General features: G+C 43.3%; 2 protein-coding genes across 3 annotated transcripts in view; both read left to right on the top strand.

Annotated features, from left to right (window-relative positions):
* The window catches only part of LOC112234562 (serine/threonine-protein phosphatase 6 catalytic subunit), a 23,245-nt gene extending 18,864 nt beyond the window's left edge, over window positions 1-4,381 (top strand). The window contains exons 5-7 of the mRNA XM_024402740.2: window positions 1,612-1,691; window positions 1,799-2,008; window positions 2,532-4,381. Coding sequence (XP_024258508.1) covers window positions 1,612-1,691; window positions 1,799-2,008; window positions 2,532-2,780 — 539 coding nt within the window. The 3' untranslated portion in view covers window positions 2,781-4,381. The remainder of the gene's footprint in view (window positions 1-1,611; window positions 1,692-1,798; window positions 2,009-2,531) is intronic.
* Window positions 4,382-13,620: 9,239 nt separating this feature from the next.
* Window positions 13,621-65,529, top strand: LOC112234548 (protein SCAI-like). 2 transcript variants are annotated; one of them, XM_024402716.2, is made up of 18 exons: window positions 13,621-13,783; window positions 14,434-14,494; window positions 28,171-28,289; window positions 40,691-40,786; window positions 41,440-41,526; window positions 43,501-43,599; window positions 54,834-54,930; window positions 55,227-55,325; window positions 55,676-55,828; window positions 55,931-56,032; window positions 56,231-56,332; window positions 59,438-59,516; window positions 59,633-59,732; window positions 59,950-60,031; window positions 60,454-60,526; window positions 63,138-63,311; window positions 63,400-63,500; window positions 63,637-65,529. In XM_024402716.2, the coding sequence occupies exons 3-18, from the start codon at window positions 28,189-28,191 to the stop codon at window positions 63,784-63,786; spliced, it is 1,695 nt and encodes a 564-aa protein (XP_024258484.1). In that variant the 5' UTR covers window positions 13,621-13,783; window positions 14,434-14,494; window positions 28,171-28,188; the 3' UTR covers window positions 63,787-65,529. The 2 variants fall into 2 exon arrangements, with proteins under 2 accessions (XP_024258484.1, XP_024258483.1); XM_024402715.2 differs by having other exon boundaries at window positions 56,204-56,332.
* Window positions 65,530-72,089: the final 6,560 nt, after the last annotated feature.

The raw sequence follows: 72,089 nt of genomic DNA, 5'->3' as shown, positions 1-72,089 counted from the left end.
CATAACTAGAGTGCAGAGGTCTGGCTGCTGTCCTGGGATAGATGGAGCCCCATCTGTGCAAAAGCCCAACATTCGATCCCATATGGAATCTGTTTTATGTCTATATACAGTGCATTCGGAAACGATTCAGACCCCTTCCTTCCACAACTTATTACGTTACAGCCTTATTCTAAAACGTGGGTGTGATTTATGAACCACTGAAACACCTGTTTAGCCCCGCACCACTTGTTCCTGTGCTTGGTGAAGAGTGGTGTTAAATTGAAGGAATGAATCCGAGCCTCATGCTTATCACCTGTGGAAGGTTGGGCTTCCAGCGAGGCGTGGATTTCGTGGCCTTGGCAAGTGTGATTTTTAGACCCTTCAACCGAAGTCGCGAGATTGCGACTCCTCTTAGTATGTTGTACCTAATTTCCCTCCTTCAAGGAACAGTAATTATAGTTAGAACATTACGTTTTGGATATCTCTGCAGAGGTTCTGTTTCAGCTACCTCCTTTCCTCTATAAGAATCCAGGTTGCATCTGAGAGCCACTCTTTCTGATTGTTTTCCTTACAGCCCATGGACGTACAGCCCAACTTTCTGACCAGGTGTTGTTAACATGGTCCACTGCTCGTCTAGTGTGTTTTTCCTCAGTGAAGTGTGAGATGGTGCTGAATCTGTTCTGCAGCGTGACCGCTTATGTCTCCTACATCGGTTGTGTTCTGAGGCTCTGGGTATTGAACTTGTGATGTGGTTTTTTACTTGGCATCTTTTTAAGGCTCTCAGCTTGGTTTTGAGGGTTCCCACGACCAGGTGGTGGTCGGAGGCAATGTCAGTGCCTCCTAACCCTGAAGTCAAATAAGCTCCTTCTTAATTTGCCCTCTGGTGATATTATCGAGTCCCAGGTTGCTTTATGGATTCTCTTGTGGGAAAGATGCGCTCTCCTACAACTAGGTTGTTTTTTGGCACAGATGTGAACAGCTCTCCCCCACAAGGGGACCATTTTGTCTGACCAAGGCCATGAACGGCCATTATGGTGTCTTTACCTGTGTTGTCTGAACCTATCTTGAGTGTTGCATCATAAACTGCTTGTAGATTCTCGTAATAGAGTTGTTTTGATTCCTCCACTGCATTGTTTATAGGTGTGTAGCATTGGACAATGGTGACTTTCCTGGCTTTGTAGTAAACCTTGCTGTGAGGGTCCTTGTTGAAACTGCCTCCCATTATGTGTGGTCTTCATTCTCGTGTCCTGAATAGGCAATCACTTCACGCTTTTCCTGCTTAGTACATTGTACAGACATTCCAGGTCCCAAGTTGGATTGAGGTCTTGGTTGTAAAGAAGATTTTTTCACAGGCTGGTTTCCCCGAATGCTTTCACCAGTCTACTTCATTAGTCCCCTCGGGAAGGTGCGGGCTCCATTTTTGTTCATTTGCATTATTAGGTTTCTTTAACAGCATTTTGTTTTAACCAACAGGGTTATTAGCCCTGCGCACAACCCCCAACCTGAAAAACCAATTTATAGGTTACTACTGTGTAATTATACATTTTTTCCATTATCTGTGAATGTTGTACCATAAAAAGAAGCACTACCAGAATTATGTGTGAAGTGTAATATATGTATATATTTTTGCAGATGAGTGCCAAACGAAATACGGAAATGCAAACGCCTGGCGATACTGCACTAAAGTGTTTGACATGCTAACAGTAGCTGCTGTAAGTCCAGCCATTGATTTAAATTATTTTTAAAAAATGGGTGCTTTGGTTCTGTTACATTTTCCCACACTTATGAGTCTATAACTAATAGGAGTTTCTGACCACAGTTGATAGACGAGCAGGTCCTTTGTGTGCATGGTGGCCTTTCACCTGACATCAAGACCCTGGACCAGATCCGCACAATCGAGCGCAACCAAGAGATTCCCCACAAGGGGGCCTTCTGTGACCTGGTGTGGTCGGACCCAGAGGATGTGGACACCTGGGCCATCAGTCCGCGAGGTGCAGGCTGGCTCTTTGGCGCCAAGGTCACTAATGAGGTAAATTCATCAAATTGTTCGCCTGCGGAGAGTGGTAACTACCAAAGGGGATTATGATAAATGCAGGCCTAGACGGGCTTCCAGACTAACTGTTTTGGTTGCATTTATTGTCTCGCCTCCTGTCAATCACAAGGCGTCATTGCCTATGCAGAGAGTAAGTGACACGGTCATTCTAACTATTAACACCTTCAGTGCTTGAATTGTAAACTGAGGGGGGTGACTGTCCTGGGGTTTATGCCCTAGCACAACACCGCCGATTCAAATAATCAAAGGTTAAAGATGGGTTGGTTATTTGAATCCGCTCTAGTGATAGGGCAAAGCAACGTGCACCCAGGGTGGGCACCAGGACCGTGTTTGGGAAACTCTGATCTAGGGGGGTTCAGGGGGCAATTTTTGATCGCACATGTGGGAAAAGTTCATCTGTAGCCTTGATGGAGGTCCAAGTGGAACTGACTCTTTGGGGGCGCACCTCACCTATGTTGAATACCGAGTTACATCCATGATCCTTCTTTCCCAATTTCAGTTTGTTCACATCAACAATCTGAAGCTGATCTGCCGTGCACACCAGCTGGTCCATGAGGGCTACAAGTTCATGTTCGATGAGAAGCTGGTGACTGTGTGGTCTGCGCCCAACTACTGTTACCGCTGTGGAAACATTGCCTCCATCATGGTCTTCAAGGACGTGAACACACGGGAGCCCAAGCTGTTCCGTGCCGTGCCCGACTCTGAGCGGGTCATCCCTCCCCGAACAACAACACCTTACTTCCTCTAATGACAAGAGCCATTTTGTTCAGTTCCAAAATAACCCCCAGCCTCTTCCCCTTGCCCCTATCCCTTTTGGTGTTTGCAGTCTTAAGGGAGGGGATTGGTGTAACTAAGAAATATTACAATGGCTTCACCATGGTCTGGTCCACGACCATAGCTCTTGTCCCTTCAATGTTTACAGATCTGAGGGAATGAGATGGGTGTTTTCAATATGATAGAAGCTCCCCTATACCTCATTAGAAAGCTAGGTGGAGCGGTCACTAGTTTGTTTACTTTACGCCTGTCTGATCCTTTCAGATCTACAAACACCAAAGTGATAGATGCTTCATTCAGTCAATTCATTCACATCAGCAGTTGTCGAAAAGTGCTTTAACAGATATCCAGCCTAAACCCCCAAAAAGCAAGCAATGCAGATCGTGATGCACAGTGGCTAGGAAAAACTCCAGAAAGGCAGGAACCTAGGAAGAAACCTAGAGAGGAACCAGGCTCTGAGGGGTGGCCTGTCCTCTTCTGGCTGTACCAGGTGGATATTATAAGAGTACATGTCCATTTTGGCCAGATTGTTCTTCAAGATGTTTAAACAGTCATAGATGATCAGCACAGGGTCAAAAAATAGTCAGTGGTTATAGAAGGTGCAACAGGTCAGCACCTCGAGTACATGTCAGTTGGCGGAACAGCAGATACTTCTGGGCTGAATCTTCTAATGGGTTTAGGGCCGCTATCTATATATTTTGTTATACTTATCTGGTTCCTTGTTATCTGCAAAGAGGTTTAGGTTTTGGGACTGGGCTATTGTCCCCACTGTCAACTACCCCCCACCCACCCCCAGCTTCTCCCAAGGGGACTTGCATCTCTCTGTTTGTCTCCATTTTTGTCTTGAAATATACATTCTCAGAACTTCCGCTTCCCTTGAAAGTATTTGATGTTGCCTAATGTGTTTTTATTTGCATTTTCTTTTTACAGATAACATTGCTGCATTGTATGAATTGAGTCAAAAGTCCTGTTGGACCCTCATTTCAATTGAAGCCCCATCTTCATACATTACTACGTGCCAATGCACCTGCTTTAATTTATACTCCCTCAAATTCCATTCGATGGTAGTAAATGGGACATGCATTTCCAATCAAATTGAATTGTATGAATGCTCAATGTTCTGCAGCTTTGTGCACATTTAAGTCATTCATCTGCTCTGCTTCTTTTATAGGGTTATCATATGATGTCTCGGAGTGAATTCCTTTGATTGCACTGTGTCACAGAATTCCATGTTAACTATTGAATGGAGTTTCAGTGGTGTGTTTTGAGTGTTATTGTTCCAACTGGGTCGATATTGCAATTATGCTAAAAGCATGTCACCTGATAATATGGTCTTTCTCAGATGTAACCTATAGAAAACTTATTTCCACCAAAGACAGCAATTTAAGTATCTCGTTGTTGATTTTTAAACCAGATCACAGTCGATGGGGCCTGAGTGGGTGATGATGCTTTTGTACATTCAAATAATTGTATTGATTATTGTTCCTATTTTTTTCTGCTCTGATTTGTTGTATTTTATTATTGTAGACTGCAACCCATATACCAATTGAAAATAAAAGGCCTTTACTAACTTAAGTACCTGTTTGTATTTTGTTGAAAAAGATCTGAGAAATCTCTTCTAATGGTGGTTGATGCATTGGTGTTAGAAGTGGGGTGGCGCAACTCCCTGCAAGGGTGTAAACGCTAAACTTGTCTTGGCTTGAAGTCAGGGTTTGAACCCTGCAGTGGTTGCACTGATTTCCATTTTGGTTGCATAATTTAGGGATTCACATCAAACTTTCTAATTTGGCGCACTGAAACTAGAGCCCATAAGTAACTTTGTCAAAAAGAATGGCACTGATTGTGGTGTGGTTGTGGTGGTGCTGTTATAAGCAGTCTCACTTGAACCCTCATCCATCACCTGTTTGACCTAGAGACTTGACACTTTGTATCGGTTTCTTTCCTCATGCTGAACAAATTTTCCCCAAGGACCCATAAGGTCTGAAAGGATAGATTTTCCTCCATCTTGGACATTTTGGAAAACCTTTGGAAAAACTTCTCATGAACCATAAAATCCAAATGACACCATTCAGTATGTAGGCTCATGGTACATCTCTTAACCTAGTTTGTGAAAATCTAAGTGATCGGTTAAGAGCTGGTCCAGTTATTGATAAATCTGATTTTACGTGTCTATTTAAATCCTTTGTAAATCCCCTCCACAATGGCCTACCAACTTGAAACTTAGGATCATCAAAGACATTACCATGATAAACCAGATTGTTTGGCATTGATATCTTTACTTATTTTTTAAAACTATTAACAATTCACTTTTATGACTATGTAACGCTAATGCTTAAAATAATTAGGACTAAAAGTCATATTCATTCCAAATGTGGTCTTTGGACTCATCACAATAGTCCCTAAAGAGTTCATCTTCGAATGCATGTTATTAACACACATGACCAAAAGTAAGTGGACACCTGCTTGTCGAATATCTCATTCAAAATCATGGGCATTAATACGGAGTTGTCCCCCCTTCTGGGAAGGCTGTCCACTAGATGTTGGAACATTGCTGCGGGTACTTGCTTCCATTCAGCCACGAGCATTAGTGAGGTCGGGCACTGATTAGGCCTAGCAGTTGGAGAAAGGGCCTTCCCCAAGCTGTTGCCACAAAGTATGAAGCACAGAATCGTATTGTATGCTGTAGAGTCTAGATTCCCCTTCACTGGAATTAAGGGGCCTAGCCCAACCCATGAAAAATAGCCACAGACCATTATTCCTCCTTCTCCAAACTTTACAGTTGACACTATGCGTTCGGGCAGGTAGCGTTCTCCTGACATCCGCCAAACCCAGATTCGTCTGTCGGACTGCCAGTTGGTGAAACGTGATTCCTCTCTCCAGAGAACGTTTCCACTGCTCCAGAGTCAAATGGCGGCCACTCCACCACTCCAGCTGACGCTTGACATTGCGCATGGTGATTTTAGGCTTGTGTGTGGCTGCTCGGCCATGGAAACCCATTTTGAAGCTCCCGACGGACATTTATTGTGCTGACGTTGCTTCCAGAGACAGTTTGGAACTAGGTAGTGAGTGTTGCAACTGAGGAAAGAAGAGTTTTACACGCTTCAGCACTCAGCGGTCCCGTTCTGTGAGATTTTATGGCCTACCACTTCACAGCTGAGCCGTTGTTGCTCCTAGAAATTTCCACTTCACAATAACAGAACTTACAGTTAACCGGGGCAGCTCTAGCAGAGCAGAAATGTGACGAACTGACTTGTTGGAAACGTGGCATCCTATGATGGTGCCACGTTGAAAGTCATTGAGCTCTTCAGTAAGGACATTCTACTGCCAATGTTTGTCTATGGAGATTGCATGGCGGTGTGCTCGATTTTATACACCTTTTAGCAACGGGTGTGGCTGAAAGAGCCGAATCCACTAATTTGAACGGGGGCCCACGTACTTTTGTATACAGTACCAGTCAAAAGACACCAACTCATTCAAGGGTTTTTCTTTATTGTTACTATTTTCTACAATAATAGTGAAGACATCTAAACTATGAAATTACACATATGGAATCATGAATTTGAGATTCTTCAAAGTAGCCACCCTTTGAGTTGACAGTTTTGCACACTCTTGGCATTCTCTCAACCAGCCTCATGAGGTAGTCACCTGGAATGCATTTCAATTAACAGGTGTGCCTTGTTAAAAGTACATTTGTGGAATTTCTTTCCTTCTTAATGCGTTTGAGCCAGTCCATCATTACTTTAAGTCAGTCAATGTGGAAAATGTGCATTTGAATTTGCACAAAAACCATCAAGCGCTATGATGAAACTGTCTCTCATGCGGACCGCCACAGGAAAGGAAGACCCAGAGTTACCTCTGCTGCAGAGGATACATACCAGCCTCAGAAAATGCAGCCCAAATAAATGCTTCACAGAGTTCAAGTAACAGGCACATCTCAACATCAACTGTTCAGAGGAGACTGCGTGAATCAGGCCTTCATGATCGAATTGCTGCAAAGAAACCACTTCTAAAGTACACCAATAAGAAAGAGACTTGCTTGGGCCAAGAAACACGAGCAATTGACATTACGCCGTTGGAAATCTGTCCTTTGGGCCAAATTAGAGATTTATGGTTCCAACCGCCTTGTCTTTGTGAGACACAGAGTAGGTGAACGGATGATCTCCACATGTGTGGTTCCCACAGTGAAGCATGTAGGAGGAGGTGTGATGGTGTTGGGGTGCTTTGCTGGTGACACTGTCAGTGATTTATTTACAATTCAAGACACACTTAACCAGCATGGCCCCCATAGCATTCTGAAGCGATACGCCATCCCATCTGGTTTGCGCTTAGTGGGACTATCATTTGTTTTTCAACAGGACAATGACCCAACACACTTCCAGGCTGTGTAAGGGTTATTTGACCAAGAAGGAGGGTGATGGAGTGCTGTAACAGATGACCTGGCCTCCACAATCACCTGACCTCAACCCAATTGAGATGATTTGGGATAAGTTGGACTGCAGAGTGAAGGAAAAGCAGCCAACAAGTGCTCAGCATATGTGGGAACTCCTTGGACTGTTGGAAAAGCATTCCAAGCGAAGCTGGTTGAGAGAATGCCAAGAGTGTGCAAAGCTGTCATCAAGGCAAAGGGTGGCTAATTTGAAGAATCTAAAATATATTTGGAATTGTTTAACACTTTTTTGGTTACTACACGATTCCATGTGTTATTTCATAGTTTTGATGTCTTCACTATTATTCTACAATATAGAAAATAGTCTAAATACAGAACAGCCCTTGAATGAGGTGTTCTAAAGCGTTTGGCCGGTAGTGGGTATATACTACAGATATATATATACACACACACACACACACACACAGTGTATTCGGAAAGTATTCAGACCCCTTGACTTTTTCCACATTTTGTTAGGTTACACAGCCTGGAGGTGTGTTCTGGGTCCCATATGTGTTATTTCATAGTTTTTATGTCTTCACTATTATTCTACAATGTAGAAAATTGTAAAAAAAATAATAAGGAAAAACCCTTGAATGAGTAGATGTGTCCAAACTTTTGACTGGTACTGTATAGGAAGGTACTGTGTATATTCTCCGGACTCTGCCATTGTTCGTCCTAATTTTTATATATTTATATATTCCATTCTTTCACTTTTAGATTTGTGTGTATTGTTGTGAATTGTTAGATACTACTGTACTGTTGGAGCTAGGAACACAAGCATTTTGCTACACCCGCAATAACATCTGCTAAATATGTGTATGCGATCAATGCGATTTGATTTGATATAGTGTAACCTACCAATCAGTGCATATCAAGTGCTGTCGAGGGCACAATCTTATAATGTTGCAGTCCAGAAATGAAAGCTTTACCATCTATGTCCAAAGCCTGGGCCTCTGATGGATACTGTATAGCTGTCAACAATGCATGCTTAATTATTCCCCCTCCGCACTAGGAGCATTTGTGTTCTCAGGCCTCATTGACGAATCGAAAGGATCTCACCACGTTCACCAATATAGCTGACTGATGTAGAGGGAGACAAGTGCCTTAACAGAATGCAATCTAAAGCTTGCGTGGTCTAGAGATGAGAACTCTACCATCTATGACAAAAGCGTGGGCTCCCCACAGCATGTTACAATAGTAAAATAATCTGTTTGTCACCTGTTAAACTGATTCTACATTGAATTTGAGATGCTCAAACAAGCATGTGAATCTGTAGTTGGTGTTCTTCAAATCTAAAATGCAGTAGATTATAAGACAAAACCACAAAGAAAAGACAACCGGCAAATGCATATGCTGTCTCAATGTCTAAATAGTGGAGAGGGGGCTAGTTCAAACTGCAGTAGGATGGTTCGCACAGGTGAGTGAATCAGTCCACATTGGTAAATAGCACTTGGTTGGTCTCAGGACACAGGTGAGCTGAATAGATCATGAGAGACAAGAATGAATTTAATAAATAATCACAGCAAAGGAATGTACTTTGTAAACTAGAAAATGAATGTTCTGACAGTCCGAGACAGGGTGCTCTGCAACCATCCTACTCCAACTATTGACAGGGATAAAGTTGCATTTCTTATTTGTCAGTATGAATGAAATTAGTGGGTCCTGCCTTGATGATTATATTAGTTTTATTTACACTACCTGTCCTATTGATTTTTGTAGTCTAAAATGATTACTCTGAATAAACTGCTCGCTAAAATTATCCTTGTCCCCGAATGACATGCTAGCTACTGATAAAGCTATCTGCTCCTGATAACTAACAACAGATCTACTTGTTGGAACTAGCTCGCTACATTAATAAGGTTGCTGTGTTCTAAGTTGGGAGTCATTTTACAGCGTGCATTGATGGTATCACGTTTCTCTAACTAAAAAATTTGATTACAAGTAACCTGATAGTAACCTTGACCTGATAGCAGTCTGTCAGACAGAGGTCTCTGTCAAAATGTCACCAGCTGTCTAATACCTTAGAAATGGATAACGTGATTGGCAGATGTGATCAGTAGAGAAAGTACCATGGATAGTACACAAGTTTTGATTGGTTTACAGTTTAGTACTTGGCGGCGTTTGCCTGTCCAGCTAGAGAACATAAAAGTAAGTATTTACATGTGTAAGAATTGACATTGCCAAAAAAGGAAATGTGTTCAGAAGAAATAGTTATCCACAATATGTCAAATCCAGCCCCTCCCTTGACAGATATCGATCATCTCGAAAACAAAAGCAGATAGCTTGCTACGGCCCACCACCTACATGGATGTCCTTAAGATGAACCCCACTGAATTTGGTATTGATATCTCAAAAAACAAGGCAACTATTAATAAATTATTTTCATGTGTAAATCATCTGCAATCAAACCCCCAATGTCTTCTGTTCTACTAGGTAACGTGCAATCATAAGAAAAGAAAATTGACGACCTACGAGGAAGATTCAACTACCGACGGGACATCAAAAACTGTAATATCTTATGCTTCACGGAGTCGTGGCTGAACAATGACATTATCAACATAGCTAGCTGGTTATACGCTGTAACGGCAGGATAGAACAGCGGCGTCTGGTAAGACAAAGGGGGGCTGTTACATACCACCACAGACCGATGCTGGAACTAAGACCACACTTAATGAGCTGTCAGCAAACAAGAAAACGCTCATCCAAAGGTGGCTCTCCTAGTGGACAGGGACTTTAATGCAGGGAAAATTAAATCCGTTTTACCAAATTTCTATCAGCATGTTAAATGTGCAACCAGAGGGAAAAAAACTCTAGACCAGCCTTTACTCCACACACAGAGACACATAATACAAAGCTCTCCCTCACCCTCCATTTGGCAAATCTGACCATAATTCTATCCTCCTGATTCCTGCTTACATCCGCACTGAGCTAAAGGCTAGAGCTGCCGCTTTCAAGGAGCGGGACTCTAACCCGGAAGCTTACAAGAAATCGTGCTATGTCCTCCGACAAACCATCAACTAGGCAAAGCGTCAATACAGGACTAAGATCGAATCCTACTACACCGGCTCAGAAGCTCATCAGATGTGGCAGGGCTTGCAAACCATTACAGACTACAAAGGGAAGCACAGCCAAGATCTGCCAAGTGACACGAGCCTACCAGACGAGCTAAACTACTTATATGCTTGCTTCAAGGCAAACAGGTCAACATTCACAAGGCCGCAGTGCCAGACAGATTACCTGGGCATGTACTGCGAGCATGCGCTGACAAACTGGTGTCTTCACTGACATTTTCACCTCTCCCTTTCAACCTCTCCCTTATTTAAACCCCTTTTTTCCTCCCCAATTTCGTGGTATCCAATTGGTAGTTACAGTCTCGTCGCTGCAACTCTTGTTTGGACTCGGGAGAGGCCAAGGTCGAGAGCTTCTTGACACAATGCCCACTTAACCCGAAAGCCATCAGCACCAATGTGTAGCACCAATGTGTTGTAGGAAAAACTGTACATCTGGCGACTGTGTCAGCATGCACTGCGCCCGGCCCGCCACAGGATTATCTTGTGCGTGATGGGACAAGGACATTGCTGCCAGCCAAACCCTCCCTTAATCCGGACGATGCTGGGCCAATTGTGCGCCTCCCCATGGGTCTCCCGGTCGCGGCCAGCTGCGACAGAGCCTGGACTTGAACCCAGAATCTCTAGTGGCACTGAGTCACTTGGGAGGCCTGTAAAAACATGTTTTAAGCAGACCACCATAGTCCCTGTGCCCAAGGACACCAAGGTAACCTGCCTAAATGACTACTGATCCGTAGCACTCACGTCTGTAGCCATGAAGTGCTTTGAAAGGCTGGTCATGGCTCACATCAACACCATTATCTCCAAAGCCCTAGACCCATTCCAACTTGCACACAGCCCTAAAATGCAATCTCTATTGCCCTCCACACTGCCCTTTCCCTGGACAAAATGAAAACCTATGGTGTTGAATGCTATTAATTTACTACAGCTCAGCATTCAGCCCCATAGCGCCCTCAAAGCTCATCAATAAGGAAATGACCCTGGGACTAAACACCTCTCTCTGCAACTGGATCCTGGACTTCCTGACTGGCCGCACCCAGGTGGTAAGGGTAGGTAACAACACATCCGCCGCGCTGATCCTCAACACAGGGGTCCCTCAGGGGTGCGTCCTCATTCCCGTCCTGTACTCCCTGTTAATTCATGATTGCACGGCCAGGCACGACTCCAATACCATCATTAAGTTTGCCGATGACACAACGGTGGTAGGCCTGATCACCAACAATGACGAGACAGCATATAGGGAGGATGTCAGAGACCTGGCCGTGTGGTGCCAGGACAACAACCTCTCCCTCAACGTGATCAAGGCAAAGGAGATGATTGTGGACTACAGGAAAAGGAGGACCAAGCATGCCCCCATTCTCATCGACGGGGCTGTAGTGGAGCAAGTTGAGAGCTTCACGTTCCTTGGTGTCCACATCACCAGCAAACTAACATGGTCCAAGCACACCAAGACAGTCATGAAGAGGGCATGACAAAACCTATTCCCCCTCAGGAGACTGAAAAGATTTGTCATGGGTCCTCATATCCTCAAAAGGTTCTACAGCTGCAACATCGAGAGTATGGTTGCATCCACTGCCTGGTATGACAACTGCTCGGCCTCCGACCGCAAGGCACTACATAGGGTAGTGCGTACGGCCCAGTACATCACTGGGGCCAAGCTTCCTGCCATCCAGGACCTCTATACCAGGTGGTGTCAGAGGAAGGCCCTAAAGTTTGTCAAAGACTCCAGCCACCCTAGTCATAGACTGTTCTCTCTGCTACCACACGGCAAGCGGTACCGCAGTGCCAAGTCTAGGTCCAAGAGGCTTCTAAATAGCTTCTACCCCCAACCCATAAGACTCCTGAACATCTAATCAATTGGCTACCCAGACAATTTGTATTTCCCCCTCCCCCCACCCCCTTTTTTTATGCCGCTGCTACTCTCTGTTATTATCTATGCATAGTCACTTTAGTAACTCTACTAACATGTACGTATTACCTCAATTACTTCGACTAACCGGTGCCCTCGCACATTGACTCTGTATCGTTACCTCCTGTATATAGTCTTGCTATTGTTATTTTACTGCTGCTCTTTAATTAGTTGTTCCTTTATTTTCTTATCTTTATTTGTATTGTTTTAAACTGCATTGGTGGTTATGGGCTTGTAAGTAAGCATTTCACTCTATTCACTGTGTTCAGTGCATGTGACTGGTAACATTAGATTGGTGGTTATGGGCTTGTAAGTAAGCATTTCACTGTATTCACTGTGTTCAGTGCATGTGACTGGTAACATTAGATTTGAATTGTAAAAGGCACAGGATCGAACACATGGAGTTTGCCCAAAGGCACCTAAAGGACTCTCAGAATTTCTGGTCTGATGAAACAAAAATTGAACTCTTTGGCCTGAATGCCAACTGTCATGTCTGGAGGAAACCTGACACCATCCCTACGGTGAAGCATTGTGGTGGCAGCATTATGCTGTGGGGATGTTTTTCACCTGCAGGGACGGGGAGACTCGTCAGGATCAAGGAAAAGATGAATGGAGCAAAGTACAGAGAGAGATCCTTGATGAAAATATGTTCCAGAGCGCTCAGGACCTCTGACTGGGGCGAAGGTTCACCTTCCAACAGGACAACGACCCTAAGCACACAGACAAGACAATGCAGGAGTGGCTTTGGGACAAGACTCTGAATGTCCTTGAGTGGCCCAGACAGAGCCCGGACTTGAACATCTCTGGAGAGACCTTTAAATTGCTGTGCAGTGACACTCCCCATCTAACCTGACAGAGCTTGAGTGGATCTGCAGAGAATAATGTGAGAAACTCTCCAAATACTGTTGTGCCAAGCTTGCAGCGTCATACTCAAGAAGCCTCGAGGCTGTAATCGTTGCCAAAGGTGCTTCAACAAAGTACTGAGTAAAGGGTCTGAATAATTATGTGAATGTATATTTCACAATTTCTAAAGACCTGTTTTTGATTTGTAATAAGGGATATTGTGAGTAGATTGATTCGGGAAAAACACTGTCAAGGGTTCTGAATACTTTCTGAATGCACTGTATAAATGTAATATATTAAGTAATGACATTAAGAATGATTACCTGCTGCATTCAAAGGTAACCAACCTACACTGCTAGACTAAACTTTACTTGCGTCATCCTTGTGGTATTGATAAACATGGTAATGCTTTCACTGATTGCATATGAAGGAGGATAATTCCTACCTGATAGAATTCTGTTTGTTATCCAACTGATCTTGTGTACATTCTGTCATCCTTTGAACCCCGTTCATTGCTGCTCACAGCAATATTTTACTTTACTTTAACCACCCGCAGCTAGTTGAGGCTGGCAACCGTGCAACGCCGGTCAGTTAACTGTGAAACAGCTGTATATGACGGCGCGGCACTGCATTGGATGCTCTGATTTAAAAACGGTTTATACATTTAGCTACATACATTTTACACCTGGATACGGTTGACCCGAGGACGACTGATGGAGACAACAACAGTAGGAACGAGTCAGTTCGTTAACGTTAGCTAGGTAGTATATTAGCTAGCCAACGTTACCGTTAGTTGCTACGTCTCCCACTGCCCAGCTGTTCTCGCAGCTAACGTTACTTAGCGGTAGTAACCAGATTAAATTACTTGCACATCATACTAGCTACGGTAGCTAGATATTGTTAGTTAGCTACCTGCTGTATCACAGAGTATCCCAACCTTTGCCTGAATCGTGCTGCTTAAATGGATGCACTGTTAATAGCTACCTAGCTAAATGCATTGCTGCTAATTGATTGGATAGAGGCTATTTTTGCATGAACGATTCAAAATCTAACGTCACAACGTTAACAACTAACGACGTTAGGCGAACTAGCTAGCTTGCTAGTTACTAAATGCATTATTGATGTGACGAGTCCAGACATTACCCTTCGCTGGCTAGCTATGGACGTAGCTATTTTCACAACGTTAAATCACCAACATAACAGCGTGCACGCTGAATGTAACACGAGCTCATCGTTAAGTTATGTAATAGTGCAACGAGCAATGCCCTGCTTGTGTCACTGCAAAGACTCGCGTGTGTCCTGTTACAAATTACTGCACTGATTGTCGTTTTTCTCAATACCCCTTCATTTTTGTCAAAACGATTTGTCTAATTTTAAGACATATAGGCAACTGCTGTCAAGTGGACTCGGACTTGACACAAGCCGGACTGTTCTTTAAGGTGAGTACATGTCATATTCTGTAGCCTAGGTCGCTCTTGCTCTGGGGATTTGAGATGCTTTCTCACAGCATCTTGAGTTGAAAGTGCTTTAAAAAAAAGTCCACTGAAAAGAAATGACAGTGAAGCAAATTGTCAAAAAAATTTTTCTCGACTTCCAGCTCCAGTCTGGTGAGGGAGCTATTCATTTGAATGGAACCTAGTTGACTAGAAGGCATACACCCCCTTGCACAGTTGTCACATTTTGGTGTCCTGATTGCAATGTCAGTGCTATCAACTTTCCACTTGATCCTGCCATGTCCTAATTCATTGCTGATGACAATTGAACCAAATACAGTTATTCACTTGGGATGGAAGAGGTGCAGGAGCTGTCTTTTTCCAAGTCGGTGCATGAGACTATGTTCACCGAAGTTCACAAATTACATTATGCTATAGAGACCTTTTGATTATTCACTGTAAATAAGTCTTATTCCATTGAGGTCTAGTAGCATATCAGACAACAATAATATACACTTAAAATTTACTATACAATACTGACTTCAAGAGTTCAAGAGTTTGTTAATGTAATTCAATATTGCATTTTTATAAGCTCTCAAATTTATAAACATTAATAAACAAAACCCTTTGTACCAAGACTAAATAAAACACTGATAAAGATATGGAATACCTCCATGAAATGCCACTTAAGTATTGAGTGCTACAATTCCTAAAAAGCAAAGGCATCAGTGCTATCAAGAAGATATACGGTATAGGATCAAATAATAGTTTTAACAGTAGTACATCTGGTCTTCATAAGGAATGATTTTAAATGGTTCAGTTGGTTCAAGAACAGATCAGCACATTATAAGCTAAGGTAATTCATAAAGGCAGCATTCAAGTATACACGCATCTTCACATAATCAAGCAATAAGGCCCAGTGGGGGTTACTATTCCACGGCTAAGGGCTGTTCTCAAGCGCAACACAACGTGGAGTACCTGGAAACAGCCTTTAGACATGGTGTATTGGCCATATATCACAAACCCCTGAGGTCCCTTATTGCTATTATTAAGGCTTTGTGACCTTTTTCGTAGGCTTACAAACACAAGCATATCAGTACCACTGTACACTAGCGCCTACAAACAAGTTTCATAAACAGATTAGGTCTTTTAACAGAAGGACCCTGCGTGCCAGGACTGACATAACATTAATGATGTTAAACAAGTCACTGTTGAAGCTCCAAGCACTTTAACTGCTTTTTTGGAGGAGCTGGCCATGGTGCTGAAATGCATTGAAGAGAGGGAGTACTGGTGTGTAAAATAGGTTGAACAGACCATTTTTGAAAATGTATTCTTATTAGCATATCATTTTCAAATCACTTAGATAAAAAAACAATCTTCCCACTTTCGCCTTATCATATCAAAACAAGCTCCACATTGCTTTGTGTGTTCTTTGGCAGGGCAGTTGGTTGTGTTGGCGTGTCTCCTTCCTTTACTCAGCCATGTCTTCACATATGGCAAGGGGTGGAACAGCAGCAGTGGTTGATCGTTGCGTTTGAGGAAAAGCAAATTGGAGAGGTAGCTCACTGCGAGCGCGTTTCACAATGTCATTCATGCTGCTGAATGCACGCTCGCATTCACTGGTGGATATGGCGATGGTTTCTACTGCTTTCATCAGAGGTGACAAGGAGACTGGCATTTTTTTTGTAGCTTTGGAGTCCTTGAACTCATGGAATCCCCGAACACTCGCCGTACCATCTACTCTGAACACCTCGCACAGGTGTCTCATTGCATTGTCTCCTAACAGAATGTCCAGCTCTAGGCTTGGGCGGTATCCAGATTGTCATACTGACCTTGTGCCATACCGGAATATTCGGTAATACTGGCACTGAACACAAACCCCACTGATGGGCTGTAATCCGAAGGTTAGCAATACTAACAAGTACATGTAAAATCCCATAGAGAATGTTAACTAAATGCTAACAAGCGCATTGCTAACATTTTGTACAGTTTCTGACCTACACTACTCACACAAAACAAATATTAGCCAGCATTGCTCTTCATCTAGGAGGGGATTTTCTGCTTTTACCAAGCGGTCTAAGGCACTGCATCTGAGTGCAAGGGGCATCACTACAGTCCCTGGTTCAAATCCCAGCTGTATCACAACTGGCCATGATTGGGAGTCCCATAGGGTGGCGCACAATTGGCCCAGCGTCGTCGGGTTTGGTCCATGTAGGCCATCATTGTAAATAAAAATTTGTTCATAACTGACTTGCCTAGTTAAATAAAGGTTAAATAACAAATTCTAATAAGTGAATGTTTGTTTTTGGAAGAAGCTAACCACTTAGTTAGCTAACTGGCTACTATATTAGCAAACTAAACACACAACTGAGCATTTAGCACATTTTAGACGGTTAACTTAATAGTTATAAGATATCACCGCATTCTTATCGGCAGACTCAATAGCCTTGGCTTCTCAAATGACTGCCTCGCCTGGTTCACCAACTACTTCTCAGATAGAGTTCAGTGTGTCAAATCAGAGGGCCTGTTGTCCGGACCTCTGGCAGTCTCTATGGGCGTGCCACAGGGTTCAATTCTCGGGCCGACTCTTTTCTCTGTATATACCTGTATCAAAGATGTCGCTCTTGCTGCTGGTGATTCTCTGATCCACCTCTACACAGACGACACCATTCTGTATACATCTGGCCCTTCTTTGGACACTGTGCTAACAAACCTCCAAACGAGCTTCAACGCCATACAACATTCCTTCCGTGGCCTCCAACTGCTTTTAAATACTAGTAAAACTAAGTTCATGCTCTTCAACCGATTGCTGCCCGCACCCTCCCGCCCGACTAGCATCACTACTCTGGACGGTTCTGACCTAGAATATGTGGACAACTACAAATACCTGGGTGTCTGGCTAGACTGTAAACTCTCCTTCCAGACTCATATTAAACATCTCCAATCCAAAATGAAATCTAGAATCGGCTTCCTATTTCGCAACAAAGCCTCCTTCACTCGTGCCGCCAAACATACCCTCGTAAAACTGACTATCCTACCGATCCTTGACTTCGGCAATGTCATTTATAAAATAGCCCCCAACACTCTACTCAGCAAATTGGATGCAGTCTTTCACAGTGCCATCCATTTTGTCGCCAAAGCCCCATATACTACCCACCACTGCAACCTGTGTGCTCTCGTTGGCTGGCCCTCACTACATATCTGTCAGATATGTCAGGTCATTTATAAGTCTTTGCTAGATAAAGCCCCGCCTTATCTCAGCTCACTGGTCACCATAGCAACACCCACCCGTAGCACACGCTCCAGCAGATATATTGCACTGGTCATCCACAAAGCCAACACTTACTTTGACTGCCTTTCCTTCCAGTTCTCTGCTGCCAATGACTTGAACAAATTGCAAAAATCTCTGAAGCTGGAGACTTGCATCTCCCTCTCTAACTTTAAGTATCAGCTGTCAGAGCAGCTTACCGATCACTGTACCTGTACACAGCTAATCTGTAAATAGCACACCCGACTACCTCCTCCCCATATTATTACTTACCCTCTTGCACCCCAGTATCTCGACTTGCACATCATCATCTGCACATCTATCCCTCCAGTATTAAATCAAAATCAAATCACTTTTTTTTTTTGTCACATACACATGGTTAGCAGATGTTAATGCGAGTGTAGCGAAATGCTTGTGCTTCTAGTTCCGACAATGCAGTAAATCCAACAAGTAATCTAGCTAACAATTCCGAAACTACTACCTTATAGACACAAGTGTAAGGGGATAAAGAATATGTACATGAAGATATATGAATGAGTGATGATACAGAGTGGCATAGGCAAGATACAGTAGATGGTATTGAGTACAGTATATACATATGAGATGAGTATGTAAACAAAGTGGCATAGTTAAAGTGGCTAGTGATACATGTATTACATAAAGATGCAGTAGATGATATAGAGTACAGTATATACGTATACATATGAGATGAATAATGTTGGGTATGTAGGGTACTGGCTGTAAGCAGGGGCTTTGGATCACTACTGGCTGTAAGGGGGAGGCTTTGGATCACTACTGGCTGTAAGGGGGGCACTACTGACTGTAAGCAGGGGGCTTTGGATCACTACTGGCTGTAAGGGGGGCTTTGGATCACTACTGGCTGTAAGGGGGGCCCTACTGGCTGTAAGCAGGGGCTTTGGATCACTACTGGCTGTAAGCAGGGGGCTTTGGATCACTACTGGCTGTAAGGGGGGCTTTGGATCACTACTGGCTGTAAGGGGGCTTTGGATCACTACTGGCTGTAAGCAGGGGGCTTTGGATCACTACTGGCTGTAAGCAGGGGGCTTTGGATCACTACTGGCTGTAAGGGGGGCACTACTGGCTGTAAGCAGGGGGCTTTGGATCACTACTGGCTGTAAGCAGGGGGCTTTGGATCACTACTGGCTGTAAGGGGGGCTTTGGATCACTACTGGCTGTAAGGGGGCTTTGGATCACTACTGGCTGTAAGGGGGGCTTTGGATCACTACTGGCTGTAAGCAGGGGGCTTTGGATCACTACTGGCTGTAAGCAGGGGTTTTGGATCACTACTGGCTGTAAGGGGGCTTTGGATCACTACTGGCTGTAAGGGGGGCTTTGGATCACTACTGGCTGTAAGGGGGGCTTTGGATCACTACTGGCTGTAAGCAGGGGGCTTTGGATCACTACTGGCTGTAAGCAGGGGGCTTTGGATCACTACTGGCTGTAAGGGGGGCACTACTGGCTGTAAGCAGGGGGATTTGGATCACTACTGGCTGTAAGCAGGGGGCTTTGGATCACTACTGGCTGTAAGGGGGGCACTACTGGCTGTAAGGGGGGCTTTGGATCACTACTGGCTGTAAGGTGGGAGTCACTGGCTGTAAGCAACCTGTTGGTTGTTGTTCTTCGGAGGCCGGAGCGGGATTTCTTATAAGCATCCGGATTAGTGTCCTGTTCATTGAACTCGGCAGTTCAAGCCTTTAGCTCAATTCCGCTGTTGCCTGTTAATCCAAGGCTTCTTGTTGGAATATGTATGGACACTGTGGGGACCACGTCATCAAAGTACTTATTGATGAAGCCAGTGACTGATGTGGTGTACTCCTCAATGCCATCGGATGAATCGCACAACATATTCCAGTCTGTGCTAGCGAAACATTCCTGTAGCTTAGCATCCGCTTCATCGTACTTCCTGTTTGAGTTTTTGCTTATAAGCAGGAATCAGGATCGAGTGATGGTCAGATTTGACGAGGGAGAGCTTTGTATGCGTCTCTGTGTGTGGAGTAAAGGTGGTCTAGAGATTTTTTGTTCACCTCTAGTTGCACACTTCAAACAAATGTGTGTTGTCAACAGCGTGAACTGCTTAAGAAAATATTTACTAAATAAACTAAAGTAAAAAATACCATTGAAAAAAAGTAACACAAATAACAATAACGAGGCTATATACAGGGGGTACCGGTACTGAGTTGTTGTGCGGGGGTACAGGTTATTTGAGGTAATTTGTACATGTAGGTAGGGGTAAAGTGACTATGCATAGATAATAAACAGGGAGTGGCCGCTGTGTAAAAACAAACGGGGATGGGGGGTCAATGTAAATAGTCCGGGTAGCCATTTGATTCATTGTTCAGCAGTCTTATGGCTTGTGAGTAGAAGTTGTTGACGAGTCCCGGTACCGCTTGCCATGCGGTAGCAGAGAGAACAGTCTGACCTAAATAATTCAGTTCCGTTCCTTAGGCGAGCTGGCTTGCTCCTGACTTGTTTAGAATAACGTCAGTTGATAGTGACAGAATCACACATTAGTGTTTTGGGGCGGCAGGGTAGCCTAGTGGTTAGAGCGTTGGACTAGTAACCGGAAGGTTGCAAGTTCAAACCCCCGAGCTGACAAGGTACACATCTGTCGTTCTGCCCCTGAACAGGCAGTTAACCCACTGTTCCTAGGCCGTCATTGAAAATAAGAATTTGTTCTTAACTGATCTTGCCTAGTTAAATAAAGGTAAAATAAAAAACTTCCCAAGTCAATTTCTTCATCTCCTCGGCTATAGAAGATTGTAGCGCAGCCTCTGAAGGTCATAGATTCCAGCCAAAGATGTCCCATATGCGTCGGAGTCACATCTTTCCCCGGCATTTTACAGCTTGTTTCTAAGCACAAAGCATTGCGGACTAAAGATGGATCGCTTTGTATAATAAGGTAGTAGGTGCCAGGCGCACTGGGTTGAGTGTGTCAAGAACTGCAACACTGCTGGGTTTTACATGCTCAACAGTTTACCATGTATATCAAGAATGGTCCACTACCCAAAGGACATCCAGTCAACTTGTAGTCAAGTCAACATGGGCCAGCATTCCTGTGGAATGCTTTCGACACCTTGTAGTCCATGCCCCGACGAATTGAGGATGTTCTGAGGGCAAACGGGGGTGCAACTCAAATATTAGGAAGGTGTTCTTAATGTTTTGTACCCTGTGTAGGCTCCCACACAAAGCCCTTTTGTTAGTAGCAGAAAATGGAGACTTTTTAAAATGAATTAGGCCTTGTCGAATTGGCTTTCCAATTCACTGTTCATCTTCTTGGCTACTGCTTCATAGTAATGTAAGTTATGTAAAGCCAGGAGTAGGTTTTCTTGATTGAACACAGTTCTCTATTGAGGGATTTTGGTCAATATAAACACTCCAACATAATCAATGAAAATCTCCCAAGGAAAAACATACATCTTCTTCAGATGAAACAGGAACACAATACGATTATCTTTAAACTCCAACCAAATTCACGGGTTTGTCACCGTCTTAGTGGATCTTCGTGGATAGCTCCCCTCTCTTGGTGGCCTCCAGAGATAGTTTCTCATTCTTCTCCTCGCCTTCCAAAAGACACAGTGCCTTGCGAAAGTATTCGGCCCCCTTGAACTTTGCGACCTTTTGCCACATTTCAGGCTTCAAACATAAAGATATAAAACTGTATTTTTTGGTGAAGAATCAACAACAAGTGGGACACAATCATGAAGTGGAACGACATTTATTGGATATTTCAAACCTTTTTAACAAATCAAAAACTGAAAAATTGGACGTGCAAAATTATTCAGTCCCCTTAAGTTAATACTTTGTAGTGCCACCTTTTGCTGCGATTACAGCTGTAAGTCGCTTGGGGTATGTCTCTATCAGTTTTGCACATCGAGAGACTGAATTTTTTTCCCATTCCTCCTTGCAAAACAGCTCGAGCTCAGTGAGGTTGGATGGAGAGCATTTGTGAACAGCAGTTTTCAGTTCTTTCCACAGATTCTCGATTGGATTCAGGTCTGGACTTTGACTTGGCCATTCTAACACCTGGATATGTTTATTTTTGAACCATTCCGTTCTAGATTTTGCTTTATGTTTTGGATCATTGTCTTGTTGGAAGACAAATCTCCGTCCCAGTCTCAGGTCTTTTGCAGACTCCATCAGGTTTTCTTCCAGAATGGTCCTGTATTTGGCTCCATCCATCTTCCCATCAATTTTAACCATCTTCCCTGTCCCTGCTGAAGAAAAGCAGGCCCAAAACATGATGCTGCCACCACCATGTTTGACAGTGGGGATAGTGTGTTCAGGGTGATGAGCTGTGTTGCTTTTACGCCAAACATAACGTTTTGCATTGTTGCCAAAAAGTTCAATTTTGGTTTCATCTGACCAGAGCACCTTCTTCCACATGTTTGGTGTGTCTCCCAGGTGGCTTGTGGCAAACTTTAAACAACACTTTTTATGGATATCTTTACGAAATGGCTTTCTTCCATAAAGGCCAGATTTGTGCAATATACGACTGATTGTTGTCCTATGGACAGAGTCTCCCACCTCAGCTGTAGATCTCTGCAGTTCATCCAGAGTGATCATGGGCCTCTTGGCTGCATCTCTGATCAGTCTTCTCCTTGTATGAGCTGAAAGTTTAGAGGGACGGCCAGGTCTTGGTAGATTTGCAGTGGTCTGATACTCCTTCCATTTCAATATTATCGCTTGCACAGTGCTCCTTGGGATGTTTAAAGCTTGGGAAATCTTTTTGTATCCAAATCCGGCTTTAAACTTCTTCACAACAGTATCTCGGACCTGCCAGGTGTGTTCCTTGTTCTTCATGATGCTCTCTGCGCTTTTAACAGACCTCTGAGACTATCACAGTGCAGGTGCATTTATAAGGAGACTGATTACACACAGGTGGATTGTATTTATCATCATTAGTCATTTAGGTCAACATTGGATCATTCAGAGATCCTCACTGAACTTCTGGAGAGAGTTTGCTGCACTGAAAGTAAAGGGGCTGAATAATTTTGCACGCCCAATTTTTCAGTTTTTGATTTGTTAAAAAAGTTTGAAATATCCAATAAATGTCGTTCCACTTCATGATTGTGTCCCACTTGTTGTTGATTCTTCACAAAAAAAATACAGTTTTATATCTTTATGTTTCAAGCCTGAAATGTGGCAAAAGGTCGCAAAGTTCAAGGGGGCCGAATACTTTTGCAAGGCACTGTATGTGGAATTTGCTAGAGACAAGGGAAATCTGTTTGATAAATGGCATGCTGCTAGTAAGGTAACTGATTTCAACTCTCTCCGGGAGTTAATCTTGTTGGAAGAGTTTAAAAATTGCTTACCCGAACGCATTGTAGTTTACCTAAACGAACAGAAAGTATCCTCCCTGGCAGAAGCGTCTGTGTTGGCAGACGAGTTTGTGTTGACGCACAAGAGTGTGTTTTCGGCTCAAACTGAGAGTAGAGCCACTGAGTTTCCTACTTTTAGCCCTAGTCGACCAGCAGTAGTATATCAAGCACGCCAGAAGAATGAGCGTCCCTGTTTCTATTGTCATAAAGTGGGACATATGATTAATGATTGTTTCCTGCTAAAACGCAAACAAGGGATGCCTCTTCGTGCCAAGCCGCCAACTGGTGTTGCTCTAATTCGTACGGTTGTGAGGTCTGCAACAAAACAGGTGCCTCAGGGTAACTGCAGTTTGAAAGTCTCAGTCCCCGACCGCAGTTATGAACCATTCATTTTCGAGGGGTTTGTGTCCCTAACGAATGACGAAGCGTCTCAGCGACCGGTTAAAATCCTTCGAGATACTGGTGCGGCGCAGTCGTTTATATTGTCTGATGTGTTGCCCTTATCTGATCTGATGATACATACTGTGGTTCCAGTGTGTTAGTGCAGGGTATTGAAATGGGATTTGTCCCAGTGCCATTGCACTTTGTGAAAGTACACTCTGAGTTAATCAGTGGAATATTCAGAGTGGGGGTACGTCCTATGTTGCCAGTGAAAGGTGTGACCTTTATAATGGGTAACGATATTGCCGGAGGAAACGTAGTACCTGTATTGGAAGTATTGGATAAAAGTGACCACTCTCTCTCGAATGAGTTGGCACAGAGTTATCCACATGTGTTCCCCGCTTGTGCTGTCACTCGTGCTCAGGCACGACAAGAGGGTGACGTGATAGATTTGTCAAACACTGTTCTGTTCAAAGAGGTTGATCCAGAGGATGGGTTGTGTGATACCTCTGAGAAGCTGATCACCTCTGACAAACAGCCCAGGAAAGAATCAAAGAACGTTGAACTTATTGCTGAGGCAATACAGTTACCAGTCACTCGTGAGCAGCTGATTGCTAACCAAAAGGTTGATGACAAGCTTGCTAAATGTTTTTCTAGTGTTGTCTCATTGGAAGATGTAAAGATGAAGAACGTGGCTTACTTTATTGATGGTAATCTCCTCATGCGTAAATGGAAATCCCATGTTGACGCGGGTGGAGATTGGAATGCTGTTTACCAAATAGTGATTCCTACAGCCTTTCGACAAAATGTGTTATCCCTTGCTCATGATCACCAGTGGTCTGGTCATTTAGGAATCACAAAGACTTATGATCGGATCCTTCGACATTTCTTTTGGCCGGGTTTAAAACAAGATGTGGCTCAGTTTTGTCGGACATGCCACACGTCAGATAACAGGAAAACCAAATCAGGTTATTCCTCCCGCTCCTCTTTGTCCCATACCTGTCATAGGTGAACCATTCGAGCATGTGGTGGTTGATTGTGTTGGACCGTTGCCGAAGACAAAATCGGGTTACCAGTTTTTGTTAACGATTATGTGTATGGCTACAAGATACCCCGAGGCCATTCCTCTGCGAAGGATTACAGCCCCGGTAGTGAGTAAAGCCTTAATAAAATTCTTCACGACATTCGGGTTACCTAAGGTGGTACAAAGCGATCAAGGTACCAATTTCCTATCCAAGCTCTTCAAGCAGGTGTTAAAATCCTTGTCAATTACGCACCGTGTGTCAAGCGCCTATCACCCAGAGTCTCAGGGTGCGCTTGAAAGATGGCATCAGACACTGAAGTCTATGCTACGTAAATATTGTTTGGAATCTGAGAAAGATTGGGATGAGGGAGTTCCTCTAGTTTTGTTTGCTGCTCGTGAAACTGTGCAGGAGTCCCTAGGTTTCAGCCCGGCTGAACTAGTGTTTGGTCATACAGTGAGAGGACCAATGAAAGTCCTTAAAGAACAGTTCTTGTCCCAAGAGTTGTGTACAGGAGACGAGAATGTGTTGGACTACGTTAGTCGCTTTCGTGAGCGCCTACATCAAGCTTGTGCTCTCGCAAAGGAAGCTCTGTCTTCCTCACAGAGGAGTATGAAAAGACACTATGATAAAGAGGCTGTTTCTCGTCCACTACAGCCAGGTGACCAAGTACTGGTGTTATTACCTGTTCCAGGATCTTCACTGTCAGCTCGTTTCTCTGGTCCTTATTTGATTGAAAAGAAAATAAGTGAAACTGACTATGTGCTTCAAACTCCTGATAGACAACGCCAATCTCGTGTGTGTCACATTAACATGTTGAAAGCTTATCACACCTGACCCATCACACAGTTAGATAGTTCAAAAACAGAGGAAGGTACTGCTGTCTCCTCTGCTACTACTGCTATCATAGTGGACTGTCATATTGATGATGATGATGATGATGATGGATTGGAGTTGCGCAACACTCAACAGCAGTGTGTTAGATTGCCCAACTCAGAAATGCTGCTGTCTATCCAGTCAGGTCTGGTTCATTTAACGGATGGACAGGCTAATGATATTGTGAGGCTACTACACAGTTTTCCATGTCTCTTTAATGACGTTCCTACTCGCACAAATGTGTTGGAACATGACATTAATGTTGGAAATGCTACACCTATCAAGCAACACCCATATAGTATCAACGCTTCCAAGAGGAAGATAATGAGGGATGAGGTGAAATATTTGTTGGAGAATGACCTGGCTACGCCAAGTTCCAGCCCTTGGAGTTCTCCTTGCATTTTGGTTCCTAAACCTGATGGCACGTCCAGGTTATGTACGGATTATCGAAAGGTAAATTCTGTCACAATGCCAGATTTGTTCCCGTTACCCAGACTGGACGACTGTATCGACACTATTGGTGCTGCTAAGTATGTAACTAAGTTGGACCTCTTAAAAGGTTACTGGCAGGTTCCGTTAACTTCACGTGCTTCTGAGATTTCTGCCTTTGTGACCCCAGACAACTTCCTACAGTACTCAGTCATGGCTTTTGGGATGCGAAATGCACCAGCCACTTTCCAACGACTGGTTAACTCCGTATTAGCTGGCGTTCCTAATTGTAGTGCATACCTTGATGACCTAGTGATTTATTCGTCTGAGTGGTCAGATCATGTTGACTCGCTAAGGGTAGTATGTGAACGGTTGGCAGCTGCTTCTCTAACCCTGAACTTGGCAAAGTGCGAGTTTGGGAAGGCTACTGTTACCTATCTCGGTAAAGAGGTTGGCCATGGACAGGTGCGCCCTGTTGATGCCAAGGTCTTGGCTATAACTGCATTCCCTGCACCTACCACCAGACGAGAGCTACGCCGCTTTTTAGGGATGGTTGGCTACTACCGTAGCTTCTGTAAAAAGTTCTCTGCGGTTGTTGCTCCATTGACCGATTTGCCATCTCTGTGAGTATTGTTTTTGGTTATGGTGTTTGTGTTTGATTGCTGGTGGGAAAAGGGGAAACCAAGACAAGTCGCCCATGGGCATACACTACCCGTAGATAGACTTTGTTAAAAACACTAGTTAGAACTGGGCGGACCACCCACTGTATTTTTGGTTAGTTAGTTAGCTGTTAAATTAGGCTAGTCTAGCTTAGGGGTGTTTTGGATGCTTGTTTCTTTCCGTGGGTCCAGCTCAGCCCCTTTTCCTGCTCCCCCCATTTCCGTGTGTATAATAAATGCGTGTGTATAATACAATAAACCCTGAGTTTGACGGTATAATTTCAGTTGTCGTGGTTATTTCGTTCACACTTTTACTTTGTCACAATTATAATTTGCATGAGTTATGTTACGGGTCTCATTACCATCCCCCCTAGACTGTCGGGCCAAAAGGGATTCGTAACACCTTGTGACCCATTCCATCCATCTGTTGTTCGCCATGTAGACTGAAAGAGGTGTTTCTTGGCTATAAAAGACCTTTGCACTTTTGTCTGGGGGCTCTCGACGAATCATTTGAGGGTGATTCGTCGACCAGCCATCATTATCGTAGAGCACTCAATTGATTAACTTTGTGTGTGTGTTGTATTGACCTGCTCCCTTATTAATAAGTGAATAAAGATTTAGCTTAAGTATAACTCTGACTTGTGTGATAAGTTTGTCTATCCTCATTTGATAGTAAAGAAATTAACCACCACACGGTACGGCACTCTGTCCCAAGTCAAGCACTGTACCCATAACATGGTGCAGCCATCGCATGCTTTAAATTATGGATGGTTTCACTCAGTGATGTTGGATTGCCCCTAGCTATACTGAACAAAACTATAAACGCAACATGTAAAATGTGGGTCCCATGTTTCAAGAGCTGAAATATAATATCCCAAAAATGTTCCATATGCACAAAGTGTATTTCTCTCAAATTTTGTGCACAATAATGTTTACATCCCTGTTAGTGAGCAGTTCTCCTTTGCCAAGACTATCCATCCACTTGACCGGTGTGGCATATCAAGAAGCTGATTAAACAGCATGATCATTACACCGGTGCACATTGTGCTGGGGGCAAAAGGCCACTCTAAAATGTGCAGTTTTTTCACAACACAATGACAGATCTCAGGTTTTGAGGGAGCATGCAATTGCATGCTGACTGCAGGAATGTCCACCATAGCTGTTGCCAGAGAATTGAATGTTCATTTCTCTACCATAAGCCGCCTCCAATGTTGTTTTAGAGAATTTGTCAGTAGATCCAACTCTGCTTCCAAAAAAAGGTGCCACATTTTTCTGTAAAATTGGTTATACCTTTTCTGCAAAATAGGTAGTGCTTGAGCTGGTTGCCCTTGACCGCAGTTAGCCTAAGTGTTAGACATTGTAGAGCCCTTTGGTCATTTGGTAATGGCAAAAGAATGCTCTCAAACAAGAAGTTTCAGTGTGTGTGACCTGATCTTACACTCTCTCACACGTACACACACACACCTTGTAGAATGTATGCACTGATTCGCAAGGCTCATGCTTATAGCCAGAGCCTGATCACTAGAGCTTGACAGTGAATTCTTGGACAGTTTAGAGCACTTTGGTTGTTTGATGATGCAGAAAATACATGATACATATTGCAGATACATATTACCTACAAAAAAATAATAAATGACAAAATGCCCTTTTAGTTTTACTGTTTGTATTATATGGCCTCTGTCAAGTCAAAGATGTTCTTGTTTTTCAGGGGTGAGAGGCAGGTGCCATGACTGGGGCTGAGGATGACATCCCATTGGGTGAAAGGAAGACAGTCACAGACTTCTGCTACCTACTGGACAAATCCAAACAACTCTTCAATGGCCTACGGTCAGCCTGTCTGTCTGTCTCTCTCTCTCTGTCTGTCTCCAAATGACTCCACACTTAGTTACTTAATAAATGGCTCATAGACCTAAATGATCAGTAAGTTATTTAATAAATGGCTCGTTGACCTTTTTTTATTTTATTTATTTATCCGTTATTTTACCAGGTAAGTTGACTGAGAACACGTTCTCATTTGCAGCAACGACCTGGGGAATAGTTAGAGGGGAGAGGAGGGGGGTGAATGAGCCAATTGTGAACTGGGTATTATTAGGTGACCGTGATGGTTTGAGGGCCAGATTGGGGGCCACCTAAATGATCAGTTAGTTATTTAATAAATTGTCACGTTCGTTTGTAGAGATGGACCAAGGCGCAGCGGATGTTGAGTTCCACATAATTTATTGAAAGTGAAACTTAGCAAATCAAAACAATAAACAATAAACGAACAACGAACCGTGACTACAGAGGTGCTACATGCACTAACTCAAAACAATATCCCATAAAACACAGGTGGAAAAAAGGCTACTTAAATATGATCCCCAATCAGAGACAACGATAGCCAGCTGCCTCTAATTGGGAATCATAAACAATCACCAACATAGAAAAACTAAACTAGAACCCCACATAGAAAATAATAACTACAAAACCCCCCAGTCACTCCCTGATCTACTTTACCATAGAAAAACAAAGGCTCTCTATGGTCAGGGCGTGACATAAATGGCTCATAGACCTAAATGATCAGTAAGTTATTTAATAAATGGCTCGTAGACCTAAATGATCAGTAAGTTATTTAATAAATGGCTCGTAGACCTAAATGATCAGTAAGTTATTTAATAAATGGCTCGTAGACCTAAATGATCAGTTAGTTATTTAATAATTGGCTTGTAGACCTAAATGATCAGTTAGTTATTTAATAAATGGCTCATAGACCTAAATGAGCAGTTAGTTATTTAATAAATGGCTCGTAGACCTAAATGATCAGTTAGTTATTTAATAAATGGCTCGTAGACCTAAATTATCAATGGTAAAAAGATGGTCCACACTCTCAGAATTAAGGTGAATGAAAATACACAATTTCTGTAATACCACATTTCTTAGTATCAACCCCAAATTGAAGAGTACAACCTTTTCAGTTTGACGTGGCACTTTGTCTTATTTGTCAACCTTTAAGGGCCATCCACACCAAGGACGATAACTATAATGATAAAGTATACATAACTGAAGGTTGGTGATCATCCACACCAAGGACGATAACTATAATGATAAAGTATACATAACTGAATGTTGGTGATCATCCACACCAAGGACCATTTATCATTCTGCAGTACCTGTCAATCAATGGATCAAAGCATCTTACTGCACTCTGTAGTTCTATTATTAAGGTGGTAACACAGGACCATTCAGTGCTTCAGGGTAGTTGTCATAGTGACGACTGCAAATAACACTTCATGACAAATAATATAGAAAATATATTTCAACAACAAATGCTGTTTAGACTGAGCATCTTTTATGTCATGCCATTCATTGCTTGCCTTGTTGCCCAAGTGGTTTGCAAGTTTCCATCTTTTTCGATGTGCGACAGTTCATTTGGCCTAGGCCTATTTTACATTTAGCAATTAGCAAGAGCTAGCCTGCTTTTCTCCACGGAAAGGCTATTTAGGCCTAGTATAAATTGCAAGTTCAAATATTTTTTAGGCTTGGTATGTCAGTAGCTGCAGGCTGTATCTTCTCCCTTGCACACTCACTCTCCTTCTGTCTCCCTCCCCCCTCTGTCCCTTACGAGTGTGTACAGTAGTGACAACACGTGCCTGAACGATTGTCTGAGAACTTGGAATTGGTTGCTTCATTACTTCTCTTAGTAATGAGGACTCCCTGGGACTCCCTGCCATGACCGGTTGTGGCACAGCCCGGGAATGAACCCGGGATCTATAGTAACACCTTAACAAAAATCTAGACTCTGTTCCACATGGAGTATGATACCCGTAGGCCTATTTATTTTATTTATTGATTTTTATTTCACCTTTATTTAACCAGGTAGGCTAGTTGAGAACAAGTTCTCATTTGCAACAGCGACCTGGCCAAGATAAAGCATAGCAGTGTGAACAGACAACAACACAGAGTTACACATGGAGTAAACAATAAACAATTAGCAAGTCAATAACATAGTAGGAAAAAAAAGAATCTATATACATTGTGTGCAGAAGGCATGAGGAGGTAGGCAATAAATAGGCCATAGGAGTGAATAATTACAATTTAGCAGATTAACACTGGAGTGATAAAGGATCAGATGAACATGTGCAGGTAGAGATACTGGTGTGCAAAAGAGCAGAAAAGTAAATCAAATAAAAACAGTATGGGGATGAGGTAGGTAAATTGGGTGGGCTATATACATATACCGATGGACTATGTACAGCTGCAGCGATCGGTTAGCTGCTCAGATAGCAGATGTTTAAAGTTGGTGAGGGAGATAAGTCTCCAACTTCAGAGATTTTTGCAATTCGTTCCAGTCGCAGGCAGCAGAGAACTGGACGGAAAGGCGGCCAAATGAGGTGTTGGCTTTAGGGATGATCAGTGAGGCCAAATAAGGTGTTGGCTTTAGGGATGATCAGTGAGGCCAAATGAGGTGTTGGCTTTAGGGATGATCAGTGAGGCCAAATGAGGTGTTGGCTTTAGGGATGATCAGTGAGGCCAAATGAGGTGTTGGCTTTAGGGATGATCAGTGAGGCCAAATGAGGTGTTGGCTTTAGGGATGATCAGTGAGGCCAAATGAGGTGTTGGCTTTAGGGATGATCAGTGAGGCCAAATGAGGTGCCACACAACGACATTACTACAACGTATCCAATTTACCAGCAGAGACATTCTTCAAAGGATTCTGTTGGGCAACACAGCCTTCCATCTACCACCAACCTACCGAAGCGTAGCTCAGAGTAAATATTTATTGCATTTTCTTTTTCCAAATGGGCGGTAATTTAGAATGCATAAGATACTGTATTTACAATAGCATGGCTTCTCCCTTTGTTCCTCAAGTCTTCCTGCTCTTTCACTCAAACCCAACCCCCTTTTCTTTTGTGTAACCAGCTGTCATATCTTCAACAGATCGCTGCCTGCACCTGCCCGCCTGTCCAACATCACTACTCTGGACGGCTCTGACCTAGAATATGTGGACAACTACAAATACCTAGGTGTCTGGTTAGACTGTAAACTCTCCTTCCAGACTCACATCAAACATCTCCAATCCAAAGTTAAATCCAGAAATTGGCTTCCTATTTCGCAACAAAGCATCCTTCACTCATGCTGCCAAACATACCCTTGTAAAACTGACCATCCTACCGATCCTCAACTTCGGTGATGTCATTTACAAAATACCCTACTCAATAAATTGGATGCAGTCTATCACAGTGCCATCCGTTTTGTCACCAAAGCCCCATATACTACCCACCACTGTGACCTGTACGCTCTCGTTGGCTGGCCCTTGCTTCATACTCGTCGCCAATCCCACTGGCTCCAGGTCATCTACAAGACCCTGCTAGGTAAAGTCCCCCCTTATCTCAGCTCTCTGGTCACCATAGCAGCACCCACCTGTAGCATGCGCTCCAGCAGGTATATCTCTCTGGTCACCCCCAAACCAATTCTTCCTTTGGCCGCCTCTCCTTCCAGTTGTCTACTGCCAATGACTGGAACGAACTACAAAAATCTCTGAAACTGGAAACACTTATCTCCCTCACTAGCTTTAAGCACCAGCTGTCAGAGCAGCTCACAAATTACTGCACCAGTACATAGCTCATCTATAATTTAGCCCAAACAACTACCTCTTTCCCTACTGTATTTATTTAGCTCCTTTGCACCCCATTATTTCTATCTCTACTTTGCACATTCTTCCACTGCAAATCTACCATTCCAGTGTTTTATTGCTATATTGTATTTACTTCGCCACCATGGCCTTTTTTTGCCTTTACCTCCCGTATCTCACCTCACTTTATCTTGGCCAGGTCGCAATTGTAAATGAGAACTTGTTCTCAACTTGCCTACCTGGTGAAGGTGAAATAAAAATAAATAAATCTGTTCCGTCCGCTAGGGACGTTTTCCTTTATGACATAATTTGTAATCAAGGTATGATTCATTCTGTGCATATTCTGTGTAATTAGTTAGGTATTTTGTAAATAAATAATTAAACCCAATTTTGTATTGTTGATTCAACTTGTTAGCCAGGGTTCGTGAAGATAACCAAGAATGTACAACTTTCAGATGAGACTGAAATAAGGTGACGATTAATATTGACTGCTATTGAGGTAAAATATTACTAGGTCTTTAAGAGTTTATTCGGAAGATAACTGCTCTATAAATGTTATTTTGTGGTGCCCCGACTCTACTTAATTACATTTACACGATTAGCTCAATCAGGTAATATTATTACAGAGAAAGGATTTTATAGAATAGCATGTCATATCACTTCATCCGGCATAGCCAAAGACACGACACATCCTTAGAAATAAGGTTCATGAAATCAATAACTTGCTAACATCAGATAACATTCATATATTAGCCATTTCTGAGACTCTCTTAGATAATTCATTTGATGATACATGTCACGCCCTGGTCGAAATATATTGTGTTTATCTTCATTTATTTGGTCAGGCCAGGGTGTGGCATGGGTTTTTGTATGTGGTGTGTTGGTATTGGGATTGTAGCTTAGTGGGGTGTTCTAGTTAAGTCTATGGCTGTCTGAAGTGGTTCTCAATCAGAGGCAGGTGTTTATCGTTGTCTCTGATTGGGAACCATATTTAGGCAGCCATATTCTTTGAGTGATTCGTGGGTGATTGTCCTTAGTGTCCTGATGTCCTTGTTCTGTGTTTGTTTGCACCAGTATTAGGCTGTTTCGGTTTTCGTTACGTTTATTGTTTTGTAGTGTTTGTATTTAGATTTGTGTTGCTTCAGTTTAATAAACATGGATCGCAATCTACACACCGCATTTTGGTCCGACTCTCCTTCAACTAAAGAAAACCGTAACAGAATCACCCACCACAACAGGACCAAGCGGCGTGTCAACAGGCAGGAGCAGCAGGAGAAGCAACAGCGACAGCAGGAGATACGAAATAAGGAATTCTGGACTTGGGAGGAAATCCTAAACGGAGAAGGACCCTGGGCAAAGCCTGGAGAATATCGCCGCTCCAAGGAAGAACTGGAGGCGGCGAAAGCCGAGAGGCGCTGGAATCAGGAGAATCATCAGAGGCAGCAGCAGCTGCAGCAGAAACAGCAGGAGAAGCAACAGAAGCAGCAGCAGCAGCAGCAGCAGCAGCAACAATATCGGGACTACACTACTTGGGAGGAAATAGACAGGTGGGCGGTCGACCCAGGGAGAGTGTCGGAGCCCGCCTGGGATTCGATGGAGCAGTTTGCAGAGGGTTACGAGAGAATGAGGTTGGTGAAGCAAGCACGGTGGCACGGAAGGAAGCCCGAGAGTCAGCCCCAAAAATTTCTTGGGGGGGGGCTCAGGGAGAGTGTGGCAGAGTCAGGAGTCAGACCTGAGCCAACTCTCCCTGTTTATCGTGAGGAACCAAGGAGGAGACCAGAACCAGAGCCGGTGTTGGAGGTGAGCGAAGCAGAGACTGTGAAGGAGTTAATGGGGAAATTGGAGGAGAGAGTAATGAGGGAGTTGCTGTGTTGGTTCTTTAAGCATGGAATTCGCCCGACGGAGCGTGTCGGGGATTTGATGGCACCTGGGTCAGCGCTTCACACTCGTCCTGAGGTGTGTGTTAGTCGGCTGGTGAAGATGGTGCCAGCCTCACGCACTAGGCCTCCTGTGCACCTCCCTAACCTTGCACGTCTTGTGCCAGCCCTGCTCTCAAGATCTCCAGTACGCCTTCACGGTCTAGCCCATCCTGTGTCACCTCCACACACCAGCCCTCCGGTGGCAGCTCCCCGCAACAGGCTTCCTGTGCGTGTCCTCGGCCCAGTACCACCAGTGCCAGCACCACGCATCAGGCCTACAGTGCGCCTCGCCTCTTCAGCGCTGCCAGAGCCTTCCTCCTCTCCTGCGCTGCCAGAGGCTCCCGCCTGTTTAGCGCTGTCAGAGCGTTCCTCCTCTACAGCGCTGCCGGAGTCTCCTGCCTGTTCAGCGCAGCCAGAGCTGCCAGCCTGCATGGAGCAGCCTGAGCTGCCAGCCTGCATGGAGCAGCCAGAGATGTCAGCCTGCATGGAGCAGCCAGAGATGTCAGTCTGCATGGAGCAGCCAGAGCTGTCAGTCTGCATGGAGCAGCCTGAGCTGCCAGCCTGCATGGAGCAGCCAGAGATGTCAGCCTGCATGGAGCAGCCAGAGATGTCAGTCTGCATGGAGCAGCCAGAGCTGTCAGTCTGCATGGAGCTGCCTGAGGTGTCAGTCTGCATGGAGCAGCCTGAGGTGTCAGTCTGCATGGAGCAGCCTGAGGTGTCAGTCTGCATGGAGCAGCCTGAGGTGTCAGTCTGCATGGAGCAGCCTGAGCTGTCAGTCTGCAAGGAGCTGTCAGTCTGCATGGAGCAGCCAGAGCTGCCAGTCTGCATGGAGCTGCCAGTCTGCATGGAGCTGCCAGTCTGCAAGGAGCCGCCAGAGCCGTCAGTCTACATGGAGCAGCCACTCTTCCAGATCTGCCAGTCAGCCAGACTCTTCCAGATCTGCCAGTCAGCCAGACTCTTCCAGATCTGCAGACTCTTCCAGATCTGCCAGTCAGCCAGACTCTTCCAGATCCGCCAGTCAGCCAGACTCTTCCAGATCCGCCAGTCAGCCAGACTCTTCCAGATCCGCCAGTCAGCCAGACTCTTCCAGATCCGCCAGTCAGCCAGGATCTTCCAGATCCGCCAGTCAGCCAGGATCTGGAAGATCCGCCAGTCAGCCAGGATCTGGAAGATCCGCCAGTCAGCCAGGATCTGGAAGATCCGCCAGTCAGCCAGGATCTTCCAGATCCGCCAGGATCTGCCAGAACCGCCAGCCAGCCAGGATCTGCCGGATCCAACTACCTGCCTGAGCTTCCTCTCAGTGCTGAGCTTCCCCACAGTGCTGGGCTTCCCCTCAGTGCTGGGCTTCCCCTCAGTGCTGGGCTTCCCCTCAGTGCTGAGCTTCCCCTCAGTCCCGAGCTGCCTCAGTCCCGAGCTGCCCCTCAGTCCAGTGGGGTTCTGGGTGAGGACTACTAGGCCATGGTCGGCGGCGAGGGTGGACTATCCTAGGACGCGAGGAAGAGGGACTAAGACATTGATAGAGCGGGGGTCCACGTCCCGCGCCGGAGCCGCCACCATGGACAGACGCCCACCCGGACCCTCCCTATTGTTTTGATGTGCGTCCGGGAGTCCGCACCTTAGGGGGGGGGTTCTGTCACGCCCTGGTCGAAATATATTGTGTTTATCTTCATTTATTTGGTCAGGCCAGGGTGTGGCATGGGTTTTTGTATGTGGTGTGTTGGTATTGGGATTGTAGCTTAGTGGGGTGTTCTAGTTAAGTCTATGGCTGTCTGAAGTGGTTCTCAATCAGAGGCAGGTGTTTATCGTTGTCTCTGATTGGGAACCATATTTAGGCAGCCATATTCTTTGAGTGTTTCGTGGGTGATTGTCCTTAGTGTCCTGATGTCCTTGTTCTGTGTTTGTTTGCACCAGTATTAGGCTGTTTCGGTTTTCGTTACGTTTATTGTTTTGTAGTGTTTGTATTTAGATTCGTGTTGCTTCAGTTTAATAAACATGGATCGCAATCTACACGCCGCATTTTGGTCCGACTCTCCTTCACCTAAAGAAAACCGTAACAATACATCAGTATCAATACAAGGATATACCATTTATAGAAGAGACAGAAATGCTTATGGGGGAGGAGTTGCTGTATATATTCAGAGCCATATCCCTGTAATGCTTAGAGAAGATCTCATGTCAAGTGTTATTGAAGTGTTGAGGTTGCAGGTTCACTTGGCACATCTAAAGCCTTTTCTTTTGGGGTGTTTCTATAGGCCACCAAGTGTTAACAGTCAGTATCTAAATAATATGCGGTACACCACACTTTACATGGTTTGGAATGGTTGGCCAGAAATAAACTGGTCCTAAACATCTCTACAACGAAGAGCATTGTGATTGGTACAAATCATTCCCTAAGTTCTAGACCTCAATGGTTGGCCAGAAATAAACTGGTCCTAAACATCTCTACAACTAAGAATGGTTGGTACAAATCATTCCCTAAGTTCTAGAAATGGTTGGCCAGAAATAAACTGGTCCTAAACATCTCTACAACGAAGAGCATTGTGATTGGTACAAATCATTCCCTAAGTTCTAGACCTCAATGGTTGGCCAGAAATAAACTGGTCCTAAACATCTCTACAACGAAGAGCATTGGAATTGGTACAAATCATTCCCTAAGTTCTAGACCTCAGCTGAATCTGGTAATGAATGGTGTGTCTGTTGAACAAGTTGAGGAGACTAAATTACTTGGTGTTACCTTAGATTGTAAACTGTCATTGTCAAAACATATTGATTCAATGGTTGTAAAGATGGGGTGAGGTCTAGTTGTAATAAAGAGATGGGGAGAGGTCTAGTTGTAATAAAGAGATGGGGAGAGGTCTGGCCGTAATAAAGAGATGGGGAGAGGTCTAGTCTGTAATAAAGAGATGGGGAGAGGTCTAGTCTGTAATAAAGAGATGGGGAGAGGTCTAGTTGTAATAAAGAGATGGGGAGAGGTCTGGCCGTAATAAAGAGATGGGGAGAGGTCTGTCTGTAATAAAGAGATGGGGAGAGGTCTGTTGTAATAAAGAGATGGGGAGAGGTCTAGTTGTAATAAAGAGAGAGAGGTGGTAATAAAGAGATGGGGAGAGGTCTGGCTGTAATAAAGAGATGGGGAGAGGTCTGTTGTAATAAAGAGATAGCTGTAATAAAAGAGATGGGAGAGAGGTCTAGCCTGTAATAAAGAGATGGGGAGAGGTCTGTCTGTAATAAAGAGATGGGGAGAGGTCTGTCTGTAATAAAGAGATGGGGAGAGGTCTGTCTGTAATAAAGAGATGGGGAGAGGTCTGTCTGTAATAAAGAGATGGGGAGAGGTCTGTCTGTAATAAAGAGATGGGGAGAGGTCTGTCTGTAATAAAGAGATGGGGAGAGGTCTAGGTCTGTCTGTAATAAAGAGATGGGGAGAGGTCTGTCTGTAATAAAGAGATGGGGAGAGGTCTAGTCTGTAATAAAGAGATGGGGGAGAGGTCTAGTTGTAATAAAGAGATGGGGAGAGGTCTGTCTGTAATAAAGAGATGGGGAGAGGTCTAGCCGTAATAAAGAGATGGGGAGAGGTCTGGGGAGAGGTCCGTAATAAAGAGATGGGAGAAAGTAATAAAGAGATGGGGAGAGGTCTGTCTGTAATAAAGAGATGGGGAGAGGTCTAGCTGTAATGTAATAAAGAGATGGGGAGAGGTCTGTCTGTAATAAAGAGATGGGGAGAGGTCTGTCTGTAATAAAGAGATGGGGAGAGGTCTAGCCTGTAATAAAGAGATGGGGAGAGGTCTGTCTGTAATAAAGAGATGGGGAGAAGTCTGTAATAAAGAGATGGGGAGGGAGAGATGGGGAGAGGTCTAGCTGTAATAAAGAGATGGGGAGAGGTCTGTCTGTAATAAAGAGATGGGGAGAGGTCTGTCTGTAATAAAGAGATGGGGAGAGGTCTGTCTGTAATAAAGAGATGGGGGAGAGGTCTAGTTGTAATAAAGAGATGGGGAGAGGTCTGTCTGTAATAAAGAGATGGGGAGAGGTCTAGTCTGTAATAAAGAGATGGGGAGAGGTCTAGTCTGTAATAAAGAGATGGGGAGATGGGGAGAGGTCTGTCTGTAATAAAGAGATAATAAAGAGATGGGGAGAGGTCTAGCCGTAATAAAGAGATGGGGAGAGGTCTAGCCGTAATAAAGAGATGGGGAGAGGTCTGTCTGTAATAAAGAGATGGGGAGAGGTCTGTCTGTAATAAAGAGATGGGGAGAGGTCTGGCTGTAATAAAGAGATGGGGAGAGGTCTCTGGGGGAGAGGTCTGCTGTAATAAAGAGATGGGGAGAGGTCTAGCTGTAATAAAGAGATGGGGAGAGGTCTGTCTGTAATAAAGAGATGGGGAGAGGTCTAGCCGTAATAAAGAGATGGGGAGAGGTCTAGCTGTAATAAAGAGATGGGGAGAGGTCTAGCTGTAATAAAGAGATGGGGAGAGGTCTAGCTGTAATAAAGAGATGGGGAGAGGTCTGTCTGTAATAAAGAGATGGGGAGAGGTCTGGCTGTAATAAAGAGATGGGGAGAGGTCTGTCTGTAATAAAGAGATGGGGAGAGGTCTGGCTGTAATAAAGAGATGGGGAGAGGATGGGGAGAGGTCTAGCTGTAATAAAGAGATGGGGAGAGGTCTGGCTGTAATAAAGAGATGGGGAGAGGTCTAGCTGTAATAAAGAGATGGGGAAAGGTCTAGCCGTAATAAAGAGATGGGGAGAGGTCTGTCTGTAATAAAGAGATGGGGAGAGGTCTGTCTGTAATAAAGAGATGGGGAGAGGTCTGGCCTGTAATAAAGAGATGGGGAGAGGTCTAGCTGTAATAAAGAGATGGGGAGAGGTCTGGCCGTAATAAAGAGATGGGGAGAGGTCTGTCTGTAATAAAGAGATGGGGAGAGGTCTGGCCGTAATAAAGAGATGGGGAGAGGTCTAGCTGTAATAAAGAGATGGGGAGAGGTCTAGCTGTAATAAAGAGATGGGGAGAGGTCTGTCTGTAATAAAGAGATGGGGAGAGGTCTGGCCGTAATAAAGAGATGGGGAGAGGTCTAGCTGTAATAAAGAGATGGGGAGAGGTCTGGCCGTAATAAAGAGATGGGGAGAGGTCTGTCTGTAATAAAGAGATGGGGAGAGTCTGGGGATAAAGAGATGGGGAGAGGTCTAGCTGTAATAAAGAGATGGGGAGAGGTCTGCTGTAATAAAGAGATGGGGAGAGGTCTGGCTGTAATAAAGAGATGGGGAGAGGAGCTGTAATAAAGAGATGGGGAGAGGTCTAGCTGTAATAAAGAGATGGGGAGAGGTCTGTCTGTAATAAAGAGAGAGATGGGGAGAGGTCTGTCTGTAATAAAGAGATGGGGAGAGGTCTAGCTGTAATAAAGAGATGGGGAGAGGTCTAGCTGTAATAAAGAGATGGGGAGAGGTCTCTGGGGGAGTAATAAAGAGTCTGGGGAGAGGTCTGTAATAAAGAGATGGGGAGAGGTCTGTCTGTAATAAAGAGATGGGGAGAGGTCTGGCTGTAATAAAGAGATGGGGAGAGGTCTAGCTGTAATAAAGAGATGGGGAGAGGTCTGGCCGTAATAAAGAGATGGGGAGAGGTCTGGCTGTAATAAAGAGATGGGGAGAGGGGGAGAGGTCTGGCCGTAATAAAGAGATGGGGAGAGGTCTGTCTGTAATAAAGAGATGGGGAGAGGTCTGGCCGTAATAAAGAGATGGGGAGAGGTCTAGCCGTAATAAAGAGATGGGGAGAGGTCTGGCCGTAATAAAGAGATGCTCTGCTTTTTTGACACTGCACTCCAAGAAGCAAGTTCTGCAGGCTCTAGTTTTGTCTATTTTGATTATTGTCCAGTCGTGTGGTCCAGTGCTACAAGGAAAGACCTAGTTAAGCTGCAGCTGGCCCAGAAAAGAGTGGCACGTTTTGCTCTTAATTGTAATCAGAGGGCTAATGTTAATACTATGCATGTCAGTCTCTCCTGGCTAAGAGTTGAGGAGAGACGGACTGCATCACTTCTTCTTTTTCTTCTTCTTTTGTGTTGATAATCACAAGTTGTTTGCATAGTCAACTTACACACAGCTCTGACACACACATACTTATCCCACCAGGGGCGGCAGGGTATCCTAGTGATTAGAGTGTTGGACTAGTAACCGAAACGTTGCAAGTTCAAATCCCCGAGCTGACAAGGTACAAATCTGTCGTTCTGCTCCTGAACATGCAGTTAACCCACTGTTCGTAGGCTGTCATTGAAAATATTGCATGGAACTTCCTTCCATCTCATATTGCTCAAACAAACAGCAAACCTGGTTTAGAAAAACAGATCAAGCAACACCTTGCGGCACAACGTCTCTCCCCTATTTAACCTAGATAGTTTGTGTCTATGCATTGTATTTTTTTTGTAATATTCATTGAATATAGCTCTCTAGTAGTTAGAGCATTTGGACTAGTAACCGAAAGGTTGTAAGATCGAATCCACGAGCTGACAAGTAAAAAATCTGTCATCCTGCCCCTGAAAATGGCAGCTAACCCACTGTTCCTAGGTCATCATTGAAAATAAGATTTTTTTTTCCTAACTGACTTGCCTAGTTAAATAAAGGTAAAATAAAAATTGATATGTAGGCTACGTGTGCCTTTTTAAAAATGTTTGTAGTTCTGTCCTTGAGCTGTTCTTGTTTAACCCCTTCCCCTCTTGTCTCTCGCAGAGATCTTCCTCAGTACAGGCACAAGCAGTGGCAGTCCTACTTCGTGCGCACCTTTGACGTCTACACCAAGCTGTGGAAGTTTCAGCAGCAGCATAGGTCAGCTGACCACTGACAGCTCCTTTCTCTCACACACATTTCCCCAGATGGATAGATCAAGAACGTTTGAGCCTAGATGATGAGATGTAGAGATGCAGTGCTCAGAGATTTTCAATCCCTGCTCACAGAGAATGTATTTAAGCAATAAGGCGAGAGGGGGTGTGGTATATGGCCAGTATACCACGACTTAGGGATGTTATTAACTCGACGCAATGCAGAGTGCCTGGACACAGCCCTTAGCCGTGGTATATTATCCATATATCACAAACCCCCGAGGTGCCTTATTGATATTATGAACTGGATACCAACGAAGTTAGAGCAGTACAAATAAATGTTTTTTGTACCCGTGGTATACGGTCTGATTTACCATGGCTGTCGGCCAATCAGCATTCAGTGTTCGAACCACCTAGTTTATAATTTAGTCTTTAATAGCTCAAAAAGGACAGAGTTCAGTTGACTCTCAGGAAGGAGGAAAAACAGTTACTGGTATCTCCTAAAATGTCAGCATTTAAAATATGGGCGGAGTCTGTTTGTGTGAAGTATATGAGCCTCTATCTTTTGGTTATGTTTGACAGTTTAAAAGCATCTTCAATGTGTAAATGTTCGTTTTAAACACGGCGTTGCTTATTTGTTATATTTTTGCTTGTGAGCAGGCAGGTCCTGGAAAATCGGCATGGCCTGAAGAGATGGCAGATAGGGGAGGTGGCATCCAAAATAGGCCAGCTCTACTATCACTACTAGTAAGGGTCCTTCAACTGCACCACACATGCGCACACCACCTCCATTTTAGGATGTTGTGTTCAGGGTTTGGAATCAAAATGATTTTCCAATTGTTTTGTTTTGAACAGAACCATTATTATATTTTTTGGTTCGAACCACAAAAAATGTGACTGAAATTTTGCAGGTGAGGAGAGAGCTATGCATGAAGCGCTGGGCATCTTGTTGTTATGACATGCATTCTCTGAATTAGGCCCATAGAATTATACCTACGGAGGAGTGGCTTCTATGAGGTCTTGTGTGTGCAGAGTGGCACCAGAATTCAAATCAAAACACATCCTACCTCTTTGTAGTTAATACATCCAACGTGATAACTACAGTATCCTCAACTAGCATTGAAAAAGTGAATCCATTGTTCTCTAATTAAAAAATATCTCCTGAATCACGCCTGTAACGTCAGTAGCTACAGTATGCCTCAGAGGGGCTAGCATTGACAAAAAGTGACAGGCAGACACTGGAATAAGTTTCTGAGTGACAGTGATGGCTTTGCATAGGTGCTTTGTTGCATTTGTTTGTGGGACAAAAACAAAATGCCTGGAATATAAAATAACGTTATTAACCGGTCCCCACGCTTCTAAAAAGTAACGTTATTAACCGGTCCCCACGCTTCTAAAAAAGTAACGTTATTAACCAGTCCCCACGCTGCTTCTAAAATAACGTTATTAACCGGTCCCCATGCTTCTAAAGTAACGTTATTAACCGGTCCCCATGCTTCTAAAATAACGTTATTAACCGGTCCCCATGCTTCTAAAATAACGTTATTAACCGGTCCCCACGCTTCTAAAATAACGTTATTAACCGGTCCCCATGCTTCTAAAATAACGTTATTAACCGGTCCCCATGCTTCTAAAATAACGTTATTAACCGGTCCCCATGCTTCTAAAATAACGTTATTAACCGGTCCCCATGCTTCTAAAAAACGTTAACGTTATTAACCGGTCCCCACGCTTCTAAAAAAATAACGCTTCTAAAATAACGTTATTAACCGGTCCCCATGCTTCTAAAAGTAACGTTATTAACCGGTCCCCATGCTTCTTAACGTTATTAAAGCTTCTAAAACGTTATTAACCGGTCCCCATGCTTCTAAAATAACGTTATTAACCGGTGCCCACGCTTCTAAAAAGTAACGTTATTAACCGGTCCCCACGCTTCTAAAATAACGTTATTAACCGGTCCCCATGCTTCTAAAGTAACGTTATTAACCGGTCCCCATGCTTCTAAAATAACGTTTACGTTCTGGTTCTGTTCCTCAATGTTTATTTTCCAGTTTACAGTTCTGTTCCCTGAACTGGTTCCAACCCTTGGTTGTGTCACATATCCGTCCCATTCATATCCTGGAACATATTGTTGGTCTGATCCATGCTGTAACTTGTGTGATCATGAATCCTGGTTCATACAAATTCTGGTAATTGATAGGGAGGTTGGTCTAGGATCTAGGACCTAGGGGTAGGCCAGAATCTGAATTTGTTATTCGGAAATGCACAAATGGTGAAATTGAAAAAGTACAAAAAAATCGGAATATTAACTGCAATTTGTGTAGCCCTGTTTTCATGCACCTGTGAATTAAGCAATACAAATGGCTAAAAATAAGAAAACAATATTGTCAACTTAAATGACTTACTTTTTCAGCATTCAAATTAATATGAATAACATAATAATATGCATACCTGAATTATGAAAGACTGAGACAATCAAAAACTGGTGGCAAAAGAAACACTCTCTGGGACCTGAGTCCCATGTCCATTTTTACAGTATTAAAACAAGCTACCAAGTTGGCATCATGCAGAATTTGTATTTTATAAAGCGTTCGCTAAAGATTTGTACTTCAAAGTTGATGAAATCTGTTTCGTTCATACATTTATTCGGGAAATACCTGGTACAAGTGTCACAGTCAATACAAATGGTCTTAGCACACATTTTCTCTTTTTGTGTCGTAGCCTTCGTACCTCAGAAACAAGTTACCTGAATGAGGCGTTCTCGTTCTACTCGGCCATACGCCAGCGGTCCTACTACTATCAGGTCAACAAAGACGATAGGTGAGTGACAACTCATGGCATTTTATTGATTAAGAAATGGGTTATAGCGCTCTGAACATGCCCGATTGGCATCCATTCAGTGTTGGTCTCAGGAGGTTCATGTTAGTCAGAGGCTGTTGTAACGTAACATAACAAAACAACTGAACTAAGCACTTAATAGCGGCCTGGGTCAATTGATACAGACATGGTAGGGATAAAAACACATACATTTGTATTTTGAGGGAAGTATCCCTGAAAGTCAGACAACTCAACAGTAATGCAACATGCAATAATAGATTATATGAGTAGCAGGGATAATTGATATACTCCAACAATTTCAGTGATGAAATAACATTTTATCTTTAACCCTTAGAACTTACATTCTGTGCTAATACATAGCTAGCTTGCTAATGTTGGAAATGTGGTCAAACTAGCTACATTGTTCACATTATTAGGGCTGTAAATGGCTCTGTTTCATCATCTTTTGGTTGAAAAGGTGAAAGTTCAGTGAAACTAGTCAATTCGTAGACTCGGGTATCAAATTCTGAGTTTCCACCTTGTATCTCCGACAGCATTTGAATGCCCCAATTTACTGGTTCAGCAGTAATTGTCTGTTTACTGCTGAACCCGGTGAACGCAGTGATGGATTAGCTGGCTTGCTAACATAGCATGGCAGCAACACAACATGACAGAATTGTTTTCAGGACCCAGCTAAACCACTGAGATGTGAAAGGTGGTGCGTGATTTAACTTGCAAAAATCCCCATTGGGTAATGATACGTTTGTTGATATTTTTTATGATAGTTAAAGGTTTTTATGGCAGGCAGAGCCAAATTACAATCACATTTAAACAGTACCTTCAGAAAGTATACCCCTTGACTTATTCCACATTTTGTTGTTAGAGCCTGAATTCAAAATGGATTAAACATTAAAGTGAAAACATGTTTTTACAAATGTATGGTAATTTATTGAAAATGAAATACAACTATATTTCAGAAGTATTCACACCCCTGAGTCAAAACATATTAGAATCACCGTTGGCAGTGATTTCAGCTTTGAGTCTTTCTGGGTAAGAATAAATGCTTTGCACACCAGGATTCTACAATATTTGCCCATTTTATTATTTTCAAAGGTCTTGCTATAGATTTTCAAGCAGATTTAATTAAAAACTGTCTTCTTGTTAAGCAACTACGGTGTAAGTGTGGCCTTGTGTTTTAGGTTATTGTCCTGCTGAAAGGTGAATTGATCTCACAGTGTCTGGTGCAAAGCAGTCAACCAGATTTTCCTCTAGGATTTTTCCTGTACTAATCTCCATTCCATAAATGTTCTTATCCTGGAAAAAGTCCCCAGTCCTTAGAGATTACAAGCACACCCATAACATGATGGTGCTACCACTATGCTTGAAATTATGGAAAGTGGTACTCAGTTATGTTTGGGTCAATTTCAATACAACACACAACACTTTGTATTCAGGACAAAAAGTTAATTGCCTTGCCACATTTCTTGCAGTTTTACTTTAGTTCCTTGTTGCAAACAGGATGCATGCTTTGGAATATTTTTATTCTGTGAAAGACTTCCTTCTTTTCACTCTGTCAATTAGGTTAGTATTGTGGAATAACTACTATGTTGTTGATCCATCCTCAGTTTTTTCCTATCACAACCATTCAACTCTGTAACTGTTTTAAAATCACCACTGGCCTAATGCTGAAATCCCTGAGCGGTGTCCTTCCTCTCCGGCAAACGAGTTAGGAAGGAAGCTTATCTTTGCACTGACTGGGTATATTGATACCAGAGTATGTGAGCGGAGCTGGAGCGGAGTGTGCCCAATTTGACTGGAGCGTGTAGCGAGATTCCCAAATGTTGGAGCATCAGCCTTCTGCCCGCTCTAATTTTGCTCCAGTGGCGTTCACTGCATGCCCGGCCCAGCATGCATTTGCTGTATACTTGTGTCCTGCTATAGCCCCTTGCTTTAGCTTCTGTCATGGAGTTTGCTTAATATTTTCAGAAAGAAACTGATAGAACACACAGGTGCTGAATTACATACAAAGATGAGTAGCAAGAAAAACATATCTTAAACGTTTCATTCCTTTTTTTTCTATTACCTATACAATAGGTCATAATTCATTTTGGCCCATTAGGCCTGGCATATTCCCACGTTCAAGGAGCTTTCTGTTTTGATTGGGTTATTTTGCCTAAAAACCTTAAGGCCTACCTATAGAAAAATGTAAAACAGAGTGGGCAAAAAGGTGATTTGCATCCCCAGTGGCTTTGCAAGTGGGTAGAGGTTATTAACTGCTGCTGGCCTGCTCTCGAGGCACCATCGCATGAGCCTGAAGCCCCAGACTGGCCAAACTCGTGTATCTAAAAATGAAATCAAAAAATGAATTCCAAGGCACTAAGTCATTTTTAATGTATTTTGTATTTAATTCTAAGTCACAGTCTATATGCACAATTTATAGACTATAATAATTTAATACAATGCTTCAACTGTTCTGCCTGCGGCTATGGAACCCTGTTCCCTGTTCACTGGACGTGCTACTTTGTCCTGGACCTGCTGTTTTTGACTCTCTCTCTACCGCACCTGCTGTCTCTAACTCAGAACGATCGGCTATGAAAAGCCAACTGACATTTACTCCTGACCTGTTCCACCCTCTACAACCACTGTGATTATTATTATCTGACCCTGCTGGTCATCTATGAACGTTTGAACATTTTGGCCATGTTCTGTTATAATCTCCACCCGGCACAGCCAGAAGAGGACTGGCCCCCCACATAGCCAGGTTCCTCTCTAGGTTTCTTCCTTGGTTCTGGCCTTTCTGGCCTTTCTAGGGAGTTTTTCCAAGCCACCGTGCTTCTACATTTGCATTCCTTGCTTTATAAATACATTTGATTGATTGATGTCCCTACCAGCCTATTGTGTAGCACTCACAAATGCTTCACAATGTATTTATTTGTAGCCTTGAAATAATAGAAATAATAAATAATTCATTTTCATTCCTCCTTAGGCTCCCTGTCTGGCTCCTGACATTTTGAAAGTGTGTTTATGCTGTTTAATATGACATGTAGCCTATTCGAAATGATGTGCACTTCTTACATTCACCTGTTCATGTTTATTCAAGTACCTTTCATTCAAATCTATGGTTTCAATGCTTCGGTTAAATTGGGATTTTTAATGAATGGAGAAAATGTGGAGCTGCACTTTTTTTCTTCTTTTGAGCGCTGAGCGTTTTTTAGCGGAGCGGTTGGAATGGACATGGGGCGGTGCGCTCAACTCCGCTCACATGCTTTGATACACCATCCAAAGTGTCATTAATAACTTCACCATGCTGGAAGGGATATTCAATGTCTGCCTTCCCCCTCCCATATTCCAATTGGTGCCTTTCTTTGCGAGGCATCGGAAAACCTTCAGGGTCTGTGTGGCTGAATCTGTGTTTGAAATTCACTGCTGGTCTGAAGGACCTGGCAGATAATTGTGTGGGGTACAGAGATGGGGTAGTCATTCAAAAATCATGGTAAACACTATTTTATGCACACACTGACTCCATGCAACTTATTATGTGACTTGTTAAGCACATTTTTACTCCTGAACTTATTTAGGCTTCCCATAACAAAGGGGTTGAATACTTATTAACTCAAGACATTTCAGCTTTTCATTTTCTATCTGTAAAATTTAGAAAAACATAATTCCACTTTGACATTATGGGGTATTGTGTGTGTGTAGGCCAATGACAAAAAATCCAAATTAGAATCAGGGTTAGTTTGGCAGCTGGGGTGAAAGAGGAGTGATTACGATAGAGGAAACCAAGTCTAGTTTTAACTTTTGCCTGCAGCTTTGATATGAGCTGAGAGAAGGACAGTGTACCGTCTAGCCATACGCCCAAGTACTTGTATGAGGTAGTCACACCTGTGGGGAGAGGGGCATTCTTCTTACCGAACCACATGACCTTTGTTTTGGAGGTGTTCAGAACAAGGTTAAGGGCAGAGAAAGCTTGTTGGACACTAAGAAAGCTTTATTGTAGAGTGTTTAAACCCAAAATCCGGGATGGGCCAGCTGAGTATAAGATGGTATCATCTGCATATAAATGGATGAGAGAGCTTCCTACTGCCTGAGCTATGTTGATGTAAATTGAGATGACCGTGGGGCCTAGGCTACACCCTTGGTGACAGGCAGTGGCTGAGACAGCAGATGTTCTGACTTTATCAGGGATGCAAACTAGTCACTTTTCTGCCAAATTCACATTTTGAATCCAAAATTGTTCAGATGAGAAAAGTTTGAGGGGGGTGATGCGCGTTTGGAGCCATACTGGCTGTATCCAAGGCTCAATCGTTAACAAATAACAAAAGGCAGCATGCGACTGAAGAGCGAAGAGATGACCAACTTACTAGTTACAGCATCAGACCGCGCTCTGGAAAGACTGCGGAGAGTGGAAAAGCAGTTTGCCAGTTACAGCAGAAGTGTTTAATAAACAACGCCTCGTCTTCACCTAACTCTCTCATTCTGAAAATTAACCACAGAGGGAAAACATTAAGTCGTTAGTGCATAGATAGCTAAGTACTAACTATCTAGCATTGTTTCAAAACATGAAGTAATTGTCAGTTTTGTGGTGCTGAAGTCTATCATGGAACAGGTCACCAAAGCCTACACCACCCCTGAACTTTACATGCAGAAGAAGTTGCCCTTGTAAAGTCACGCACAGGTCACTGTCTGCTCTGGACACGATTTTGAGAGGCCACTCGCAGGCAGCGATCCAGTTGAAGACGCTGAGCGCAATGTTGGGCCACCTCTCACCAGCCAGCACTGATTATGTGATACAACATCAATCCATGCCTGGCCAGCTTCACAGAGGGAGATGACATGGTGGAGTGCTGGGCTCATGTCTTGGCCCAGACACTGAAGTATCCAGCCCTGGGTAATGTGGTGAAAGGTGCCCTCTCCTTCTTTCATGGTACCAGGGTTGAGTCTTTGTTTAGCTGGATGAATGACATCATTGATACACGAAGCCCCAACATGAACATCTCAACGTTCAATGCAAGACAGACTGAAGTACACCCTGCACTCCAAGCAGAAGACTGCAGTGGAGATGTTTAAATGGGAGGATGCAAGGTTTGGGGAGGTGGACAAAAGGCTCTGCAGAAACATCAGGTCAGCAGGAACAGTAGACAAGACACAGTGGCAGCAGAGTCTGCTGGAAGACTGAAGACGACATCTCGAGTATGGCTGTCAGCCATCTGGAAGTGCTCAGGAGAGCAAGAGGGCGGCAGCTGAAAGGAGAAGAGGGCAAGGCTCAAGCATGCTGCAAAACAGCGCAAGTAGGCACTTGAAATACTTGTCCGGGCTAAGAAAAAGTAGGGGAAAACCCTCTACCCAGCCATCTCCTTCCCTACAGTACTCTCCCTTTGTCAAATAAATCCCAGATTGTTCCGGGCCTAGGACGCGGAATCTGAGGCCTGTTTTCTGCCACCATTTACCTTATGTTTTTATGTTTGCAATTCATATATTTTTAAAAGAAAGTGTTGTGAAAATGTATGTGGGTATAGGAAAGGAGAGTTCTATTTGGGTTTAGTTTAACTTCACCTCTGAAATGTATTACCTATGAATGTTCTGTTCTGTTGGGCAGTACAGCATCAGAGGGACTGTTCCTGAAAGCTGGATCAATGAGTTAGCTAGCTAACTTTCCCGAATATCTGGAAATAACTCCATCCTTTGAGAAATATTGACCTAAAATGTATGTGGCATTATATTGACTCGACTACATAAACCCGTATAAAATGTTAATGTATTGTTTATTCTGTGGACTTGAGGGTCATTTGCAGTAAAGTCTAGGCAGCAAATAGAACATGATAGAATGGCGCTGGTGTAACGGATCTCGTCCTCTTCTTCTGACGAGGAGTCGCAAGGATCGGACCAATGCGCAGCGTGGTAAGTGTTCATATTTTAAATATTTTAATGAACACTGAAACAAATCAATAAACAACCAACGAACAGTCCTGTAAGGTGCAACACAACACTAAACAGAAAATAATAATAATTCCTTTAATGAGTCTGACGAGTCCGATGTGAAGGATATACTGCTTTTCCGGGAACAGGCTGCCTGCTGAGAATTCGTAGGCAAGTGACTAAACCTCCACTGCTATGACGTTCTATTGGCAAACATGCAATCATTGGAAAATAAAATTGATGACCTACAAGCAAGATAAAACTACCAACAGGACATTAACTGTAATATCTTATGTTTCACTGAGTCATGGCTGAACGATGACATGAACAACATACAGCTGTCGGGTTTTACACTGTATCGGCAGGACAGAACAGCAGCCTCTGGTAAGACTGTGAGGGTGGCGGTCTATGTATATTTGTAAACAACAGCTGGTGCACGATATCTAAGGAAGTCTTGAGGTTTTGATCGCCTGAGGTCATGATAAGCTATAGACCACACTATCTACCTAGAGTTTTTATCTGTATTTTTCGTAGCTGTCTACATACCACCACAGACCGATGCTGGCACTAAGACCACACTTAATGAGCTGTATACGGCCATAAGCAAACAGGAAGACGCTCATCCAGAGGCGCTCCTAGTGGCCGGGGACTTTAATGGAGGGAAACTTTAAATCCTTTTACCATATTTCCACCAGCATGTTAAATGTTTCCAGAGGGAAAAAAACTCTAGACCACCTTTACTCCACACACAGAGACGGACAAAGTTCTCCCTCGCCCTCCATTTGGTAAATGTGACCATAATTCTATCCTCCTGATTCCTCCTTACAAGCAAAAATTAAAGGAGGAAGACCCAGTGACTCAGTCAATAAAAAAGTAATCAGATGAAGCAGATGCTAAGCTACAGGACTGTTTTGCTAGCACAGACTGAAATGTGTTCTGGGATTCTTCCGATGGCATTGAGGAGTACACCACATCAGTCACTGGCTTCATAAATAGCCCACAGTGACTGTACGTACATACCCCAACCAGAAGCCATGGATTACAGGCAACATCCGCACTGAGCTAAAGGGTAGAGCTGCCGCTTTCAAGGAGCGGGACTCCAACCCGGAAGCTTATAATAAATCCCACTATGCCCTCCGACGAACCATCAAACAGGCAAAGCATCAATACAGGGCTAAGATGGAATCCTACTACACTGGCTCCGACGCTCGTCAGATGTGGCAGGGCTTGCAAACTATTACAGATTACAAAGGGAAGCACAGCAGAGAGCTGCCCAGTGACATGAGCCTACCAGATGAGCTAAATTACTTCTATGCTCGCTTCGAGGCAAATAACACTGAAACATGCATGAGAGCGTCAGCGTTTCCGGACGATTGTGTGATCTCGCTCTCCGCAGCCGATGTGAGTAAGACCTTTTTAAATAGGTCAACATTCACAAGGCCGCAGGGCCAGACGGATTACCGGGATGTATACTCCGAGCATGCGCTGACCTTCTAACAAATGTCTTCACTGACATTTTCATCCTCTCCCTGTCTGAGTCTGTAATACCATTTTTCAAGCAGACCACCATAGTCCCTGTGCCCAAGAACACCAAGGTAACCTGCCTAAATGTCTACCGACCCGTAGCACTCAAGTCTGTAGCCATGAAGTACTTTGAAAGACTGGTCATGGCTCACATCAACACCATTATCCCAGAAACCCTAGACCCACTCCAATTTGCATACCGCCCTAACAGATCCACAGATGATGCAATCTCTATCTCTATTGCACTCCACACTGCCTTTTCCCACCTGGACAAAAGGAACACCTATGTGAAAATGCTATTCATTGACTACAGGTCAGCGTTCAACACCATAGTGCCCTCAAAGCTCATCACTAAGCTAAGGACCCTGGGACTCAACACCTCCCTCTACAACTGGATCCTGGACTTCCTGATGGGTGGCCCCAGTTGGTAAGGGTAGGCAACAACACGTCGGCCACACTGATCCTCAACACGGGGGCCCCTCAGGGGTGCGTGCTCATTCCCCTCCTGTTCTCCCTGTTCACTCGTGACTGCACGGCCAGGTACAACTCCAACACCATCATTAAGGTTGTCGATGACACAACAGCCTATGGGGAGGAGGTCAGAGACCTGACCGTGTGGTGCAAGGACAACAACCTCTACCTCAACGTGAGGAGGAGATGATTGTGGACTACAGGAAAAGGAGGACCGAGCACATCCCATTCTCATCGACGGAGCTATAGTGGAGCAGGTTGAGAGTGTCAAGTTCCTTGGTGTCCACATCAACAACAAACTAACATGGTCCAAGCACACCAAGACAGTTGTGAAGAGGGCACAACAAAACCTATTCCCCCTCAGGAGACTAAAAATATTTGGCATTGGTCCTCAAATCTTAAATCGTAAATAGCCTAGCCTCGCTATTGTTATTTTACTGCTGCTCTTTAATTATTTGTTACTTTTATTTGATATTGTTATTATTATTTATTTTTTAATTGCATTGTTGGTTAGGGCGTGTAAGTAAGCATTTCACTGTAAGATCTACACCTGTTGTATTCGGTGCATGTGACAAATAACATTTGATTTGAAATAACATTGAATTGTTTTCCTTAAAATGTTTAGTTGTGAGTTAGGTTCACATTAACCACTTTACAAACAGAAACTGATCATATAGATAATATTCTGTTGTTTAATTAGTACACAGTTAACCTGCATTTCAAGAAGGGATTCAGCCTAAAAGTCACTAGAAATTAGAATTTTAAAGCTGATTTAAAATAAAAATCCCCTCAGCAGGGATGTTTTGTGTTTCAGTGCAATGAAAATATGTCACCTTTTTGGGCCCTCACCAGTTTGCATCCCTGCTTTTTACACTGCACTCTTTGAGAGAGGTAGTTAGCAAACCAGGCCAAAGACCCCCCCGAGGCACAAATACTCCTTAGCCGGCCAATAAGATTGGAATGGTCTACCGTATCAACAGCTTTGGCCAAGTCAATAAAAATAGCAGCACAACATTGCTTAGAATCAAGGGCAATGGTGACATCATTGAGGACCTTTAAGGTTGCAGTGACACATCCATAACCTGAGTGGAAACCAGATTGCATACCAGAGAGAATACTATAAACATCAAGTAAGCCAGTCAGTTGATTATTGACAAGTTTTTTTCAACACTTTTGATAAATAAGGCAAAATAGAAATAGGCCTATAACAGTTAGGATCATCTTGATCTCCCCCTTTTAAATAATGGATGAACTGTGGCTGCCTTCCAAGCAATGGGAGGCTGTCTCTCCCCAGAGAGGAGAGACTGGTTAAAAAGGTCAGATTTAACCTTGGCGATGATAGGGGCAGAAACCTTTAAAGAGTAAAGGGTTTAAACCATCTGACCCAGATGTCATTTTGGGGTCAAGTTTAAGATGCTCCTTTAGCACCTTGGACTCAGTGACCTCCTGCAGGGAGAACCTATGTAGCGGGGCAGTGGGGAAAGAGGGAGAAGCATCAGGGCTAGTCAGTAAACAAGAAAGTTCATAGTCAACAGAGCATGCAGGAGTCATGAGGCAAATAGCAAAATGCACAAGAAATACAATATAACGACTTGGGGCTAGCCATTGTAAGTTCAGAATCACTCACCCCACCTGTGAGTGTGTGCTGAAGGAGAGCGAGAGGAGAGGGGGGAGTGTGGTGGGGGTACATGTACCAGACAGGAGGAGACAGGGCAGACGGTGAACAGATCGCCAGGTGGATTCCAAGCAGCAGTGCAGCAGGCAACGGGAATAAGTGTCACACCCACTAGGGAGAAGCTTTTATTTCTGGAGGCAGAATTCTTGGAGCAAATGCCAGTGGATGGTCTCTGAGCAGGATGTGGTTTCAAGGACTCCGGATTTGGGTGGGGTAGCCTGCCATTTGTTGGGCCCAAAGGCTTCGACACCTCTCACTTCACACCTCAGTGCTAATTGAAGTTGTATCTGGTCTGTCTGGTCTGTCTCAGTTCCAGGTTTGATGGTGTCCTTGATAGTATTAATCCTTCCAGGTAATTTTGTCCAAAATTAGGTTGTATGTTTGGAGTTTTGATCTGGAGTGAAGTTTATGCTGTGGAGGGTAACATCCTATATATGTCCCTTCCAAAAAAATTCAAGTTTATCTAACTCCAAATATATATTTTTGTAAAAAACATGTTGGAAAATGTGAGAGCTTACATGCAGCTGTATCTCTCTCTCTCTTTTCCCTGAACTCGATCTCTGTAGCACTCCACCAATCAGGCCTTTATGGTAGAGTGGCCAGATGGAAGCCACTCCTCAGTAAAAGGCACATGACAGCCCGCTTAGAGTTTGCCAAAAGGCACTTAAAGGACATCTCACATTTACGTAAGTATTCAGACCCTTTACTCAGTACTTTGTTGAAGCACCTTTGGCAGCGATTACAGCCTTGAGTCTTCTTGGGTATGACACTACAAACTTGGCACACCTGTATTTGGGGAGTGTATCCAATTCTTCTTGGCAGATCCTATCCTCTCAAGCTCTGTCATGATGAATGGAAAGCGTCGCTGCACAGCTATTTTCAGGTCTCCAGAGATGTTCGATCGGGTTCATGTCCGGGCTTTGGCTTTGCCACTCAAGGACATTCAGAGACTTGTCCCGAAGCCACTCCTGCGTTGACTTGGCTGTGTGCTTAGGGATGTTGTCCTGTTGAAGGTGAACCGTCGCCCCAGTTGGAGATCCTGAGCGCTCTGGAGCAGGTTTTCATCCAGGATCGCTCTGTACTTTGCACAGTTAATTTTTGACTCGATCCTGGCTAGTCTCCCAATCCCTTCAGTTGAAAAACATCCCCACAGCATGATGCTGCCACCACCATGCTTCACCGTGGGTATGATGCCAGGTTTCCTCCAGACTTCACACTTGGCATTCAGTGGCAAAGTGTTCAATCTTAGTTTCAACAGACCAGAGTTGAAAAAAAAAAAATATTAGCGATAATTTCTAAAAACCTGTTTTTACTTTGTCATTATGGGATTTTGTGTGTGTGTGTGTGTGTGTGTGTGTGTGTGTAGATTGATGAGGGGGGAAATTCTTAAACATTTTTAAGAATAAGGCTGTAACAAAATGCGTAAAAAGTGAAGGGATCTGAATACTTTCCAAATGCACTGTAATGGTAGAATTCCTGCAGTGACAAAATGGTTGATGACTGCGTGAATGTTCCAAAAGCTAGATTAATTTAGTCCTGGTGCAAAACATTTTACTTGTGTGTTTTTGTGCTTACCAGGGATGACTCACTGTATTTTGCTTAGATTGTAACACAACTCTCCTTCTATTGTCTCCGCACCTCATGTTAGGCCTGAGTTGGTAGTGAAGAAACTCCGGTATTATGCCCGCTACATTGTAGTTTGTTTACTTCTGAACAAGATGGACCTAGTGAAAGTGCTGATCAAGGTAAGAAACCTGAGAAAAACAAACAAGAACCAGAGGAATTTCTGAATCTTTCAATCTCATTTGTATTTATTTAGGCCTTTTTTTGTATTGTTTTATTATATTGGGGTTTAGTAGGAAGTGGAATGCAGAAAACACAGGAACAAAGAACACAAGTTTCAGCCTGAAATGTTTATTCTGGTAAACCTATGACTGTAATTGAAGTATATTTCCTTTAAGATCCTACAAGCAGCAATAGTTTTTAAACTGTACATGCATTAGTATCTTTGTGTACATAATATCTGTCTCCCCTCCTGTAGGAGCTGTCAGAGGAAATTGAGGACTATACGCAGCGATTCAACACAGAAGATCAATTAGAATGGAATCTGGTCTTACAGGAAGTGGCAGCTTTTTTGGAGGTCAGATCCCAAAGAATAACCCACTGAATCACCTGATGCATTTTACCTTCTGTTTCTACTGCCTATTGCCTACTATGAAAGGGGGAAATGTCATCATAACTTATGAATGAAGGATATAGCAGCACTTAAAGGAGGCCTCCACAGGTCAGCAAACATTTGAAAAGAAGGATGTTGCCCAACGACCATTACTAAAGTACATACACCAGTGACTAACCTATTCAACATGAAGTATTGTATTTCATTCTGGATTTTGGAGGGGGGATTATGATTGTACATTTCTGTAAGTCTTTAATTTTAGTGAAAGATAATGTGTACCACACATTGTAAAGTGTGTTTGATTCTGTGAGCAGGCAGACCCAGTTGTGGTGCTGAACAATGAAAATACTGTGGTCGTCATATCCAATCGGCTACAGGAGGGGGGCATGTCTCCGTTGGAACAGGGCATGGTGGTTGGTCAGCTCACCCTTGCAGATGCACTAATCATTGGCAACTGCAACAACCAGGTGTTTGAACGCATACATTCTAGGCTAAAGCCCAGCCCTAAAACAACCCCTAGACCAGTCTGTAGACCCACATTCTAAACTATATTCTTTTCTGTTTGTCAGGTGAAGTTCAGTGAGCTAACCATCGATATGTTCCGCATTCTCCAAGCTTTGGAGCGGGAACCAGTCAACCTGGCTACAACGACATCTAAACATGGAACATTGGTGAGGGGGAATACTGAAAATGCTTATTACATGAATGTCTTGTGGACAACGACACATCCAGAATATTGCAAATGTAAAAGTCTCATGCGATTTCGGGCGAAAGGCAGCGCTGGCAACCCTGCATGAAACCTGTCCTTTAAACAGCTGCTTACTCACTGTCTTCCTTCACAGGCCCTTACCCCATGTCTTCCTTCACAGGAACCCAGCGAGAAGCCAGCCAAGAGAGAGAACCCACACAAGTACCTGCTGTACAAGCCAACGTTCAGCCAGCTCTTCACCTTTTTATCTGCCTCCTTTAAGGTCAGTCTCCAACTGACTGTCTCCCCCACTGTCCCCTCTGCTCTGCCTTCTTGTTCCAAAATGTAGGCTTAGCCATGCTTGGCTGAGCTGAACAAAGTTGCTGCTACTTTTAATCTATTTTTCATCACCCCCACCTGTATCTGCCTTTTTTAAGCTCTGGTGGTTTTTGGAAATTGCAAGTAGCTTTTATGTAGCTTTTATGTAGTCCATTTTAGTGGTACTGTCCTGTGCTAAAAATGATCAGTCTAGCTTACCTCAGATAATTTTACATGAAATCAAGTCTTACCCAATGGAAATGTAACCGCTGAACGGAAGAAACAACATATCCTGTTTTAGAGTACATCCCAATGGAATCCTATCACAATTCAACAAAATGGAAGGTTCTATCAATTCCCTGGGTCATTTCATGTTTTCATGTGTATCTGAGTTATTGGCGTTAAAGCAGGCAGAAATCCATCTGGTATGACGTAGCATTGTGATAAATTCGCTCTCACTACACTGGAAGTTAACAGCGATATGAATTTTAGATCACTAAAACGTATATCATACATGTCAGATTTCAATACTGACAGATGTCATAACTCAGGAAGATGTCTTCTCTAAAATATGAGCAATGGCTCATTCGAGTGATATTCCTACCTCGAGAAATGTGCAATTTAACAGAGGGTCTAGCACTTTTTTTCCTATTTGTCTACCTCTTTAGTCCAGGGTGCATTGCATGGTGTCGTTGCCAGATATATTATAGAAAGGAGATAGGAATCCAATGAATGAAGGAATGTTTAACGCCCCACCCACAGACTGTTGACCAATTGCGTTAATTTTGTCATTCTGCGTCACGCGGTTGTTAAGCTAATCGCCATACAATCCCTTCTCAAAGTCAGTGTTTATGTCGAGGAGCGTGTCTATTTTCCGTAATGTCACGATTCGAAAGCGATACTATATTACAGATAGCAAGTTAATTATCTCACATCTCTGAAAAGATTTGTAATGTTGTACTTGTTGTTGACTAAATTTGTGCTAATGTTGGGTTTTGAGCTAGCACCCAATAGACTCCCATTCACTCCTTGAAGAAGAGTGGTACTTGTCCCAGAATCGCCCAGAATGCACCGCACAGCCCATTGCCGTAGCAATGGCAACGTTTCCCATCTCCTCAAAAGTATATCTGCCATTGCTAATGTCAGACTCCACTCTGTGAGGAACATTGATCTGCAGGTTGAACATGGTGATATTGTAGACTCCTAAATTGATAGCTGTAAAATCACCTAAACAAGCTGCACTTACTAGCTAATTTACATGCTAATATTGTCTTTGGTATTATTATGTGTAGCTACGTTTGCTAGCTAGCTAGCCAGTCAGTCAGCCCATAGCATTGTGGATTTTTTTTAGTCAACTTAAGGTGCAACAGATTTCCACAACTATTTTCCATGTTGCAAACCAACCTTATTATAAAGCCAAAATTAAAAAACAATTCTCCAAAAATATTGTTCTCACATATGTTTATTTAACACTGTAAATATATATATATTTTCTTTAAATGTAACGTAAACTCATACATCGCCTTGGTCCGTACAATTGCCCTTATTTTAGCACCCCAAAAACGTAATACTTCCAGATCAACTGTAATGTCAATACCATTGTAAAGCACAATTTCTCCCCTTTCCAACAGAATCAATTCCATGACCCCCACGCTGCCCGTTTCTGGATGATTCAAGAAGGCAATGAGCCCCGTCGGGTCTTTTTAAAAATGGAGTGTGGGGAAGCGAAACTAATCCGTGATATTGAGAAGGAGAGATGTTGTGTGGGAAAATGGCTTTTTTTCACTCGATCTGTCCAACTTATCACCTTATCACCTCTAAAATGAAAATAAAACACTATAAAGAGTTTATATAATGTGTCATTACATACCTATTTGAAGGTTTGTGTCGAATTTGAATCGGGTTTTTAGGGCGGTGCTAAAGTGATCTTAGAAGTAAACAGTGGCTTTGAGAATGATGATCGCATGCAATGATGACGCAAAAAATGACTAGGTATCCACCCCTTACCCCCGTCACTGTCCATTTCTTGTTTTTAAACGATGAGAGAAGTGCTACACCTGGTGGAGAGAGATTGTAAGACAGAAATAGTTGCTTTATGTGTGCTGTACGTTACGACATGACACGTCAAGATGTAGCGGAGGGTGTAGTGGAAATTTCCTGTATTACCAAATCATGAGAGCAAACCACACACAAGTCAGAGTTATCATAAAGTCCATCTTTAATTATATGAGCTCCATCACAACCCTGTGACTCTCAGATTAATTCAGTGTCTATAAATGAATTCTCTGAGAGTGCTTACAAAACAGTTCTTAGTATCATTTATAGCCAAGACACACCCATCTCAACTCACATGACGAATAACAGATCTTAGGAACATTACAAAGGAAGACTTTACTTGAGAGAGGAGTATCCCATAGCCAGACAGCATTAGCTATAAATTATCAACATAGTACCAAGACATTACCTCATCCACTAGCATATATCAAATACACCCCTCCTGGACAAGATCACAGAGACACAGTGACAGGCACACAGACATTGTGGGGCCAAGAGATAATTGGTTCCCCCTCAATCACCCCTTCACATGGTTGAAAAGATATGTTTACATATGAAGACAAGCTTGACCTCTCCCCTCTCTGTGGTCCAAGTAACTGAACCCTGACCGAGAAAGGATAACTGCAAATGGCCACCACTATAGTACAACAAGATACATTAAGAAGTAACTCACAAGCATATACTGAAAATAAAACATCTTATCTGTGTTACCCAACTATTCTAATTCATCCCCAACAAGGGTCAGTTTTTTCAACTTTTCTCCAATAGTATCGAGCCATTAGCATGTCGATCAACGCTTGAATAGAAACCTAGTTCACACCCCCGATTTTGACATCAACACAGTCGCTACAGTCCCATTAGTTTTCTTTGTAGCCTCGTTTGAATGTTGCGGTTGCGCACATGTGTACGGAATGGGGTGAGTTTACCTTATATTTTAAATACATTAATGTAGGTTTGACCAAGCTCAAAACATTTAGGATGGTATTGGCTGATTTGAGGTGGTGTTGTTTTGTAGGAGTTGCCAGTGAACAGTGTGCTGCTCGTCTATCTTTCAGCTACTGGAGTCTTCCCTACTGGATGCTTGGATTTTGAGGGTACACCAGCATTTTGTAAACACACACGCACTCACTGGTCAGCTTCTTGAAGCAGGAGCTGAAATTAATCTAATCATTTCTTCCCAAAAATGTATTTAACTTTGTCTTTCTATCAGGACCATATGACTTTGGAGGAGTCCTCACCAACACGAACCGTGATGTGGTAAACGGGGAGACGGGGCAGAAAAGGAACCAAGCCCAAAAAGAGATGCACTGGTAAAGATCAGGCGCTGACAGTCCACTGTCCTCAATGTTTTCTAACGTTTGGCAGACATGAGATGCATGTACAGTATTGGCCTTTAAAAAGTTACATTGAACTTTTCGCACAGCCCATGTTATTTCTAAACACACTCTATGATATTTGCCAGAAATGGTTGTTTGTACAATGTGTGCGTGTGTACATGCAATGACTGTTGACTCCTGTATGCCTTAGCCTTCACCCTGGGGACTTGTTCCCTTTCACTCGGAAGCCTCTCTTTGTCATTGTGGACTCCTCCAACAGCACAGCCTATAAGGTTGGTGAGAATTACATTCATCACAATGAAAAACAAATGTGTTAAGATAATGGTAACTTTGAGGCGCTTTTCAGACATTGCCAAAACACTCTACAAATTGTTTTCATTAAGATTTTCATCAGCATACTTAAATTGGTTGATGGTAGTTCACTGGATTTTCGTCTTATTATTATTAGTTGTATAAAAACAAAATAATCAAGGTGCCAAAACACAACGCTGGGGGAGCACCAGTATTCAAGATATGGAGTCAAGATGGAGAACAGGGCATGTTGTGCTTACTTAGGGGATCACCTTTTGTTAACAACTTGTTTGACTCATTTTAAGATGCATTTATGGAAAAATGGGCTATTCCTTCTGGGAATTCATTCTGGTGTGATAGTTACTAATGCTGATATTTAATGCTTTTTTGTATCTCCATGTAGAATTTCACCAATCTCTTTGGTCAGCCGCTGGTGTGTCTTCTATCTCCCACAGTCTATCCACAGAGCATGCAAGGTTTGTTTGTCACTATTACTTTAGCTTTGTATCAAATCAAAATCAAATAAGTTTATTGGTCGCATACACAAATTTGCAGATGTTGTCTCACGTGCAGCAAAATGCTTGTGTTTCTAGCTCCAACAGTGCAGTAATACCTCAATAATTAAAATAAATAAAGACAGAATATACACATAATCCAGAAAAAAAAGTAACTAAGAAATATCAGAACGAGCAATGTCAGACACCAGAATATAATTATACAATGTCTTCAGAAACTATTCACATCCCTTGACTTTTTCCAATGTCAGACACCAGAATATAATTATACAATGTCTTCAGAAACTATTCACATCCCTTGACTTTTTCCATATTTTGTTGCCTGAATTTGAAATGTACTAAATTTAGATTAATTTTTAAATAAATTAATTTTTGGGGGGTCACTGACCTACACAGAATACCGCATAATATCAAAGTGGAATTATGCTGTTCAAATGTTTGACTTATTAATTAAAAATGATACAACCACAGACCCGAGAGGTTTTCCAATGGTAAATAACTGCTTTTTTTTGTAAAGCAGACATCAAATATCCCTTCAAGCATAGTGAAGTTATGAATTACACTTTGGATGGTGTATCAGTACACCCAGTCACTACAAAGATATAAGCATCATTCCTAACTCGGTTGCTGGAGAGGAAGGAAACCGCTCAGGGATTTCATCATGAGGCCAGTGGTGACTTTAAAACAGTTAGACTTTAATGGCTGTGATAAGAGAAAAATTAGGATGGATCAACATTGTAGTTACTCCATAATAATAACCTAATTGACAGAGTGAAAAGGAAGCCTGCACAGAATAAAAATATTCCAAAGCATGCATTCTGTTTGCGACAAGGCACTAAAGTAATACTGCATAAAATGTGGCAAAGGAATTCACTTTTTGTCCTGAATACAAAGTGTTATGTTTGGGGAAAATACAACACAACACATTACTGAGTACCACACCCCATATTCAGTCTGCTTTCCACCAGACACTGGGAGAGGAATTCACCTTTCAGCTGGACAATAACCTAAATCACAAGAGCAGACCTACACTGGAGTTGCCTACCAAGAAGACCGTGAATGTTCCTGAGTATCACGCCCTGACCTTAGTTATCTTTGTTTTCTTTATTATTTTGATTAGGTCAGGGTGTGATATGGGAGATTATATGTTTTTGTCCTGTCTAGGGGTTTTGTATGTCTATGGTTGCCTAGATTGGTTCTCAATTAGAGGCAGCTGTTTATCGTTGTCTCTGATTGGGAACCATATTTAGGCAGCCATATTCCTTGAGTATTTCGTGGATGATTATCTATGTCTATGTGTTAGTTGCCTGTGTCTGCACTTTTCATATATAGCTTCATGTTCATTTTGTAAGTTTGTTTGAGTGTTCTTCGTTTCATTAAATAAGAAGATGTATTCATCTCACGCTGCGCCTTGGTCTCATCCATACAACGAACGTGACACTGAGTGGCGGAGTTTTGAAGTAAATCTGCTTGAAAATCTTTGCAAGACTTGAAAATGGTTGTCTGGCAATGATCGACTTCATATTCGATTTCAGACTGTATCACAACCGGCAGTGATTGGGAGTCCCATAGAGCGGCCCGGCGTCGTTAGGATTTGGCTGGGGTAGGCCGTCATTGTAAATGAGAATTTGTTCTTTACTGACTCGCCTAGTTAAATAAGGGTTAAATAAAAAGAAAGAAATATTTGACAGAGCTTGGATATTGTACAATCCAGGTGTCCAAAGCACCTAGATTTACCCAGAAAGACTCACAGCTGTAATCGCTGCCAAACGTGATTCTAATATGTATTGGCTCAGGGGTGGGAATACTTATGAGATATTTTTGTATTTCATTTCCAATAAATTGGCAAAAATGTCTAAAAATATGTTTTCACTCTGTCATTATGGGGTATTGTGTGTGTGTGTGTAGATGGGTGAGAACAATTTTTATGTTTAATCAATTTTGAATTCCGGCTGTAACACAACAAAATGTGGAATAAGTCAAGTGGTATGAATACTTTCTGAAGGCACTGTATATACATATTGTATAATGGTGTGTATAGACAGTATGGACAGTATATGAATAGAAAAGGTGTGTACAGCAGTAGTTGTATAGGATGAGCCTTGACTAGAATACAGTATGTAAATATGAAGTTGGTAAAACAGTAAGTAAACATGTATTAAAGTGACCAATGTTCAATGACTATGTACATAGGTGCAGGGTAGAATACCGGGTGGTAGCCGGATAGAACAGTGACAAGTACTCCTCTTAATTAGCATGTTACAGGCAACAGTCAGTTACTTTCATTGTTGAAGTCTGCAATTAAAGTGTGTAAACTATCCTAGAAAATGGCTCTCAGAGCTCGTCAGTTGATTCTCCCATGTGTTGGCCTATTAAAACCAGCCGTTGTCCTTGTTTAGGCCTACTTATTTTCCATTGGATTCTGCAATAATTTGAATACATTTTATTGATTGGTTTAGAACTGTGTGGTCCGAATAAGCCATGTGAGATGAGACATAGTTTTTGTAGGTGTTCTGAGAAAGACTGTTGTATAAATGCCTCATCTCTGTCACCCTCTGTCTCCTTCTCGCAGACCAGTCCCAACGCGGCAGCCTCTTCACACTCTTCCTGTACTGCCCCCTTCTGGCTTTCCTGTCCGTGTGTGGCCTGAGCAGCCTTCGCCAAGGATTGTGGGAGAAGGCTGAGGAGTTTCTATGCAAGGTGTTCCGTGACATTGGCCAGATGATTACACGCTCACGAGCGATAGGTACTTATTTTTTTGTCAATTCTGTGATACGTTTTGTCATTTTAAGTGCAAATGTCACAACCATAGCGGTGGAATGTCTCCTTCACAGACCAAGCATTTCTACAGTTCTACGGTGACGAGTTCCTTCGGTTGTTACTGATCCGCTTTGTGTTCTGCTCGGCTACACTGAGAATGCACAAGCTCTTCCAGGTAAATCGGTTTTACTGTGCCTTTGGTACTTAGTTACATCTCCCATAGTTATTCACATCTCCCATAGTTATTTACAGAAGTTATGATCATTTGGGGGTAAATGTAATATCCGTCTCTCTCTGTCTGCCTTTTGCAGGAGTCCAGGAGCTTCCCAGAATCGTACCCTCAGCTACCTAAACAGGACACGGTGGAGAGCAGCTTCCTGCGGAAGCACGTTCTGGAGCTGGCTGCCATGTTGGATGTGCAGCGCCTCTTTTGGGACGGAGCGCTGGACGTGAACTACTGACTTTTAGCTGACCAGCTAGTCACCACAACTTTACAAACACAGACCAACTACAGACACACAGACCACCACTATACACACTCTCACAGGGGAGAGTCCTCATCCTCTTTCAGAGGTAATCAAGTTACTTGTTGAACACACTGCTATAGTGTCTGTTTCTTTGGAACCCAAGACCCCCTTATTTCCCCCACCTTATGTAAAACTATTTTTTAGCATATCAGCTATATTTATTTTGAATAGTCATACAGCTACTTGTGGAAGTCAACAGTGCACCATGCACAATAAAAAACATTAACAAGTCACCCATCTACTTAAATACACATGAGATGAGCATGTACGTCCGTGTTACTCATAAAAACAAACTTGACTCAAATGAACACGTGGTGTAGCTATTTTAGTCTGAGGGCAGCAGGAGGACACATGAAGATATCAAGGGATTTTAAACTTAAAAAGATGGAAAATAGATTAACGTAGTTTTATGACCGCACTGCCTGCAATTGGTTCACTGCAAATTGACTTCAATGCAAGCTGTAGGGAAGTCTCCTCTTCTATGTGTGGTTAGATGTGTTGGCCAAGTTTACTGGCTGTAGGGTTTAGAGAGACCACTGGCATGTTTTTGTTTACCGAACTAGATTTGCTGGTTTTATCACATCTAATTCAAACGTAATTGCCTGTAAGTTGCTTTTTTTTGTTTTGTTTCAGTAGTCCTTTCTGTAAAACTGAGGCCTGGAGGGGTCAACTAACAGATGTCTATGCAGACCCCAATGAACAGTTTAGCCCTTTCTACTACGTAGGCACTAGCTCCTACTCTCTAGGTACTAACATAGGGTGGTGGGGCAGTCAGCGCCTCTGTTTCTGCAAACATGTCAGCTCCTGTAGTGCAGTGACTGGGCAAGCGGGGTCTCACTAATCTATTTTCACTGTCTGTTACTCCTTGTATCAGAGGAAATTTTCGGACTGGGTTTAACATGGGCATAGGCTTAAGCACCCCGCAGGTACACAGCTCCCCACCCTCACACAGGCTAAATAGAAAAACCTTGCCCAATCATCTGCTTTTTCAAAGAATTCACTTGAGGAACCAGGGTGGCTCTTTTCAAAGATTTTCCTTTGGCCTTGATTGGATTTCATAAGATGTTGGCAGCATATCTTGTGAGACTCGAGCATTGTAGGGTTGGAAGCGGCCTCTTTCCCTTTGCTGTAGCCTATATGTTTTGGGAAATGCATCTCAATAGTCATACGTATTCTTTCCTTTACCTGCAGTCTCCTGACCAGTTCTTTCAGACCAGTGGGAATTAAGTAATATTCTATTGAGATTCACCGCTCCTGATTCAAAATCAAATGTACGACTTTTAGAGGCCCTGTGTCATTCTTCATTCCTAAGCCCCCATAATGATGATTCCTTTAAGTGGATTTCTGAAGCATGAGAGAGTACATGCTGCTTTTCCCCCCCCTCTTTCTTTGCATGGCTTCTCAGTATTACTGTCCATAGAGTTTACTCAGTCGAGTTCATGTTAGCCTGATGGCAGATGAGTTCCAGCATTAGCCGTGCAGTCTGTGCCCTGCATGGCATCAAGCATAGTATTGTTTCCTTATAATGATGGGGGCTTGAAGAAATGGAAATGGCTAGTGCTGAAACAGACCCCCAGGCAATCAGTTCTCTCTACCAAGAGAATTCTCTTCGATTATAATCACAGCCGTATATATCCCCCCCCAAGCAGACACATCGATGGCTCTGAACGAACTTTATTTAACTCTCTGCAAACTGGAAACGATTTATCCGGAGGCTGCATTCATTGTAGCTGGGGATTTTAACAAGGCTAATCTGAAAACAAGACTCCCTAAATTTTATCAGCATATCGATTGCGCAACCAGGGGTGGAAAGACCCTGGATCATTGTTACTCTAACTTCCGCGACGCATATAAGGCCCTGCCCCGCCCCCTTTCGGAAAAGCTGACCACGACTCCATTTTGTTGATCCCTGCCTACAGACAGAAACTAAAACAAGAGGCTCCCACGCTGAGGTCTGTCCAACGCTGGTCCGACCAAGCTGACTCCACACTCCAAGACTGCTTCCATCACGTGGACTGGGAGATGTTTCGTATTGCGTCAGACAACAACATTGACGAATACGCTGATTCGGTGTGCGAGTTCATTAGAACGTGAGTTGAAGATGTCGTTCCCATAGCAACGATTAAAACATTCCCTAACCAGAAACCTTGGATTGATGGCAGCATTCGTGTGAAACTGAAGGCACGAACCACTGCTTTTAATCAGGGCAAGGTGTCTGGTAACATGGCTGAATACAAACAGTGCAGCTATTCCCTCCGCAAGGCTATCAAACAAGCTAAGCGCCAGTACAGAGACAAAGTAGAATCTCAATTCAACGGCTCAGACACAAGAGGCATGTGGCAGGGTCTACAGTCAATCACGGACTACAGGAAGAAACCCAGCCCAGTCACGGACCAGGATGTCTTGCTCCCATGCAGACTAAATAACTTTTTTGCCCGCTTTGAGGACAATACAGTGCCACTGACACGGCCTGCAACGAAAACATGCGGTCTCTCCTTCACTGCAGCCGAAGTGAGTAAGACATTTAAACGTGTTAACCCTCGCAAGGCTGCAGGCCCAGACGACATCCCCAGCCGCGCCCTCAGAGCATGCGCAGACCAGCTGGCCGGTGTGTTTACGGACATATTCAATCAATCCCTATACCAGTCTGCTGTTCCCACATGCTTCAAGAGGGCCACCATTGTTCCTGTTCCCAAGAAAGCTAAGGTAACTGAGCTAAACGACTACCGCCCCGTAGCACTCACATCCGTCATCATGAAGTGCTTTGAGAGACTAGTCAAGGACCATATCACCTCCACCCTACCTGACACCCTAGACCCACTCCAATTTGCTTAACGCCCAAATAGGTCCACAGACGATGCAATCTCAACCACACTGCACACTGCCCTAACCCATCTGGACAAGAGGAATACCTATGTGAGAATGCTGTTCATCGACTACAGCTCGGCATTCAACACCATAGTACCCTCCAAGCTCGTCATCAAGCTCAAGACCCTGGGTCTCGACCCCGCCCTGTGCAACTGGGTTCTGGACTTCCTGACGGGCCGCCCCCAGGTGGTGAGGGTAGGCAACAACATCTCCTCCCCGCTGATCCTCAACACTGGGGCCCCACAAGGGTGCGTTCTGAGCCCTCTCCTGTACTCCCTGTTCACCCACGACTGCGTGGCCATGCACGCCTCCAACTCAATCATCAAGTTTGCGGACGACACAACAGTGGTAGGCTTGATTACCAACAACGACGAGACGGCCTACAGGGAGGAGGTGAGGGCCCTCTGAGTGTGGTGTCAGGAAAATAACCTCACACTCAACGTCAACAAAACTAAGGAGATGATTGTGGACTTCAGGAAACAGCAGAGGGAACACCCCCATCCACATCGATGGAACAGTAGTGGAGAGGGTAGCAAGTTTTAAGTTCCTCGGCATACACATCACAGACAAACTGAATTGGTCCACTCACACAGACAGCATCGTGAGGAAGGCGCAGCAGCTCCTCTTCAACCTCAGGAGGCTGAAGAAATTCTGCTTGTCACCAAAAGCACTCACAAACTTCTACAGATGCACAATCAAGAGCATCCTGGCGGGCTGTATCACCGCCTGGTATGGCAACTGCACCGCCCTCAACCGTAAGGCTCTCCAGAGGGTAGTGAGGTCTGCACAACGCATCACCGGGGGCAAACTACCTGCCCTCCAGGACACCTACACCACCCGATGCTACAGGAAGGCCATAAAGATCATCAAGGACATCAACCACCCGAGCCACTGCCTGTTCACCCCGCTGTCATCCAGAAGGCGAGGTCAGTAGAGGTGCATCAAAGCTGGGACCGAGAGACTGAAAAACAGCTTCTATCTCAAGGCCATCAGACTGTTAAACAGCCACCACTAACATTGAGTGGCTACTGCCAACACACTGTCAATGACACTGACTCTACTCCAGCCACTTTAATAATTGGAATTGATGGGAAATGATGTAAATATATCACTAGCCACTTTAAACAATGCTACCTTATATAATGTTACTTACCCTACATTATTCATCTCATATGCATACGTAGATACTGTACTCTATATCATCGACTGCATCCTTATGTAATACATGTATCACTAGCCACTTTAACTATGCCACTTGGTTTACATACTCATCTCATATGTATATACTGTACTCGATATCATCTACTGTATCTTGCCTATGCTGCTCTGTACCATCACTCATTCATATATCCTTATGTACATATTCTTTATCCCCTTACACTGTGTATGACAGTAGTTTTTTTTGGAATTGTTAGTTAGATTACTTGCTCGTTATTACTGCATTGTCGGAACTAGAAGCACAAGCATTTCGCTACACTCGCATTAACATCTGCTAACCATGTGTATGTGACAAATACAATTTGATTTGATTTGATTTGATTTTAAGTACATGTGTGTGTGGTGATGAACAAAGATGGCCAAACACATTCTGTTTTCATATTTACTGAGATTTTTATTTATTTATGTGTATATTTATGTATAATTGAAAATAAGTATGTAATAGAGAGATGTTTGTCTTTTTTACATATGTCATATAGTTTATTGTATTAACTGTGAAAAAGATATCCTGTTAGCATAGCAATTTAATGAATGAACTGCACATTCTCTAATCCGGGTTGTTTTGGTCAAGTTCAGCCAGCATACATTCCAAGCACATGGGGAGAGCCAGGGGAAAACTGACATTTCTTCCCATTGTAGCATTGACTGCAAAAGTGAATAATTTCAACATGGGAAATACTACTCCCCGTGGCAATTATATTTTTGTTTATTTGTTGACATTTATGATGATATCAATTGTATCCTTGCACTTTACTGTATTGAATGATGATCTAATCTCATTTGCCGTGCTGTCGGTAGAAAAGACATGCCAGACCATACATTCCATTGTTCCCTATGCCAGGGGTTCCCAAACTTTTTTGGTCCGGGACTACTTGTGATAGCAAATTCATCAGGGACCCCCTCAAAATCAGAACATGACTCTGACTTTAGACTGCGTTTAAAAATGGCATACAAGGAGTTTTACTATGACTTCTGCAGCAGATGGCAGGACTAACCAAGTCTCGGGCCCTGGGAAATTACATTTGAGTCCACATTTTGACCTTTTAAATCTTAATGACAGTGCATACGTAAAAAAAAATTTAAAGCATAGAGTTGAAAATTAATGGAGTACTTTGGATCCCTGTGAGCTTCCCAGGCCCTGTTGTGCATTTAAGGACTAGATTCAATCCGTATTGCAGAAGATTCATAATAAAAATGGTGCCGACAGAGAGGGCTGACTTGCTTCGTTTTTTTGTATTATTTATTACATTGTTAGCCCAGAAAATCTTAAGCGTTATTACACACAGCCGGGAAGAACTATTAGATATCAGAGCGCCGTCAACTTACCAGCACTACGATCAGGAATACGACTTTCCCGAAGCGGATCCTTTGTCCGAACTACCCAGGGCATTTGAACTGATTCCAAAGGCAGACCTAAATCAACGGCGCCGAAGAAGAGGGTGTTGGAGCGGCCTAGTCAGACTTAGGAGGCTCACCCACCGCTTCAGAGTATATTACTCGCTAATGTCCAGTCTCTAGATAACAAATGTAGCAGGCTCACGGGGGTGGGGATTCCACGTCACCAAGTTCAATAACCAAACACGCACATGAAGCACAACTAGAATACAAATGGGGAATTTTATTAGGGAGATTTGCACACTGTGGGAAAGTGGGGAATTCAGCAACCAGTTAGTTCACAGTCCACAATCTGTTCTCGTTGCCCGTTCCGTTCTCCAGGGGTAATCCAACAAAATTCGGAAAAACACCAAAGGGGATGAATACTTTTGCAAGGCATTGTATTGACTGTAGAACTCGCGCTGGCAAAACTCTGGATCACTGCTACTCTAACTTCTGCGAGGCATACAACGCCCTCCACCGCACTCCTTTTGGCAAATCTGACCAAGACTCCATTTTGCTCCTCCCTTCCTATAAGCAGAAACTCAAACAGGATGTAACTGTGCAAATAACTATTCAACGCTGGTCTGACCAATCGGAATCCACGCTTCAGGATTGATTTGATCACGCGGACTGGGACATGTTCCGGGTAGCCTCAGAGAATAATATCAACGTATACTCTGATTCGGTGAGTGAGTTTATAAGCAAGTGCATAGGATATGTTGTACCCACTGTGACTATTAAAACCTACTGTAACCAGAAACCGTGGATAGATGGTGCCATTCGCGCAAAACTGAAAGCGCGGGCCACCGCATTTAACTATGAAAAGGTGACTGAGAATATGGCCAAATACAGTGTAATAATTCCCTCTGCAAGGCAATCAAACAAGTGAAATGTCAGTATAGAGACAAAGTGGAGTCACAATTCAACAGCTCAGACACAAGATGTATGTGGCAGGGTCTAACGACAATCTCGGACTACAAAAAGAAAACCAGCCACGTCACGGACACCGATGACTTGCTTCCAGACAAACTAAACACCTTCTTTGCTCGCTTTGAGGATAATACAGTGCCCCCGACGTGGCCCGCTACCAAAGACTGTGGGCTCTCCTTCTCCATGGCCGACGTAAGACATTTAAACGTGTTAACCCTCGCAAGGCTGCCGGCCCAGACGGCATCCCTAGCCGTGTCCTCAGAGCATGCACAGACCAGTTGGCTGGTGTGTTTACGGACATATTCAATCTCTCCCTATTCCAGTCTACTGTCCCCACATGCTTCAAGAGTGCCACCATTGTTCCTGTACCCAAGAAGGCAAAGGTAACTGAACTAAATGACTATCTGTCATCATGAAGTGCTTTGAGAGGATAGTCAAGGATCATATCACCTCCACCTTACCCGTCACCCTAGACCCACTTCAATTTGCTTACCGCCCCAATAGGTCCCACTTTCATATAAATACAGTTGAAGTCAGAAGTTTACATATACATTTAAACTCACAATTTTTTTCACCATTCCTGACTTTTAATCCTAGTAAAAATTCCCTGTCTTAGGTCAGTTAGTATCACCACTTTATTTTAAGAATGTGAAATGTCAGAATAATAGTAGAGAGTGATTTATTTCAGCTTTTATTTCTTTCATCACATTCCCAGCAGGTCAGATGTTTGCATACACTCAATTAGTATTTGGTAGCATTGCCTTTAAATTGTTTAACTTCGGTCAAACGTTTCAGGTAGCCTTCCACAAGCTTCCCACAATAAGTTGGGTGAATTTTGGTCCATTCCTTCTGACAGAGCTGGTGTAACTGAGTCAGGTTTGTAGGCCTCCATGCTCGTAAACACTTTTTCGGTTCTGCCCACAAAGTTTCTATAGGATTGAGGTCAGGGCTTTGTGGTGGCCACTCCAATACCTTGACTTTGTTGTCCTTAAGCCATTTTGCCACAATTTTGGAAGTATGCTTGGGGTCATTGTCCATTTGGAAGACCCATTTGTGACCAAGCTTTAAATTCCTGACTGATGTCTTGAGATGTTGCTTCAATATACTCACATAATTTTCCTACCTCATGATGCCATCTATTTTGTGAAGTGCACCAGTCCCTCCTGCAGCAAAGCACCCCCACAACATGATGCTGCAACCCTCGTGCTTCACTGTTGGGATGGTGTTCTTCAGGTTGCAAGCCTCCCCCTTTTTCCTCCAAACATAACAATGGTCATTATGGCCAAACTGTTATATTTTTGTTTCATCAGACCAGAGGATATTTCTCCAAAAAGTATGATCTTTGTCCCCATGTGCAGTTGCAAACCGTAGTCTGGCTTTTTTTATGGTGGTTTTGGAGCAGTGGCTTCTTCCTTGCTGAGCGGCCTTTCAGGTTATGTTGATATTGGATTCGTTTTACTGTGGATATAGATACTTTTGTACCTGTTTCCTCCATCTTTACAAGGTCATTTGCTGTTGTTCTGGGATTGATTTGCACTTTTCGCACCAAAGTACGTTCATCTCTACGAGACAGAACGCGTCTCCTTCCTGAGTGGTTTGATGGCTGCGTGGTCCCATGGTGTTTATACTTGCGTACTATTGTTTGTACAGATGAACGTGGTATCTTCAGGCGTTTGGAAATTGCTCACAAGGATGAACCAGACTTGTTGAGGTCTACAATGTTTTTTCTGAAGTCTTGTCTGATTTCTTTAGATTTTCCCATGATGTCAAGCAAAGTTTGAAGGTAGGCCTTGAAATACATCCACAGGTCCACCTCCAATTGACTCAAATTATGTCAATTAGCC

Source organism: Oncorhynchus tshawytscha, linkage group LG33 (assembly GCF_018296145.1).
Source record: "Oncorhynchus tshawytscha isolate Ot180627B linkage group LG33, Otsh_v2.0, whole genome shotgun sequence".
Lineage (NCBI taxonomy): Eukaryota > Metazoa > Chordata > Actinopteri > Salmoniformes > Salmonidae > Oncorhynchus > Oncorhynchus tshawytscha.
Note: the sequence above shows the minus strand (reverse complement) of the source record. Positions and strands in the feature narration are given on the sequence as shown.

Excerpts from the sequence above, each read along its gene's own strand:
- LOC112234548 (XM_024402715.2), top strand. The coding sequence starts at position 28,189 with ATGACTGGGGCTGAGGATGACATCCCATTGGGTGAAAGGAAGACAGTC. Across the intron at positions 43,600-54,833 it reads CAGGTCAACAAAGACGATAG|GCCTGAGTTGGTAGTGAAGA; the intron begins GTGAGTGACAAC and ends ACCTCATGTTAG. Across the intron at positions 63,501-63,636 it reads GAATGCACAAGCTCTTCCAG|GAGTCCAGGAGCTTCCCAGA; the intron begins GTAAATCGGTTT and ends TGCCTTTTGCAG.